General features: G+C 35.4%; 4 protein-coding genes across 19 annotated transcripts in view; 2 read left to right on the top strand and 2 right to left on the bottom strand.

Annotated features, from left to right (window-relative positions):
- The window catches only part of LOC108993538 (protein RTE1-HOMOLOG), a 24,216-nt gene extending 15,536 nt beyond the window's left edge, over positions 1-8,680 (top strand). For 5 of the 13 annotated variants that reach the window (XM_035693134.1, XM_035693133.1, XM_035693132.1 and 2 more), the window contains 4 exons: positions 3,410-3,522; positions 3,661-3,732; positions 7,505-7,791; positions 8,120-8,680. In XM_035693134.1, coding sequence (XP_035549027.1) covers positions 3,711-3,732; positions 7,505-7,791; positions 8,120-8,542 — 732 coding nt within the window. In that variant the 5' untranslated portion in view covers positions 3,410-3,522; positions 3,661-3,710 and the 3' untranslated portion in view covers positions 8,543-8,680. Of the gene's footprint in view, positions 1-1,000; positions 1,855-1,986; positions 2,075-2,172; positions 2,986-3,409; positions 3,523-3,660; positions 3,733-6,093; positions 6,177-7,504; positions 7,792-8,119 lie in introns of those variants that run through there. The other 8 variants (XR_004802224.1, XM_035693140.1, XM_035693138.1 and 5 more) reach the window with 6 other exon arrangements.
- Positions 3,742-11,367, bottom strand: LOC108993537 (protein WALLS ARE THIN 1-like). Of its 2 annotated transcripts, XM_035693143.1 has the most exons (6): positions 11,171-11,367; positions 11,026-11,088; positions 10,770-10,886; positions 10,278-10,683; positions 9,983-10,134; positions 9,272-9,428 (listed from the first exon to the last, which is right to left on the bottom strand). In XM_035693143.1, the coding sequence occupies exons 1-6, from the start codon at positions 11,353-11,355 to the stop codon at positions 9,272-9,274; spliced, it is 1,080 nt and encodes a 359-aa protein (XP_035549036.1). In that variant the 5' UTR covers positions 11,356-11,367. The 2 variants fall into 2 exon arrangements, with proteins under 2 accessions (XP_035549035.1, XP_035549036.1); XM_035693142.1 differs by lacking the exons at positions 9,272-9,428; positions 9,983-10,134 and adding an exon at positions 3,742-4,700 and having other exon boundaries at positions 11,171-11,355.
- Positions 11,368-26,004: 14,637 nt separating this feature from the next.
- On the top strand, positions 26,005-45,254 carry LOC108993553 (protein MICRORCHIDIA 2-like). Of its 3 annotated transcripts, none has more exons than XM_018968516.2 (18): positions 26,005-26,523; positions 26,646-26,720; positions 27,390-27,424; positions 34,751-34,829; positions 34,913-35,002; positions 36,338-36,413; positions 37,164-37,242; positions 37,337-37,465; positions 39,035-39,133; positions 40,708-40,815; positions 41,019-41,168; positions 42,008-42,100; positions 42,295-42,346; positions 42,434-42,545; positions 43,531-43,690; positions 44,276-44,364; positions 44,786-44,828; positions 44,947-45,254. In XM_018968516.2, the coding sequence occupies exons 1-18, from the start codon at positions 26,310-26,312 to the stop codon at positions 45,064-45,066; spliced, it is 1,803 nt and encodes a 600-aa protein (XP_018824061.1). In that variant the 5' UTR covers positions 26,005-26,309; the 3' UTR covers positions 45,067-45,254. The 3 variants fall into 3 exon arrangements, 2 of the variants coding, with proteins under 2 accessions (XP_018824061.1, XP_018824060.1); XM_018968515.2 differs by having other exon boundaries at positions 26,013-26,523; positions 43,531-43,708; XR_004802282.1 differs by having other exon boundaries at positions 26,025-26,523; positions 43,531-43,708; positions 44,739-44,828; positions 44,947-44,963.
- A 9,222-nt stretch (positions 45,255-54,476) lies between these two features.
- LOC108993505 (protein EXPRESSION OF TERPENOIDS 1-like) lies at positions 54,477-56,916 on the bottom strand. The gene is made up of 2 exons (XM_018968457.2): positions 55,571-56,916; positions 54,477-55,068 (listed from the first exon to the last, which is right to left on the bottom strand). The coding sequence occupies exons 1-2, from the start codon at positions 56,208-56,210 to the stop codon at positions 54,668-54,670; spliced, it is 1,041 nt and encodes a 346-aa protein (XP_018824002.1). The 5' UTR covers positions 56,211-56,916; the 3' UTR covers positions 54,477-54,667.
- Positions 56,917-72,089: the final 15,173 nt, after the last annotated feature.

The raw sequence follows: 72,089 nt of genomic DNA, 5'->3' as shown, positions 1-72,089 counted from the left end.
TGTCCTACCTGTAAGGCTTCAAGGTGGGTGCCTAATACTCATAAGGCACGTCTTATCCCTCAAAAAGTGTTGCGGCATTTTCCTTTGAAGCCAAGATTGCAACGTCTCTTCATGTCTGCAAAGATAGCAGGTGATATGAGATGGCATAAAGAACAACGACTGCCTGATCAGGATATGATGAGACATCCTGCAGACTCAGAGTCCTGGAAGAGATTTGATGAAGAACATAGTTGGTTCGCTCAGGATGCTCGCAATGTCAGGCTTGGGATGGCAAGTGATGGTTTCAATCCCTTCAACAATATGGCTAAACCGTATAGCATTTGGCCAGTAATCCTAGTCCCGTATAACTTGCCGCCCTGGTTGTGCATGAAAGATCAGTTCTTCATGACATCTCTCATTATTCCTGGGCCAAAATCTGCAGGTAATGACATCGATGTTTACTTGCAACCGTTACTAGATGAATTGATTGAATTTTGGGAACATGGGGTACCTACGTTTGATGCCTCCACAAAGGAAACCTTTGTATTGCATGCTGCATTAATGTGGACAATTAATGACTTCCCTGCTTACGGGAATCTTTCTGGATGGTCGACAAAAGGAAAATTGGCATGTCCTTCATGTAATGAGGGCACAGACTCCAATTGGTTGAAGTATGGTAGGAAACATTGTTATATGGGACATCGTCGCTTTTTGCCGCCAGATCACATGTGGCGAAGGAGAAAGAATTTGTTCAATGGTAAAGAAGATCATCGCATGCCACCAAGTGTTTTAGATGGAGCTGATGTTTTAGCTCAACTACAGATGCTTGGGGACGTGCAATTTGGTAAATCACGTCGAAAGAGAAAACGTACTGCTGAAGAGTTGAACTGGACAAAGTATAGCATATTCTTCAAACTACCGTATTGGGCGACCCTGCGTCTTCGACATAATCTAGATGTCATGCATATTGAAGATAAAGAATATTTTTGATAACATCTTGTGGACTTTGATGAATGTTCCTGGTAAAACTAAGGATAACATCAATTCTCGACGTGACTTGGAGATTTTGGGTTACAGAAAAGAATTACACTTGAAGTGTGAAGGTGAACGTGTTACAATGCCACATGCATCGTACACATTACACGTTGATGAAAGGAATAAATTTTGTGAATGGTTGGCTGATGTGAAATTCCCAGATGGGTTCGCTTCCAATATCTCGCGTTGTGTTTCTATACAAAATTCATGCAAAATCTCGGGATTGAAAAGTCACGACTGTCATGTTTTCATGCAAAGACTACTCCCTATTGCCGTTGGGGGGTATTTACGAAGTGATATTGCCTTGGCCTTGATTGAATTGAGCACTTTCTTCAAGGAGTTGTGTGCCCGAACCCTAGATGTTAACCGACTATCCCAGCTCCAAACTGATATCATCACAATCCTATGTAAATTGGAGATGATATTTCCCCCTTCTTTTTTCGATATCATGGTCCACCTAGCTGTCCACTTACCCCGTGAGGCCATACTTGGGGGTCCAGTACAATACAGGTGGATGTATCCATTTGAGAGGTATCTCGGCAAGTTCAAGAGGTATGTTAAGAATAAAGCCCGCCCAGAAGGCTCAATAGCCGAAGCCTACATTCACACCGAATGCTTGACTTTTTGCTCAATGTATCTCCAAGATATTGAGACGAAGTTTACTCGAATGGATCGCAATGTTGATGGTGGAGAAGCGGAGAATATAGATGGATTCAAGATTTTCGACCAAAAAGTTCGACCCATTGGTATGGCTTTAAACTTGCAATTATCAAATAAACTCCTTCCGGAAGCCACCTGGTACGTCCTCAACAACTGCGATGAGATTGCATCATACCTAAAGTAAGCATCCATTATGTAGTCAATCATTAATTATTTTCTTATGGCTTTTTGGGGACAACCTATTTATTTGTTGCATGCCCAACACGTAACTTACGTGTATTGCTTGGACGATTTTGTGTTCTCCAAATGCAGGGAGCACTACGAGAAGTGTAATGTGCACAGTCCAAACCATACCGATCGAAAGCATCAAACTGAGTTTCCATCTTGGTTCAAGCAACGTGTAAGCTAGCTTGCTCCCTCCCTAGTTAGTTCAACCTGAATCTTCCCGAGTAAGTTGAAGAAACTATAAGTGATTACTGAACTTCAATATTGTTGTAGGTTCAGGAGCAGCGTATCACCAACCCACTTGATGTGACTGCTGATCTGTATGCGTTAGCTTGTGGTCCTGAACCTACTGTTGCATCCTATGCTGCTTGCATTGTAAATGGCAAAAGGTTCCATACGAAACAACGTGAACTTCGACGGCGTACACAAAATTCAGGGGTATTGGTGACTGGTGACGAAAGTACTAATAATGTTGACTTCTACGGTGTTATTAATGACATCGTGGAGTTACACTACATGGGGCGGCGTCGGGTGTACTTGTTCATGTGTGACTGGTTTGATGTGGGGGATCAAAGACGTGGGGTACGAGTTGATAACCATATGACTAGTATCAACATGGACAGGACTTGGTATAAGGATGAACCATTTGTATTGGCATGTCAGGCGTCCCAGTGTTTTTACATCAGGGATGTAAGGGCCCAAGGGAGATGGTTTGTGGTGCAGAAGTTCACGAATAGGAATGTATATGACATTCCACCGGTGCCGAGGGTGTTAGAAGATATTGACGGAGAGACTGGTGATGATGATGCCTATCAAGAAGATGATCCATCATCTACATATGCACCATTGGAGTCTGATGCATGTCCAGTGTCAACTCCACTTAATAGGAATGATATAGAACCTACCCACATTGATGCACAAGATGTCACTGTTCCGGCCATAGAAGACATCAATTCATTTGACTTTATTGATGATGGCATGGTTGCTTCTAGTTCAGGAGATGCTTATGCCAGTGAGGAATATTCTGATGAGGAGGAGTTAGACACAGACGACGACTGTGGTTCAGAATAGACAACAAGATCATTAGTTGAGTTTTTGTTGATTTACTTATTTATGGCATTTTTGTAATGGGTTGTGTCCAACAACTCATGACTAAAGAATTTGTTGTATGTCCCTTTAAAGTTTGGAATCCCAAGATGAATTTATTAATATACTTTTGCTTGCAACTAATGTATCACTTTTTGACACTATAGAAATGTTTCCCAATTGCTCTAGATCCCGAATGCGCACTCAAGTAATGAACATGGGGTAATGATTGTCACTTCGAGTCCGACAGTTGTCTATGCATTTCTAAGTATAGACTAAAGTAATGGATGGAAACATTTGCCAAATGGCCATCTAATGTTTTATTAAATGCATGTTTGGTTGCATAATTTATACCCTTATAAATGATTCTTTCGGATCACATGTCATAACTGTGACTAATAATTATCATGCTACTGCATTTCAGGTTGGGGTAAAAAGGCACGGTGTCACATTCAATAAAGGCCAAAGTGACACGTGAACGACGAGAGCCCATCCCTGAGCACTGCGGAGTCACTCACATCGAGCTTCACGATCAAGGTAGAGATTGTTGTATATGTTCGGTCTATTTCTTATGCATCCTTAATCGCTTTGCCTTATGTATTATTACATGTGATGTCCTTTCCTACTTGATTTGTCAAATTATCATGACTATTTTTCTCTTCATTCTATGGCCAGAATCGGGTATTGAAAAAGCATTGGCCTTTCCCATATTCATTCTGGTGGAAATGAGGAGTTTCAATGTTCAAGGTAGATATTTCGAGTGAACGTACTTTGCCCAATAGCTAGTTTATTTTCAATTTCATTGCATCCTTAATTTTTGGCAACACATTCTGCGCTAATGAAATGTGATGCACTTGTTTATTACAAATTAGACACAGGAGAATCCAGTACCTGTTTATTACCAAGTTTTTCTTTGTTGATAGAATTTCATGACAAGCTTTCCATATAAAATGCTTTGTACTTCCTAGGACTTGTAAATTCCAAATCTGGTGCCAGTCAGCATCCTCGTCAAACTGCCTTGATGGTTCGCCTTTCATGGCCCTTGAAGATCTTGCTTAAAATTTCTTCTGTGAATGCATCAGCTAAAACTGCCTTAAGCAAGTGAATATTAAGAAAATCTTTTTGCCAAATGCTGATGCTTCACATGAATAATTGTACAAGATCAGAACTAGAAATGCACTGCCAGTATTTGAAGCTGGACTGATGCTTTTCAGTTTACCAACGGTCCAACACTCTACCATGGCACAATAAATCATTACGGCCACCTCTTAAGTTTCATATCAGTAGGAATAATATGAGAACACGGCAACTTTATTCCCATGCAGTGATCAACTTCATAGGAAAAGGGCAAAGAAAAATAGAATAACATGCAAAAATGGGGGCACATGTCAATCTCATAGTGATGAAGTACGTAGGTTCTGTTAAATATCAACCAAAGTGCGAACAGTAACTCCTCAACAGTCTTAGATAGCTGCTCTAAATATCAGACTTGTCTAGAAATATCAAGCTTGTCTCTAAATATCCAACTTGTCTCCAAAATATCAAGTTTGTCTCTTACAACCACTTTTATTGTTTATCTATCTCCTGAAGCTTCTCCTATAAAAGGAGATCATATTGTAAACAAAATAGTGTGTGTGGGACATAGAAGAGGGCCATTTGTAGAGATAGAGATAATCTTGTTGAAGTTTGTATAGTTTGTACAAACACATTGAAATCTACTGTTTCTGCTACAGTGGACGTAGGCAAATTGCCGAATCACTTACCTATTGTCTCTATCTCGTGTTTGGGTGTGATTTTGGATGGTTTTGTTACAACAGGTTCTTCCCTAAAGGCAAACGTACACATATGCTTGGTAGATGTCATGCAATTTCTTGAGAAAAATCAAGTTTAGTTTGCCACCATTCGGTGTCATTGTCATGGTATGAATGAATGATCATGATCTGCATAAGACAGATCACCAACAAATAACAACAGCTTGCCCTTTGGGGTTGGAAAAATAATGCTAGCCCAAGCATCTGATTAGAATCATGAAATGTTTGTCTCCTAGATCATGACCTGCAGATCGAGTATAATTAAGCATGCATCATTATATTATAGCCCCACGAAAGGAACTACTCAACCAAGCAAACTTGTATATATTATTCCTAGCATGCAATTCTTAGCACCTCACGTATAATGCCAAATGTCTGGCTCTACTTTTGGTGCAGTTCTGAAAGGAAATTCGATCGACGGGTCGCATACATTTAACTGTGGCTAACAACAGTCGGTACTCACTGTTACTGTTGACTAGTAATATCAATTAGACTTCAAATAACATATTAAACCTTTGATGGCATCCAAAATCATTAACTAAGGCTGCATTTGAATGTTAAGCTGAACTCAGTTGAATTGAATTCTTTATGAATAATAGTGAGTTGAGTATTAGAGAGAGTTATGTAAAATCCATCTAAACTAAATTTAAAGTATGTTTAGATATTGTTAAGATGAGTTTAATAGGTAGACTCCGATGCTTAAATTAGTAACATAGTGTGAGAATAAATATATATATAAAGATGAAGATCTATTTGTTACCTCTCATAGGTTATTAATAGAAGGATATGGACGTGACGTGATAGTGACTGACTCTAACCTACCATTCGACTAACTCTAACCTACCATTCTCGTGTTATATCCTTTATGATCCTTTACTAATCGAGAGAGAGATAACTCTTGTTTTATAGGGATTATCTTTTTCAAGATAATAGTTTTTAACTATAGATTAATACTTCGATCTCATGGTAGTTATCTGTTACGTAGTTATAGTTACAGGACAGCTTGGAGTGGGCCTCCTTTGTAGTGGGCCTGGAGAGCGCGGGATTCCAAATATCCCCTCCATCGTTGGAAAAATAGCTCATCCTATTATTTTTTAATTAGCAATTCAAATTCAACCAACTCCGTATTCGTGATAGTAAAATTTACGAATACAAATTAAGATTTATGAATATTCTTTGCATAACTTTACAACCAAAAAAGAAAAAGAAAGAAAGAACAGCAGTTTCCATCAATCACCAAGACGTTGAAAACAATCCTGTGGTTTTGGTGGATTATAATACTTCCCTCACCACACAGAGCCCATAACTATTGGACCGGAGCAGAGGCTTGTCTTTGACCAACGTCGAGCCCTCCCTACTTCAACCACCAACGGAGAACTGGTAAGCTGAGACCGATTTATTCTCTGCTCTCTCCTCTTCCTCTCTTACTTCTTGTTTGTATTTCTCTCTTTACATGCATCTATGCATTCGCATTTTACAGGATTTAGGACATCTGATTGAAAGAAACCCAAATGGGTATCCAAATTAGGCCAAAGTCTAGGTTTCCTTTCTTCTTTTGATTTCTTTTGGGGTTCCGATTAGATACAGTGATTTGTTTTTTTTTTTTTTTGGGACTGTTAATTTGTTGATTAGATTTGTTTCTTGTATTTATTTATAGTTTGGTATAATGGGTCGGCTTAAGATTGTATCTTTGATCCAATTTAGAAAAGATTTGTTAACTTTATCCTCAATCTTCTTGCATACTGATATGTGGGTACTCGGATACCGGTGACCTTTAATCTTTAATCAACTTCTATACGTAGAGGTTTACCTATGTACGTAAAATTCTAGTTGCAATCTAAGGGAATTTTGGGATTGGGAAATTTTTGAGCCCTTTCCCTTGAGGATTCTTTTTCAAGTGAGGAGGGCGGAGGACGGTTGGTTTATTGGATCTGGGCTTTAGTTGAGACTTGAGAATGGCCAAAATGTGTCAATTTGAATATTGTTAAGGCGATACGTGGAAGAACCAAATTTAATAGCTTTATTACCAAATGTCACGAGCAAGCTGAGAGGTCATGCAAAATGGATGCGATTGTTCATATTCCTGATGATAAATGCAACTGAAACAATTCTTTGCTGTATTTTATATTTGCTAGGATTATGTATGAGATTATGTAAAGTCAAAGAAATGTGTAAAATAAAGAGAAGAATTCCAGGACAGTCCTGGGCACTGACTTTGAATTTCTTTGGTCTTCAGAAATCTTGCTTCGGCTAGTGATATTTTCTTTATCTTTTCTTTAATCTTTATGGACGAATCAGTTAATTCTGCTGACAGACACGCCTGGTTGGGGCAGTAAGGATTCTTTTTCTTAATGGTTGAAAAGATTTTAGGAGGTTGCAACCTCGTTTTGCCATGTTTTGAAGAACTGAAGGTCCATAAAGCATTTACAGATATATATGGTTGAGGAAGCATTTTGAAATATCTTATCTTTTTACTTCCCCTTTTTTATTGGTAAGTTACACTAGCATCCAATGCGTCTTGAAATCTGCGATCTGACCCTTCACCCAATTTGGAGGAAGAAGCATCATTTAGCTTGAGTTCATTGGCCGTTTTAGAAACTTTAGGTGTGGCAAAACCTAAGTTTTAATATTAGGTGTCTTTTTTTCTCTTCGCCTAAGTTTGTGGTTGTCTATACGTTGCTAGTATTTATTGTGTTAAGGCAATTCAGATTGTGTAACTTTGGCAATGGAAGCAAATACAGACACCGAGCACATGATGACAATTGAGGGAAGGGTTTCACCAACTATGCAAATTGATCCAAGAAGAGCTCGGTTTCCATGCTGCATTGTGTGGACGCCCCTTCCTATAATTTCATGGCTGGTTCCTTTCATTGGCCACATTGGCATATGCAGAGAGGATGGAGTGATCTTGGACTTTGCAGGGCCCAATTTCGTGTGTGTGGACAACTTTGCATTTGGAGCAGTGACCCGCTACCTCCAAATTAGCAAAGAAAAGGTGTGTATTGGTTTTCCCATCTTAATTAATGGTCTATCTTCTTTGTCATCATCTTTTCTACAACAGCTGCTACCACCAGTTTTTTTTTGTTTTGTTTTTTTGTGTTTTTTTTTTTTTTTTGGGGGGGGGGGGGTGATTTTCATTGCACCAAAATCATGACCCTGCTTTTCTATCTGAAATTACTGCAAGACCCCTTTTTACCTTGATTTGTGCATTTTCTGCTGGAAATTATATAAGCTGGCAGTTTGTGACAATCCTAGAAAGTAGTGAGGATGCTTTATCGGTCAATTCCTGTTCATTAATCGCTCTTTAAAATGCTTGCAATCAGTGTTGCATCTCTCCCGATCCGTCCTCATACAATAGTGAGGATGGATACAAGCAGGATGCACCTGGACAAGACGGATTGACATGGGATGATGCACTACAAAAGAGCACTCAGGAATTCCAACATCGATCTTACAATCTCTTTACATGTAATTGCCACTCTTTTGTAGCAAACAACCTAAACAGGCTGGGTTTTCATTCGGGTGGGTGGAATGTGGTGAACCTTGCCACTCTCATTTTCCTCAAGGGTCACTGGGTGAGTACAGCCTCCATGGTGCGATCTATTTTACCATTTGCTATAGTATTCACCCTCGGGCTCGCATTCGGAGGATCAACCTTCCTAACTTACTTGGCCTTTTTCACCTGCATTCTTGTTGGTTGGTTTCTGCTTGGTACTTACTGTTTTAAGAATTTGATTCAGTTGTAGAATTTCTGTTGTTGGAATATTTGATGTGTACAAACTGCAGTTCAACAATTTTCTTTTAATTTCGATGTTGTATATGCAAAATTGCAAGGGAATACTTCCAACAGCATTAATATTTTTTTAATATTTCTTTGAGGACAACTTTACTTTTCCTTGATCACGAAGCATAGGGCTAACATATTTAGCTGCTTATTTATTGTCCTATGCTTTTACATGACAAATCAAAAGCTATAAATTCTCTGATGTGTTCCATGACATCCTTTGAAAGGCATTATATTAGGAGAATGATGGTAGTATCAGTACCATTCATTGAATTAAGATTTGAAGATTATCTGAAAACTTACTTGATGGGAAGCATGCCATTAGCCTTCAAATCTAAAAGGTGAAGAAGTCTGTCGTGTTATCAGTAACCCAGCTTTTCTATTATCTTTGAAATCTCTATATCGACGGATTATTGCCTTTGCAGTAAGCATAGTCACCTTAATAAACTACAAGAGTCCTAGAAAAGTGTCTATTGAGACAGACTGTTTTCACTCTCTCAAAGAACTACCAAAAACTCTTAAATCTTTGAAGATGAGACAACCAATCAATAACATCTGTAACTGTTTGAAATGAGCGGATCACTACTGTTCTCTTTCTCTTGGTTCGAAGCACAGGTTCTCTTGCTGTGTTAGGTCTATGCTGAAAAGTGGAAACAAAGTTGTCACCATTTTCACTCTGAAAAGGAAGTAATTAATGGTTGGATGAGAGAAGATCTGCAAGGGCATTTTCTCTTTTTATTCTCAGGCATTGAGGGAATTGCAGCTTTTGCATTGCAAACTTGCTCTCTTCACTTTTGCCCCACACAACAAGGTATAGTCCAGCCACAATCAACACTGCTCCAATGACCCTGAACAGTAAAACAAAGAACATTAAGGGCTCCAATGACCCTGAACAGTAAAACAAAGAACATTAAGGGCTGGTTTGGTTATACAAAACCAAACTATCTCTAATCTCATCTCATATAATCATTACAACTTTTTCAAACTATCACACGAAATATAATAAACGATTCAATTTTTTCAAATTTCAAAACAAAAATAATATTAGAAAATAATATTATAATAATATTTTATTTAACTTTCAACAAAACATTTCATCTCATCTCATTTGAACCGCGTAACCAAAACATTTAGCCAGTCTGATAATATTATAATGATAATAATACCACATGACAGCCATCAAGGGAATATTACAATCAATATGCTTGAGTCACCGAATATTTTACTGAAAATTGTTCACGAGAGACCATATGCCTCAATAGTGTTCATTAATATAGTATGATATTATTAACTTTCCATTGTTTGACTTTCTGAAGGAGGTGATAATATATATATTTTTTTAGCTGAAAAAGTTTCAAGGATTAAAAAAACAAGAATGATTTGATAGGGCAATGGGACACACCCTCCCAAGTAGAATTCTTCTCCTAAAACAACAGAGGCCATTACAGCTACGAGCAAGGTTTGTACAGGTAGATAGACTGAAACAAATACTGGTCCTGCCCTGTCAACGACCCAAGTTTGTACTGCAAATCCCATTGCTGAAGCCACCAATCCCTGCAACCAAAAATCTGCTTTGTCATTCCCTTAGGAACTGAGAAAATAGAAAAGCTCAACCGAAAGTCTGATGATCCTGAATTGATTTAGATCATAAGCTTCAAAAACTAAGAAATATGAGGTTCTGAGTTTAAATTACTGACCGTATAGAAAATACTGAAAAGTTCAGCACTGGAATGAACTTGCCAGGCTTGAGAGTCTTTCTCAAAGTATGCTGCAATTGCCAGAAACTGCCAAACACTGAAGAAGCAAGAATATGAGGTGGCCGAAAGCCGAGCCGGATATTTCTTCAAGAGGGGTGCTTGTAAAACAATCCAACTTGACCAACATAGGCAGTGAACAATGAGATAGATGCAACCCAAGGTCCAATTCTCCCCCTCGTCATCTCCTAAAGAAAGCAAAACTCGTGATTGGTGGTGTAAATGTGAATTTGGTGTATAAATGGCTGGCCCCTTGTAAAGGGTAATGAGTGAAGCTCCAGCAACAGAAGCAGCAGTTCCAAGCACCTTAGCTCTACCATCTTTCCTGTTCAAATGCACTTGCTCTATTCTGCAACACAATCTCAAACCTAAAAACCAATCACCAGTAGTTTTATATTGGTGGATGATAACGCTTATAACTAGATAATTGCTTGCCTGAGTAGCGCAGCTATGAGAAAGGTTACAGCAGGAACAATGTTCTCTGTAGCAGAGGCAAAGGTAGGTGAAGTTTTGTCCAAACCCAGAAGATAGGATCCGTGATTGCATGTTATCCTGTGGGTACCAAAAAGCAAGATTATGAGGCAAACTTCTCCATTCATATATATATATATATATATAGAGAGAGAGAGAGAGAGAGAGAGAGAGAGAGAGAGAGAGAGAGAGAGAGGATTTCTCCCTTAAAAGATCATACCCAATAAATCCGAGGAGGAAAAATTCTATCAAAATTGAAGTGGTTAATGGTGGCCTGTCATTCCTACATGTACAAAGAAGAACAGGCAATCCAATTAAACAGAAAAAGTATTTAAACATCTGTTGTATAAACCTTGGCTGCTTACTTCTCTGAAAAATATGCAAAGGGAGCCAGAACAAACAGTGCGATAGCATTCCGATAAAGAGGGAAAACTATCTTGCTTATTCCCATATTAAGTGCAGATCTCAAGATGATATGGTTCCCAGCATAACCAAACTGCCAGAGAGTCATGACCAAGTGCAGCTTCGCACGTTCAGGCACCCTAGGCATTCTTTTCAGGGCAGAGCTCCTGCCTCCTGTAACTTTGCTGCGTTTGCCCCTTGGAGTTAAAGCGATCACAAAGGTTGCTTTTGGAGGTTTCTCACAAACAGGATAACAAAAGAGATGTATCCAGTCGTGAGTGTGCAAGCACCGCACAATCACTTTGAAAACGATTGCACGGCGTTTGCGCACTCTACGACTGTATATAACATTACTCATCCACCAATGGTTTGTGGCAGAGCACAGAGTAGGAGCTCAAAGTTCTTTAATACAAATATAAATATAAAAAACAAGAAGACAAAAAGATTCCTGATATAATCACTGTAGTCTGTCTTTGATCCCTTGTGCTGTGTCAGTGTGTAGAACTTACCAAATTTGATTTACAAAATTTGAGTCAGCAAATGAAGTACAATCATCTCCTTCAATTATACCTGTACTGGTTTCATCCCTATATATTCCAACTTCTTTTGTTCATTGAACTTACCAGCATTAAAGTAAATTACTAGTTTTTTAAGCTAACAAACAAAGAAAATTGAACCAAAACTGAATGTTATAAAACATAATTGCTTTGGATGACATTTACGTTTAGATATCTGCTATTAAATTTGAGACCTGGTGCCAAAACCAGTAGGAGTAAGAAGGAAGAGCATGTTTAACAGAGGTAATTTCCCCATTTAAGGTGTCAGTAGCAAATTAGATATACTTTCAAAACTGAAATGCTGGAAAGAAAAAGGAAAAAGAAGAAGAAGCTATTGATGAATCCCCACCGGGAAAGACATCTTGTACTCATGGTGGGTGGAGTGGCTCTTCCTTTAATTCCTGGGGTATATTCCTTGTGCAAACTATGAAGTAAAGAGAGAAAAAATAATTGATCAGCAAAGAAACATGACCATCATAACACGTTATAGCCAGCAAACAAAAGGGAAATAAAAAATCCCTAGTCTCTTTTGGAATTTTCCACTTAATCATCAATCAATGGAGAATTTTAAAAGAGAAACAACAAAGAGTGAACTCTGAGTGTAGCAAGTATCAAAGATGAGGATGCAGCAAATTTAAAAAGTACTAACCATGTGAGTCAGTAGTGACCAAGTGATTCAGTAGCTATCAAACATGAACTGGCAACCACGTTGAATTAAATTATTGATTTGTTTGAGTTGTGGAAGATGACAATGGCAGGAAGAGGAAGGCAACTTCCAATGCTAATTTAGCATAAAAAGACATCTTGTGAAGTTATATTAATAAGGCAAGAATCATGATAAATCAGTTTGATGTGGCAAAGCGAGTGCATCTGTTGCATATTATAAGCCTATATGTTGAGATCTCGGATAGAGTAAGATGCATCAACTCGTTAATTCATAGGCTTTCTTCTAAGAGAAAAAAGATTTCACAAGAATAAACTCATAAACTGATGTGACTGTAATACGTCAGATTATAAAATTACTTTTATTGTAAAGTAGATCTAACGTATTATGTGAAGCCACATGATTAATTTGTAAATTTACTTTTGTGAAATCCTTTTGTGATTGTAGCGTTCCCTTTTTTTAATCCACTTTGGAAGTTTATCATGTATATATAGATCTCAGAAAGCTAACAAGCAGTTGAAAAAGAAAATCCTCAGAGTGAATCGCGTTGCAAAAAGTTATTCTCTTTTATTATTTTGAACTTTTTAAGACGAGCTTTATTTGCCTTTACAACTTACAACTGCAATGTGGTACAAAGCTTTCTCTAGCAGTTGGGGTTGTTGATGAAGTTTATTGCTGTACCAAATAAGGAATCCCGGATCAAATTTCTAACCACAATTAATCATGATATAATTGATGACTTGCTTGGACAAAAAAATCTGGAACTAAATCTTATCAGTCTGCTTCATCTAAGTCTGGCCCACCTGCTTGTACTCGTCATCATCCTCACATGGGTGGTTAAAAACATGAAATTAAAATGAATAAAAAACTCAATAAGTAGCCCATCACAATGTAACATAATATACATAAGATATTTCATAACATATGTCATGCTAGGGTTAAATCATGACATTTAACACCTATGATTATGGCATGTATGACTTGTCTTAAATTATCTTACTTATATAACTGACCAACATTCTTAACCCTATGTACAAAGTTCTACACTGGTCCCACATCCCGTGGCCACAAGGAGAATCGCTGATAGTATCCTGGCATATTTTGATAGATCATGCTTGAGTCCGTGACTTGGACATTCACCCATGAATCACATTGGTACCATACATTTTAATGGTCATTTGGTTAATCTTATATTTATCTTACCACTTGATCTTATGAAAATTTACGTATCTTATGCAATGTGAGACGCATAACATATATAATATGTACATAACTATTATATGTAGAATTAGACATGATAATGTATTATGATATATGGCATGCTTGTAGATATCATGACATGCACGGTGTATAAACAATGGCTTCCAAAGAACTAACATTAATAATAATATATCTAATTATCTAACATGTGCTAATCCTAATTTTATGATCAATCCACTTATCTTGTTGGACTATGTTCGAAATTTCACTATGTAACTCGTCACCTATACAAGTATTGTACGTCACTAAATATTCTAGAAAAATGTGTTATAATATTCTATTTAATTAATTACATACTATATTATAGAAACTAATTTAATTTTCTTATGATTAACATAATTATTCAAATTTACAAGAAATCTAATAAATATTAATATTACTTACATATTCATAACATATTTTATCTTCAATTTATAACTTAGTAAAATAATTATATCAATATCCATCAAAGTAAATCGTAAAAATTCGTTTCACAAAATAAACTTAATCATATTTTAAGTGTTCAAAATAAGAATTTATTCTTGTGATTTAATACTGTAATCAAATTGCAAAAATTAATACTGAATAATATAGATTGACCCATAAGTATTCTATGCAAAATATATGAGTAATTCTACATATAACCGTGAAGTGTGTAACCGTCACATAATCAATTTGAAAAAGAGTAGAGTCCACTATTAAAAAATTAATTTTTTTTTCATATAGGTCTCATATTTTATTCACTTTTTTCAAAACGATTACACGACAATTGCAGAATTCACGGTTGTAAATATCTTTTCTCAAAATATATAAGTCTCTGGACTAAAAATTATTGACATAAAACAGGCCTAAATAATGCAAGCGAAACTTAAAATCAATCTCAACCTAAAAATAAGTCCAACTTAATACTTTCGAACGTAGAAAAACAAGCCCATGATTCGTTCCACCATGACTTTCAACCTAAGGGCAATAACGTAATTAAGCCTTCAAAGTCTTCATTTTTATTTGATAAAGGTTATACATAACTTGTGAAAGAAAGTGTAGTTATGCTAGCATGCGACAGAGGTCTGAGACTCATTAAGAGAAGAATGTGCGATGGAACTGGTGCTAGATAGAGGCTACGGTGGTGACTATATGACCTCCTTTGTGCGTGGTGGCGAAGCTATGAGAGAGAGATGAGATGATACCATTAAACCGAGAACACGACATTGAAATGAGGAGGGAGATTGGTCGTGGTCTTACTGGAACAATGCGAGGATGACGGGATGCTTCCAGCATGCTGATTCTGTGCACTAGGTGGTGATACAACGAGAGAAGGCTATTGGCGTCAGAATCGAGATGGATCTTTGGTGTTACGGTGAGCGACCTCCATGGCCTGACCGTGTAATGAATTGGGACGTGTGCTGCGAGTTTCGTTGGTACCAACAATGTTGTCTCATGGCTTGAAGTACTCTGCTTTGAGTTGCTTAAAGTAGAGGCTATTTGGATGTGTGACAGTGGCTTGTGTCACAATGGGTGCTCCTGGTTTTGGTTGCTCTGGACTACCCATGGTAAGGGAGTTTCACGATGACATAAGCGAGTGTAATGTCATGAACATGAGGGAGGGGCTTAGATTTGTCATGGGAGATGTTGGTGCAGGCTTATGGTGTTGAAAATATTTTGTGTGCATGTGTGATGCAGGTGTGAGGTGTTAAAATTAAAATAGATTAATGCCATTGTGAGATGCACAAGAATTGTATGGAGACTTTTGTGTATTCTATGAAGAAGACTTTTCGATTTTTCAAGAGTGACTTTTCTCAAAGTGTTCTTTTAGTTCCTCAAAAGTGTTTTTGTTTTCAAGAGTAATTTTATGGTGATCAAGTATGATGAATCTTATGTGCCAATATATAAGCTAATGCATTGTAATATATTTTCAAGAGAGCGATAAACAAAAATTTCGTTACACAAATATCTATCTATCTCATTTCATATACCAACATAGTGGTATCAAGAGCAAGGTTTGAATCAAAAAGTGGTTGGGCGTGAAGATTTGTAGCGGAAAAACAAGTCCCGAAGAAGACAACAACAATGAAAATTACAAACAATCAAAATATGGGAGCCCAACAACCATCATTTCCTATTTTTAATGGAGAAAATTATGATTTTTGGTATGTGAAAATGAGAACTATTTTTCTTTCATATGATTTTTGGGAATATGTAGAAGATGAGTATGAAGAACTGATAAATGTCACAACTTTAACGGAGACTCAAAATAAACAATTGAGGGGGCATAGAAAGAAAGACGGAAAACCTTAACTTTGATTCAACAAGGTGTTGTTGAGACAATCTTCCCAAGAATTATCAATGTAATCAAAGCAAAGGAGGTTTGAGAGATTCTTCAAAAGGAAAATAGAGGCACATTGAAGGTAAGAACTATAAAACCTCAATCTTTGAGAAGAGATTTTGACAATATGAAGATGAAAGAAATTGAGTTGTTGAAAGATTATTTTTTTAGACTTTTGGAAGTTGTGAATCAAATGAAGACATAAGGCGAAAACATTTCAAATCAAAAAATTGTTGAGAAAATATTAATTAATCTACCGAAGAAGTTTGATCTCATTGTTGCTGTTATTGAAGAAACTAAAGAAATTGACAAATTTGTTTTAAAGAGTTGATGGGTTCAATAAAAACATTTGAGCAAAGGTTGAGTACATGCTCCAAAAAATCAATTGAAAGTGTCTTTCAATCTAAACTTAATGTTAATTCAAAAAGTCAAGAAAGAGACTCATTTAAAAGCGAGTCATCTAGAGGTGGAAGACATGGAAGAGAAAAAGGAAGAAATGGAAGAGGAAGAGGAAGAGGAAGGAGTAATTTTGAGAGAAATGGAAATGTGGAGTCCACTCAACAAAAATGTGGAATTTTTAAAAGTAGTCATGTTGATAGAGATTATTGGTTACGAAGAAAATCTCAATGCCACAATTGTAAAAAGTTTAGGCATATTAAAAAAGATTTTCGTTTAAAAATTAATGAGCAAGCAAATTTTTTTCTGAAGAATAAGAAAGTAAAGCAAACTTGTTTTATGCTTGTTAAGCGGCATTGGAGCAAAAGAATGATGTGTGGTTTCTTGATAGTAGGTGTAGCAATCACATGACCATAGATGAAAATATTTTTGTAGAGATTGATACTTCTTCAAATTCCCAAGTCAAGATAGAAAATGGTTCCCTAGTTCAAGGAGAAGGAAAATGTACAATTACTATAGAGACAAAGAATGACACAAAGTACATTCGGGACATATTGTTAGTTTCAGATTTAGAGCAAAACTTATTAAGTAATGGGCAACTTGTAGAGCATGGGTACTCTTTTCACTTTGAAGTAGGTTTTTGCAATATTTATGACAAAAGGGGGGAGAAGACAAGTTGTAGCAACAATCAAGATGGAGAATAATAGAAGCTTTCATTTCACTTTTCCGTATTAAAAAAATATGGCCATAAAGATGGATGTGGTTGATGAGTCATGGCTTTGGCATAGAAGACTTGGACACTTGAATTTTCAAAATTTGAAGACTATCCAACAAAAGAACATGGTCTATGGGTTGCCAACTATACAAGAAGTGCAAGAGGTTTGGAAGGTTGTGTACTTGGCAAGCATCACCAAGAGTCATTTTCCAAGGAGAAAGTATGGAGAGCCAAAGCACCATTGGAGCTTGTCCGTACCAATGTGTGTGGGCCTATGTCAATACTAACTCATGTAGGTAACAAATATTTTATAATTTTTATTAATGATTTTATAAGAATGATGTGGGTGTATTTTTTGAAGCAAAAGTCAGATTTTTTTACATTTTCAAAAAATTCCAAAAACTTGTTGAGAGGGAAAGTGGATACTCTATAAGTGTTGAGAAGTGATAGAGGTGGTGAGTACAACTCCCATGAATTTGAGAAATTTTGTGAAGATATTGGCATGAGAGGTTATTAACGATTAGATACACTCCACAACAAAATGGAGTGACAGAAAGAAAGAACAGAACCATTGTTGAGATGGCGAAGTCTATGCTTCGTGAGAAGGGGTTACCCAAGTCCTTTTGGGGTAAAGTGGTATATAAAGTAGTTTATTTGATGAATAGAAGTCCAACAAAAGCGGTAGAACATAAAACTCCATTTGAAACTTGGTGTAGAAGAAAACCATCTTTAAATCACTTGAAGGTATTTGGTTATATTTGCTTTGCTCATATTCCAAAAGAAGTAAGGTACAAGCTTGATGAAGCTAGTGAAAAATGCATCTTTGTGAGTTATAGCTCAAAATCAAAGGACTACATACTCTTTAGTTTGAAGAAAAATAAGTTGATTATATGTAGATATGCGCTTTTTAATGATAATGCCTCTTGTGATTGGAAATAAAAGAAAGTTCAAGATCAAGTTACTACCTTCAATTGAGAACTTGAGAACCAAGAAGATGAAGTTGAAGATGGTCTCGAAGCTCCACAAGAGACATCTCCTATTGCTAGTTCACAATCATCTCCAACTTCTCACTATCAAGCTCAAACTCCTCATCTCCAAGCTCGACTCTAAGAAGAATGAGAAGACTTAGTGATGTGTATACAAGTTGTCATTTTTGTATTATTGAACCGAAGTGTTTTGAAGATTCAATTAAAAAAGAAGCATAGAAGAAAGTCATGAAAGAAGAGATTTATGTGATTGAGAAGAACAAAACTTGGGAGATGGTAGAGAGGCCAAAAGACAAAGAAGTGATTGGTGTAAAGTGAATATTCAAAATAAAGTTCAACTTGGATTGTTCCAATTAAAAGAACAAAGCAAGACTTGTAGCAAAAGAGTATAGTCAACAACCCGGAATTTATTTCCAAGAAACTTTTGCACTGGTGGCTCGGCTTGATATTATTAAAGCTCTTATTGCTTTAGCTGCTCAAAAAGATTGGTTTCTTGCATCAATTTGATCTCTAATCAATCTTCCTAGATGGAGTTTTAAAATAGAAAGTTTGTGTAGAGCAACCACAAGGCTTTGTAGCAAAAGAAGAAGGGAAGACAATGTACAAGTTGAAGAAGGCTTTGTATGGCCTAAAGCAAGCATCTTGGGCATGGCATAGTGAGATTGATGCTTACTTCAATGGAAAAGGCTTTGAAAGAAGCAAAAGTGAAAGAAGCCAACATTTTATGTCAAGAAATAAGGTACAACCAGTATTCTTATTGTCTCTCTTTATATTGATGATTTGATGTTTATCGATAATGATGAAAAAATGATGAATGAATTTAAATTGCAGGTGATGAAAAAATATGAAATGAGTGATTTGGATTTATTGCATTGCTTTCGGGGCATTGAAATTTATCAAAAAGAAGAATGTGTTTTTATATGATGAAAGAAGTATGCAAAAACTCTTCTTGAAAAATTTAAATTGATGAATTGCAAATCGGTTGCAACTCTTATGGTTGTGAATAAAAAATTGATCAAAGAAGATGGAAGCAAAGAAGTGGATGCATCTATTTATAGAAACTTGGTTGGAAGCCTATTATATTTGTCGGCTACAAGACTGAATATTATGTATTCTACAAGCTTAATCTCTCGGTTCATGCACAAGCCAAGCCAAATGTACTTTGGGGCTGCCAAGAGAGTGTTGAAATATATTCAAGGTACACTTGATTTTAGTATTTTTTATGAAAAGAACTTTATTGCAAAGTTGATTGGGTTTTGTCATAGTGATTGGGCCGAGTGTGTTGATGATAAGAGAAGCACCGGATATGCATTTTCATTTGGTTCCGGTATACTTTCATGGGCATACAAGAAACAACAAAGTGACTATCCTTACTTTTATGGGTATACAACAAAAATGTGGCACAATATTCCGCTGATGCTGAGTATATTTTTGGCAGCATTGACAACTTCACAAGCAATATGGCTAAGGAGAATCTTAGAAGATGTTGGTGAGAAGTAAGGATAAGCTATTCCGCTTTGGTCTAATAAAAAATCCACTATTGCTATGACAAATTATCTCGTTTACCATAGCTGAACAAAATATATTGCAATCAAGCATCACTTTATTAGAGAGGCCGTGAAAGATGAAGAGATTTAACTCAAGTATTGCACAACCAAAGACCAAGTTGCGGATATTTTCACTAAGGCTCTTCTAAAAGATAAATTTCATTATTTGGGAGAGATGTTGGGTATCACACAAGGCATTAAGGGGGAGTTTTAAAAATAGACTAATCCCATTGTGAGATGCACAATAGTCGTATGAAGACTTTTGTGCATTCTACGAAGAAAACTTTTCAAATTTTCAAGAGTGATTTTTAGTTTCTCAAAGTTGTCTTTTAGTTTTTCAAGAGTATCATTTTATTTTTTTAAGAGTAATTTTATGGTCATCAAGTACAATGAATATTATGTGCCTATGGCCCTATATATAGGTTGATGCATTGTAATCTATTTTCAAGAAAGTGATAAACAAAATTTCTCTTAGACAAAAATAAAATTTCTCTTAGACAAAAATCTCTCTATCTCATTTTATATGCCAACATGAGGGAGATGCAGGTTGTTGGGTAGTAAACGATGTCGCCTTGGCTAACGAGTATGTGAAGAAGTCTCTAGCTGTTTGGCTATGATGACTCTTTGTGAGTATAAAGTGCTACGAGTTTTGGATAAACTATGAAGGGAGAGAGAGGTTAAAATGCTCAACACAGTCGGTTACAGACTTGTTGTAAATTCTGTGGCTTCCATCATGTGATTTCTTTCTTCTTCACCTGTAACGCCCCAGTCCTGGAGGTCCAGAGAATTAACTCTTATTACTTAATATCAATTCCAATATCACAACTATAAAATCTAGAAAACTCCATAAAATATTAATTCATTTGCTCAACCAAAATATCTATGTTCCTTCATAGGAACAACAAAAAAAATTCTCAATAAAATTTAAAAATTACCCAAAGATTCGAAAATATCATTAACTCATCATATTAAAATAACAAAAAATAATCAATTTACTTACTATGACTCTCAAATAAGTACTTATAACCTCATACACTTATTCTTCTACGAATATCAAACATTTCTATCACTGCCTACTCTTGCTCTCCAGTAGAATAATCAAGATTATCTGAAAAATGTTTACAGATAAGGGGTGAGTTATCAACAACTCAGTAAGCAGATAACATATACTAGTATGTAAAATTAAGCATTTACAAAGTTCAAAATGCAAATCAAAATATTTTACTTATAGAATGCAGAGTCAGAATATGTAACTACCAATTAATCTATATATCACGAAACAACAATTTATTATCTTACTCATTCTTTCTCATAAACTAAACTGGCTTAAAATAAACATACTTAATAATTCATTCCATTTAAGCCACACCATTTTGATTAAAGCCTACGTGCAAAATCTTTATCTCAATTACTCTTAAACTTGACATCAAGGCAACCTTTCCTACTAGATTGGAAGCTAAGCACTAAATCAGATCAGTTCTTAAAATCCACACAATCTAAGACCTCAAAATTTCAAGGACATATTTCCAAAAGCCTGTCGGATTCTAAAACCTTAAATACAAATAGAATCATCACTTACAGTCCACCAATGTCTACACCTCAAATATGAAAATTATTTCCTCAAGCCTAAAAATATCCAAAACCTCAAATATTATAGTCTACAGTAATCTCAAACGTGGCTTTTAATCAATCTTATGTATACCTTCAAATTCTAAACCTTAAATCTTCTCAACATCATTTTCTACAGTTTACAAAATGAGCTTATCAGATCTAAAACACCGAATGTCATGAAATCAGTTCTCAAAATCTACAAAATCTAAACCTCAGATCTCCTAAATCTCAATCCATAAAATCTATAGAACTTCAAACCTTAAATTTCATCAACTCTTTAACATAGTATGCATATTCTCAAACCTGGCTTTCAATCAATCTTATGTACACCTTCAAATTCTAAACCTTAAATCTTCTCAATGTCATTTCCTACCGTCTACAAAATGAGCCTATTAGATCTAAAATCCCAAATGTCATGAAATCAGTTCTTAAAATCTAAAAAATCTAAAACCTTAGATCTCCTAAATTTCAATCCATAAAATCTACAGAACCTCAAACCTTAAATCTTATCAACTCCTTAATATAGTCTGTAGAATCTCAAACCTGTCTCTGATACCAACTTTAACGCCCGGTCAAGGAGGTCCTGAGAGTTATCTCTTATTATTTAATATCAACTTCAATATCACAACTATAAAATCCAGAAAAATCCATAAAATATTAATTCATTTACTCAACTCAAATATTCATGTTCTTTCATAGGAACAACAAAGAAATTTACAATTAAATAAATTAAAAACTCCCAAAAGACTCGAAAATATCATTAACTCATCATATCAAAATAACTGAAAATAATCAATTTACTAACTATAACTCTCAAATAAGTACTTGTACACTCGGACACTTATTCCTCTAAGATTATCAAATCTCTCTAACATTGCCTACTCTTACTCTCCAGCAGAACCATGAAAATTATCTGAAAAATGTTTAGAGATAATGAGTGAGTTATCAACAACTTAGTAAGTAGAGAACATATATTAGTATGTAAACATGAGCATTTACAAAGTTCAAAATACAGATCAAAATATTTTACTTATAGAATGCAGAGTCAGAACATGTTATCAAAAATATCAGAGCGAAAATTCAGAAATATTCTTATTAAAAATTCATTTGGCACAACATAACTGAAATATCACATTAGAACATAAATTCCATGTTTAACCCTCATGGTAGGGTTGCTCAAACTCTGGCGACCAAACGAGCAGAAACAGAATTTGAAATCTTTTCCTTATTATTCTCGGAGCTCCGAGTGTGCACACATGAAAGACCACGAAGAAAAATCAATTTGGCTTCCAAAGTGGGTTCGCGGGAAATAGAAAAGTTGATACCAACCCGAACAGAGACCACAGTTTTACACCAGTAGTAAGGTCAGAACAGAACATAAATAGAATGTCATGCTAGAGATTTCAGAAAACACATCATATCATATAAAAGTACATAACATCTTCAAAACAGGACATAGTCGGATCACAAAATATAATTTATGCTTACATTTTTATAAATTTCATATTCGTTCTTTTTGCATAGTTCAGAAACAGAATACAAAAAATAAACTCATGTCTACCTTAGTCATGACAAAAAATACTTTATTCTTATACAAAGTTTCATGAGTAATTCAGAACAAATAACTGAGGCTATTTAAAATTTCATTTCATAACAAAATATGCATATTTCTCCAAAATCGACTTCAGTTCATTTTATTTTATGCAAAGTCTAGTATAGGAACCCCGCTTACCTTGACTTTTTAGCTTTTCAGAATTTTTTCACAATAGTGCTAAGCAAATATTAATCGTCACCTATAAAAAATCATGTAGCTTTCGTAAATTTTCTATCGAACATGTATTTCGATCTTTAAACCTGAACTACTAAAATAACATATTTTTTTCTAAAATGTTTAAACTTTTCTTAATCCTAAAATATCATTACATCTCACATTCATCGATATTCTCTTAATTCGTCCGACTAAGGCAATAAACTCTAAATTATTTATTTTTGAAATCTAACTATAAAAAAATAAATACTAGATTATATAATTTAAACCCTTAAATATTTTCTATTAAACAACTTTTTGGACGAATTTAAAGTGAGATGAAGCCCACTTAGAATAGCATAATAATTTATGTAATCCAACTGAGACCCATCATAAAATCAATCCAACTGAAATATGAGTTAAAAACATCTTATGATTTGACTTGTAACTTAGAGGGTAAAATAGTAATATCATAAAACAAATATTCTCTTACGTAAAATGCAAAAACCACTTTAGTTTGTAAATGTTCACTAGCGAGAGGGAGACCTAGGGCCGTGCAGCAGAGGACTCACCAAGGAACACGGGTAGAGGGCAGGGAAATGGTGGCTGGGCTAAGGTCGAAAGTGGTGAGCCTGCGGTAGAGCATTGTGAGAGAGAGAGAGAGAGAGAGAGAGAGAGAGTGAGTGATGAGGGAGATCGGAGAGGAGACTGTGGGCATGACGTGAGCTTACCGAGTGACAGCGGCGGCTTAGGGTGGCGTGAGGTGCCGGGCGGCACTTTCTGTGCAGTGTGGTGACGACCGAGTGGGGTTGGCGATGTGGCTCACGGTGGGAAACACTTCCCCTGTTTCGGTGTGGTATAAACGAGCACCCCATCCATGGCTTTTTGGTGGCTGGGCATGAAGGTGATATGAGGGAGGAGTAGCGACGTGGTTGTCTTTTTGAAGGTGTATGAGAGGTGGAACGGTGGTGCAGTGACTAAACATACTGGGACTGCCATGGCTTTGTTTTCTCTCAGTCAGGTGCAGCGGTGGAATGCTATGGATAGTTTCCTATGTGCTGTGACGAGAGTCTCTATACGTATATATATATATATGATTGGAAACCCTAGAGAAAAAGAGAGAAAGAGGTGTGCATGCAATGGGAACAGAGGTGTTAGAACCGTGCATGTAGTGAATAAAACGGGCATGAAACGTGATCAATATCGTGCGTGAAGGGAAGGAAAAAACAGAAAATTTGCATGAATATGTGGATATATATATATATATATTTATATAGATGCCTTATCGTGAATCCTAGAGGGATGAAAGAGTGCATGGTGTGGAGTGGAAATCGTGCGCGGTCAGGAAACTGATCATAAATTGATAGTTGGTTCTCACGGTTTAAAGCAAACGATTGTCGGCCTTGGGTTTTGGGTGTACGAGATTTGGGCATTTTCAGTGAGTTATAGGCCTCGACTCAACCTAAAATAATAATAATAATAATAATAATAATAATAATACAACTTGTCTCATAAATGTTTCGGCCAATTCCCACTTGGTCCATTACAAGATTTAACCTAATTATCATGCCCCATAAAAAGATCTCACCTACAACTTCTGTCTTAACCTAATTTTTCCATCCAACTCAAAAATATTTAATGAATTTACCTAAATTGGCGAGCCCACAAAAAATCACTATCTGCCAAAACTAAAAATATTAAGACCGTAGTCTATTCCAAAAATTTATTCGAATTCTCAAATGGCTTTTCGTAAAAATTAAACCCCAACAAAAAACTTTAGTAAGTGGGTTTAGTGCTGAGCATGTGTGTTACATCACCAGTCTACATTCCAAGTAGACATATTAACACTAAAGGAAAGGTTTCTAACACAACATATACCACCATGATGATAGAGGAAAATCGAATTTAGGGTTTTCTATTTAAATGTTGAAAGGGCATACCAGAGAGGGAGTTCGAGGGTTACGTCTTCTTCAGCGGTGGTTGTGTCTTCTTCAGCAGTGGCTGGGACCAGTCCTTTGTCCTCGGCTTTGAGATATACGAAGTGGGTCACCAGATCAAGGGGCGTTAGCCTCTATGCTTCATGCGAACTCCTAGCTATTCGAGAGGGATGCGAAGGGGCAACGTTGTTAGAGGTTGTGCGAAGGGAGCTGAGCTTTGAGGGGGTGTGAAGGGGCTGAGATCGCGAGGGGGGGGGGGGGCAAAGGGGGCTAAGGATTTTCTAATGTAGTGCTGGTTCAAGATAACTAAGGTGGAAAGCCTAGATATCACTAAATTATTGGCAGACTGTTATTTGGGTAATATTAACTCGATCCTAAGGATTTCTCAACTAAACAAACATAGCCTCAATTCTCCCATTTATAATTTTGGGTTAATTACACTTTTCTCCTTCGAATTTTTATTCAATTCACAATATACTTCCGAAACTAATAATTGCATCAAAGTGGACTCTCAAACTTTTAAAACTCTCCAATTGGGGCCCTTTTGTCTACCAACAGCGTCAAATCTAACGAAAATTTATTGCAAAGATGTCATTTTCATCTAATTTATTATCATTGACCATATAAAATATAAAATAATATATGCCATCAATTAATAATAAATCATTAATAATTAACCATATATAAAATTATTTTATACCTAAGTTGCAAGTAATTATGAATAATTTATGTACATAGTGAAACTATTTGATATTCATTAATCATATATAAATTAATAAAAAAAATTATTTAATGATTTATGCTTTATTATTATTTGATAGCATATATTATTTTATATTTTATATGGTTAATGATAGTAAATTAGATAAAAATTACATCTTTACAGTAAATGTTATATATATGAGCAGTATGTATAGTGAATTTTTATTAGATTTAACGCTACTAATAGACGAAATAGAGATTGAAAAATTTTAAAAATTTAAAAATTCACTTTGATGCATTTATTAATTTTAGAGACACGTTATACAGTTGAAGTTGGAGGGATAAAATGTAAGTAACCTATAATTTTTTAAGCATTTTTCTACGAGTAAGTACCCGCTTAAAAACGCCTACTTCCGACTTCGTAACCGACTCCGTTTCGGTACTCAAACGCGCCGTTCGGCAGAACCACCATTTTTGGGAGCTCTGCCACTCACAATCTTGTTCTCTCTCGTAGGCGCGCGCGCGATTTCGTATTCGTCTCCATCTTTCATCCAAGCCGTAATACGCAACCAAATTCCACAAATTGTTGTGCTTTTTGCATGGCGATTTCTTTAATTGCTAGTAAATTTTGATGCTGCAAATCCTAGTTCTAGCGTTTCAGTGAATGTAAAAAAGAAAATGCCCCCTAAAGCGGAAAAAGGAACGGTCAAATCCGTTGAAATTATCGACGGCAGCGACGAGGAAGGAGGTGCGGTGGTGGGAAAGACAACAACCAGCAATAAAACGGCGTCGAACCCCAGCCCCCAAGTGCAGCAAACCCTCGAGTCCCGCAGTTTCTGGAAAGCCGGGGCCTACGATGTGGGTCCCACCACGAAACGCCCACCTGACCACGGTTCACCTCTAACATCTGACTTCTTCTTCTTCTTTTTAAGCTTTCTAAATTTATCATTGATATCACACTCACGCTTATTCGGTTGTGGCTGTTTCTTTTTTTCCCTAAAATTTTATATACAGGTCAGTTGGAGCACGCCCGGGTTCACCCAAAGTTTCTTCATTCTAATGCCACTTCGCATAGATGGGCTTTTGGAGGTGAGCCTTTCTTCCAAAGCAAAAGAGAAAGCGCCAAGTAGCTGAACTCTTCAATGTCTTGTTCTATCGTGCGTTCCTATTCAAACACTTAGGTGTTTTACAATGCCTTTTTGGCTACGTGTTTACTGTTTAGTGTAAAAATTAATACATTTCAAAGCTTGTATGTCAATGAAAATGTCGTCCAACTTAGTGACCTGCATGAAATTGTATACAGAACACAAAGCTGTGCCAGGAAATATGGCAATTTTGTAGTAGTTTTAGTTTAGGCACTGGCAAAGATACGGCCTGGAAATGTTGTTTTCAAGTTTGAGCCCACCTGGTTTCTGAAATGATAGATATTGGAGTTGCTTATGACCGACAAAAACAGTTTATAGGCTTTTTACACTCCCAAGAAAAAATGAAATTTGTATAATATGTTATGTTTGTGCGATACACTTATGAAGTGCTTTTGCTTCCAATGCAATATCAGTTGTAATTCGGAGACCTTGATTTGACCAGTAGAGCATAGATCGGACCATTTGTGTTAAAAGTTTCTAAAGTGTGAGTCGAAAGTCTGGAATGTTTGTATGTAATTATTAAATGTGCACATATAAGTCATGTGAATGCTCGAGAAATTAGAATATATGTTCCTTTTTGTGAACTAATACAATTAATTACTTTTTGGGGCAGCAATTGCTGAGCTCTTGGATAATGCTGTTGACGAGGTATGATTTAACTTGGTTATTCATGATGCCATACTGTTTATTAAAGCAACAATTCTGTGTTATCGATGTCACATGGTTGGGTGCGTGTTAGTTGCTTTTAAATTCTGACACCAGAGTTAAATTTCTTTTGCTCAAAAAGTTAGTTGCACAAAGAGTGGGTAATAATTTTATACCAATAAATCATTTCACTAGCATGTGGTGCACTGGCAGTTGCAATGTGTAATATCTATGGAATGAAAATCTAATTAGAGAGGTCAGTTTTGGAACTGGTATTGACATACAAGGAGAGAACATCAGGCCTACCATGAATGAGCATTGCTCCAGAATTTTGGTTGGGTGTCACATGGTTGGGTCCATGTTAGTTGCTTTTAAATTCTGCACCAGGGCTGCATTTCAATTGCTCAAAAAGTTAGTTGTGCAAAGAGTCGGTAATCTTTTATAAAAGTTGACATTCCAATGGAACACACCAACAAGTTAGCCACTAGAGCCTCTTTGTCACTAGAAGTCCGGTAAAGAGTGGGGAAAACATACTTAAGAGCCCCTGCACCACACCAAACATCATGCCAATAATAAACACCGTGACCTCTTCCAACCGCAAATCTGAAAAAGTTGGAGAACCTCTCCCATCCGGAATGAATATTTTTCCACAACCTTACACCATATACCCCCTGACTTCATTAGAACACCAACCTCCCCTAATACTCCGGATTGTGAATCTATAACTACTCTCCATAAGCCTCCCCTTCTCGGTGATGTCTCCACAACCACTTCCCCATGAGACTCCTCCACATAAAGATGAGCACTCACCTCCCGTCCTTCCAAAACCTATAAATCCTCAACTTTTGACTATCGATATGTTCGAAGACATCTGCATTCCACATCTTCTAATCCCTATTCAATGCTTTGAGTTTCAAGGCCAAAATAAAACTTGGTGAGCCCTCTAAGAGATATGAGGACCACCACAACCTCAACTTCTCCACAAAACCCTCAACTTTCGGCCACATATTTTCAAATTTAAAATATCTATTACCCTCATGAATGCCTCCACAATCTAGTATGATAGGAAAATGGTCCGAACAAACCCTAGGTTATCTCTTATGGAGCAATGTAGAGTAGTGAGCCTCCCAGAAGGGAGACACCAAGAATTTGTCCAAGTGGGACCAGGCTCGATTGTTGGACCCCTTGTGCATACCACCGACAAGAGGTAGATCCACCAAGTCTATATTAAAGATAAATTTAGAAAATTCATTCATAGAAAGATTTTGCCGAGCATCACTTGATCTTTCACTAGGGAACCGAGTGATATTAAAGTCACCACAAATATACTAAGGTAAGTTCCACCAACTGCCCAAACCAAAAATTTTATCCCATAATTCCTTCCTATTGCTGTCGACATTTGGCCCGTACACATCAACAAAAGTCCAACTAAAACCATCCTCCACATTCTTAAAAGAACAAGCCACTGCATAATTTCCCAATACACTCCTCAATAGACCCAACCATCCTCGTATCCCACATAAGAAGAATACCCCCGGACCCTCCATTGGAAGCAAGGTACACCCAACCTACAAACGGACAGCCCCATAAACTAGTAATGATGCTTCGATCAATGAACTCAAGCTTAGTTTCCTGCAGACAAATAATATCCAATTTCCAATGACGGAAAAGATTCTTAACTTGAAGTCGCTTATTGGGATCATTAAGAGCTCGTTTGGATAGTGAGATGAGATGAGATGATTTTAGATGAGTTGAATAAAATATTGTTAGAATATTATTTTTTAATACTATTATTATTTTGAGATTTGAAAAAGTTGAATTGTTTATCATATTTTGTGTGAAAATTTAAAAATTTTAAAAAAGTTGTAATGATGAAATGAGATGAGATCGTTTCTCTATCCAAACAAGCCCTAAGACCCCGAACATTCCAAGAAAGGATTTTATGCTCCATGGGAAGTTACTACCCTTTCCTTAGAGCTTCATTTACTGGTATCATAATTAATTGAACAAGTGAGACGCTTCAGCTGTCTATCTTTTCTTGAAGTGGATTTAGGGGAGACAAAACGACCCGCCTCTAAAGCAATGAGTAATGACCTGAATTCCTCCTCAAACCCCTCACAAGATATCCCCTCACAGTCTTGAATTTCCTTCACTTTCTGAATCACCTTGTCTGACGGTAATCCACCCGTTGTAGGCAAAGGTGACAAGGGGCAAAACGACATTGGATCCACCTCTTCCTCCCTAGCCACCAATTGAAAATTGCAACCATCTTCCTTAGACTCAGACAAAGTGCACAAAGGCATTGACTCTTTCTCACAAACCCCTAGACCACTCTCGACACCAACTTCAACACCTTGAACTAGCTGAAAGTCCATTGAGTCAGCACTGTTGGCTGCCATAACTTTAGGAAAGATAGAACAAAAAACACCCTACCACCTGATATAGCAATATCCCCCATCCCCTAAAGGAACAGCCACAGGATAATCACCAAGAGAATAAGGCAAAGAAAGAGTAGGACCTACAGGGGGAAGGTCAATTTTGACGCCCATGGAATTGAGAGAAACCAGAGGCACAATAGTAGTCTCCTCCATCCTTGGTTAAGTCGAAAGCCCAAGACTTGAAGGAATATCCCCTCGATGCATGTTATTGCCATCCTCGCACTGCGGTGACACCACATAAAGAGTAGCCAAGTCTATAGCAGTCAAGGAAGAACATCCTGCAACACCTTCTCTAGAATCTCAATCATTGGTGACAATACCGGCGGGTTAACGACGAGAAAATGGTCGGAAGCACCTGTTGGCTGGTTCTATGTCTGACCTAGAGATAGTGGGCCACCCTTTGATGAACTGGGCCCAGGAGAAGAAGAAGACCCTCAATCGAGCGAATATAAACTAGGAGAAGTTTTAACCTGCCATACAGGTTGTGTATATATCTTAGGGCCAACCCCCAACAAAGCCTTTTCTTTTCCACCACCATACGGTCCCTTGATAGTAGGCCCTGAAGGAAGGCCCGATGAAATTGACCCAGAAGAAACCAAAAGACTTGGGGCAGGAATGGCTGAGCCCAATGGTAATCCCAAGTCTGAACCCACTTTGGAAAAGAGACGGTTGATCTCCTCCTTCACCTTGCGCAATTCAGTTTTCATAGCCAGTAGAGCACTCTTCTCATGATTTTCAGTCAGGAAGGAGAACGCCACCGATAGTTACCAGAGAACGTGCAACCTGAGCGATTGGAAAACCATACCCAAAACAAGATGACTCACCACACCTCCTTGAACCACCTTGGCCATGACAATCACCATGAGAAGCCGGTAAAGACACTAGCTTAACCAAAGCAGCCTTATATGACACCATAGGGCCCAAGGAAGAGCTAGACGACGGTTTCCTGACTGGGGGTTTCTCCCCACTATCCTATCGGCTAACCCTCTGATAGAGGATTCTACTCCTCTGTCTCCATTCATTTGAACAGGGGAAGGTAGGCGAACAAAAATCTCTTAGCGTTCTTACAAAATAGACCCACCCTCTGCTTTGATTTCCTTCAGGTAGAACTATAACACTACGTCTTCCAACTCCTCCATACACCTCAAGCGACAAGAACCGACCAAAAGGGCTCGCATGACGTTGGATGAAAAAAAATACAGTTACCTTCTCAAATGGTTTTGAGTAATTCCTTTTGATCTCCCATCTAAACACAAGCCTCTACTGTATTGACCAACCAAGCCGCAACCCCATTTCTAAAAAGAAATGGCCTTTGCCAATCGCTTGCCCTTGTCAATGATTCTAAAAAATGCCTTGTCCTCAGCAAAACATACAAACAACTTGGCATCCACCCATAAGCTCCACATCATACCCCCACGCCACACAGAAGATAAAATTGATAATAAAAACATCAAAATAGACAAAGAAAAGAAAGTTTTTGAAAAATCTTTTACAACAAATTAGAGAAGGTGGTTACTTCTGGTGAGAAGTGCCGAAAATATGATGATGGGACTCTGACCCTGTCCCAGAGTTACAGCTCGCGAACTCCCCTGGCCCATCACCTTATCAAGCCTCGGTAGAAGATTGTTGATCTTCTCTTTAATTTCAATCAGTTCCAGCTTCAACTCCAACATTGACTCTTCCTCCCTCCCTCCCTCGGAAACACCAATGCCACCCGTTGAAACAATAGTTTGATTGGGAATGTGTAACGCCCCAATGGAAAGCTCAAACCACATGTCCTATACTCCAAAAGTACTAGTCAATGATACAATTGGAGCCCCATTGGAACCTTATAAAGAGCAAGAACTTCTCCTTCCTAAGCAATGTGGGATCCTATACACCACCTACCTTTATTCATATCATATGGGGTATCACAATCTACCTCCCTTAAATTCCCGACGTCCTCGTCGGGCCTGTCCATTGTAGATGGCATGGCTCAAGTCCCACAATTCTGATTGTGATAGGCTCTGATACCATTTGTAACACCCCAATAGAAAGCTCAAACTACATGGCCTATACTCCAAAAGGACTAGTCAATGATACAATTAGAGTCCCATTGGAACCTTATAAAGAGCAATAACTTCTCATTCCCAAGCAATGTGGGATCTCATACACCATCTACCCTTATCCATATCATATGGGGTATCACAGAATGTCACCAATCTTCACGGCTCCACCACCTACCTCAGTCACTACAATGGCTTGAGAGCCCTTATTTTGATCCATCGAGAGTTGATTGACTGGAAAATACATAGATTTCAACAACGCCGCCTTATAAGACCCTTCACCACCCAATCTAACCCTCGACAAAGTCGACTTATAAGGAGCTCGACCCCTGCTGCGAGCTTGAGCTTTAATTGCACATTCAAATCTTCCTCTGATAGTGGTGATCGAAGAAGAGGAATTCGCATAACTCAAAACCTTAATCATTTAGGCAAAACTCCTTCATCACTTCCCATCCATACCCTCAGGTATGACAATGAGGCTTTTCCAACTGCCATCACCATACTCTGCAATAACCAAATCATGCCCATAAAAATTTACACACTGCCGTGCTAGGAAAGCTCAGTTCCATTCGCGCAAGTTCTTATAGAAATCACTATCCCCTAATTCGACACAAGCAACAACCGTCTTCTCCAACCATCTCGTCGTCCCCTTGCCAATGCTAACAATTTTTTTAACTTTCCCGCAACTTTCAGTGATACACAACAACCCTTCCTTCACAACTGAAAACATGAATATCTTTAAGTCCACCAAAACACTTTTCTCAGGCGCCATCCTAGCAAGACAGAAAATGACCAGGCTGAAAAGAAAACCCGAAACAATAGGAAAGAAATAAAATAAAAATGTAGGGAGAAAAGAAACAAAAAAGGAGAAAAAATAGAGATGCAAATAACGGGAAGATTTAGGAATATTTTTGACGAGAAGTGCCGGAAATAAGACGACAATAGGAATTCAGGAGAGAGTCCGCTTGCACTAAACGCCAAGAAGTCTGAAAGATCCTCAATCGAGGCTTCTTGCATCTGCTCTATGTCGAATATTTCAGGATTAGCTTCCTTGAAGGCTCTATTGCCACACAATATGTCATGCTAGAATTTAATTTTGGGCCCATTGCCCAACTCAAAGTGGCTATATCTAAAAAACGTATCTCATCCTCTTCTTATATGCTTCCAAAGCCCTAGCCCATGTGACCCATTCACTTCATTCAAACAGAATCCTCCCCATGCTCCACCATACTTTGATTCTATGACAGTCCTCCGCAAAGCCCCATTTCTTGTTGGTATCTCAATAACCACTTACCCAATAAGACCTTGTTACAATCACAGCAGCTCGAGTTTCTTACGTGGCTGCATTGGTTTGTTTCCTAGGTTTATTGATAAGCTTATAGTTTGAAGTTGAATTATCTTACCTTTCAAGTTGCCTGATTATCTCCCATAAATGCTTAAGAGATCTTGCATGGACCGATGATGCCTTAAGACTCACAATAAGGTTTTTCAAGATATCTTAAATAGAGAGCCGATTCATTTTGCACATATTGGGGCTAGTCTTTTACATGGTGTTTTACTTGGGTGATCCAATATTTTTATTGGCACTGGGTGTCTAGGAACGACATCTCAATTAATCATAGGGGTGCACAGGCCCTTGGCAAGGAGTTTTCCGCAAGTGCACCTCGGGTAATTCAAGAGAAAAATTTCCCAGTCCGATGACCCCTAGAGAATGTTTGCACCCAAGGGGATTTGAATGCGATTTCTTCGGAATGTAATGGTGTCTATATTTGGTTGGATCTTGAATCTAATAAAATTTGAAGATATGTGAGATTCCTGTGTTTGGTTTGTTTTTAAGAATCTTACAAGAATTTTTATATTTTCGAATATGTATCTATATGGTGGGGACATGAGAGTGGTTGACAAGATAGGAAACTGGTGACGTTTTGTTAGTCAAATGGTATAAATGAGGTTTACTTTTTCACTTGAAAGTAGAATTTTTCAAACATGGAACATGAATATCCTCATGTTTTCACGGGAATCCATATTATTACAAAATGAGATTTTGTGGGAGATTGTATCTCTGGGTGTTTGGATTCTCACATTTGTAACCAAATGAGAGGGAACACCCAATAATCCTCTGTGAAGAGTTTTGAGAATCTCAATAGAGTTGTGATGTAATATTCTAGATTGTGTAGAGGAAGGTGGTGAATGAGATCTCATATTGTTTGAGAAGGAGAAATGCTTGCCTTTATAATGATTCCAAGGGGCTTCAATTGTAACATTGACTAGTCTTCTTTGAGTATAGGCCTAGATGTGGCTGAGATCTTTTTGGGGTCGTTACAAATTATCTATAATGACACTAGGAAGGCCCAAGCCGCACACTTCTGGTTGGGATTGACTCTTATACCATTTGTAACGATTTAAGAAAGACCCAAGTCACATCTAGGCTCCTATTCCAAAAAGGCTAGTTAATGTTACAGTTGGAGTCCCTTGGAATCATTATAAAGGGTAGGGGCTTCTCTTTTCCAAGTTATGTGGGATCTCATTCACCTTCATGGTAATAATCTAGGATATGACATGTGGACCAAACACCATGTCAAGGTGAAAATAATGAAGATAAAATCCAATGAAAAATCAAGGTAAAGGGGATCCTGGTTTTATCCTTCTTGACTGGATAACGTTTTTTCTCATGGTTGCCTCATCTGCTAGCCTCACAAAAGTATTCATAATTCATTATGCTATAGAATACTAATTATTTTTTTTTAAATGTGATTCTTCTTACTTGATTTATTCAGCTGCTTGAAATTGTATCATTTATTTTTTAGGGCGCTAGCTCCGTTTTTCATATTTGTCTGTCTTTTCAGATTCACAATGGTGCAACTTTTGTGAAGGTTGATAAAATAGATGTTATGAAGGACAACTCTCCGGCCTTACTGTTCCTTGGTATGTATCCATAATTTTCACTATTATAATGTTCTTCTTTTGTTTGCATAATAAAACTGAAATGACACCTGTGTTCTTTGCAGATGATGGTGGTGGAATGCATCCTGAACGTATTCGGAATTGCATGAGCTTGGGTTTTTCTTCAAAAAAATCTAATACAACTATTGGACAATGTAATGATTTTGACCTTGTTCCATAGCTCCCTATCTTAAAGAAAATTTCAAAATTACATCCTCATAGCTCCCTATCTTAAAGAATTTTTCAAAATTACGTCCTCTAATATGTTTATATTCAACTTTGATGAAATTTCGTTTTGGCTTCTTCAGTGTGTCAGTTTTCAAAAACTGCTGTCAATTGATTAAACACTAAGGAACTTTGGATTCTTTTGAGGCCTTTTAGTTCTGAGGGTCTTGAAAGGATCTGAGGTTGTTAGAAAGACCATCCTATGTGGCAAAGTTGCCATCTAACATTGTTGAGCAAATTGGAATCCTGTCTTTTACGGGCAAGTGGCTTGTGAGTGTGGGGGAGGTGGGAAAGAGGTGGTGTCAGATAAGTATGGCTAAAGTACTTGGAGATGGGCGACTCTTCTAAACTCTAAATATATCTTGGACTCAGTAGTGGGGACTCTTCTTAAATACTAAATATTCTGGCCTTTGGATGGGTAGTTTCTCTCTTTATCTTTCTTGTAAGGTCAAAGATCATTATAGGGTTTTGTCATCTACATCTGGTATGATGGTATGTGCATAAAAAGCTGTTCTCATAGCATTTCAACATGAAGTGGTGTTGGCAGACCTGCTACTATATGCCTATAAAATTGTGTTAATTGATGATTGTTAGTAATAAGTGTGATAGGTGGCCCTTTATTTCTTGTGGGTACTATCATAAAGGATCATTGTGGGTACTTCTTGTCTTTTACTTTATGAAATGGTCCACTGTATGCACCCCGATTTCAGGAAAAGAGGGCAGGGAGTTTGAAATCTGCTGGTCTTTAACTGAGCTCCATTGGAAAAATGGTTGAGATACCAACTAGGAAGAGGGCTCGATGGAGGAATAATTTTAAAAGCTTAAGAACTCTTCCCATTTGTTTAGCAAACGAATCCTTCAATCCTCCTCCACCTTGGAAGCGCATCTTTTGCATAAAATGACGTCCTAGTGAAGGATAGTAACAGAGCATTTGCATTAACATTGTTGCGGGTGTAGCAGAAAAAGAAGCTGTACATGTATTATATAAAATAAATAAGATATATTCGATCTATTGGAGGAATAATAAAAAAAGCTTAAGATCTTAGAAATATTAGTTCACTGAATTTCACCATGCCCTAGCAGATCTTTGGAAGGAGAGTAAAAAGGTTCCAAATTTTTGTTTCATAGATGCCCATTTTGTTGTGTTATTTTATTCTTACCTATAAAAAAAAAAAAACTGTTGTGCTATTTCTGTTTAATCTTGTTTACTTCAAGATGTTTGTATGTTTTTCATCTCTTGAACTGAAGGGCAAGTGTGTTTTCAGATGGTAATGGATTCAAGACAAGTACCATGCGGCTAGGTGCTGATGTTATCGTTTTCAGTCGTGCAACTACTGCAAGGTATTTATGTTTCTTTTTCCTGTCTTTGTTCTTGCATCATGCAGTATTTTCCTTGAACTTTGTCACTTATTGTAAGCAAAAGAATTGTCTTTAATTGCATTTGATTACATCTTGACTAGACATTTTACGTGGTTTTGCCCATGTGCGTTGCATGTGCATGCAAATGTGTATGTGCTACTTCTGCTACTGAGAGGATAGCCACATTGTTTATCCAACCTTAAATAGAAAGAATGAGGCTTTATTGACTTATATAATGCAAAGAAAATTTTGATTTCATTTATATTGCTGGGAGTTGGACTAGTTTGAGGTAGGATTTTGTTTGTGGTTTGAATTTTAGAAGTTTATTGGTGACTTTATTGGTCACAACATACAGTGACCCCTACATCAGTAGGGTCTATGCTAGAATTCAATTATGCCATGTGAGATGCATTTGATGTTCTGGTTTTATGATCGTGAAAGTTTTCTTATGTTGAATCTTTGTATGCTAAGGTTGTGTGTGTATGGATTTATGCTCTCTCAAATGTTTGTGGTGCTGCCTGGCTTTTTTATTTTCATTTTATTTCTGTTAAATAGAAGTTTACTGAAGAAGTGTCTGCTGCCTTCCTGCCTATATGATCAGATCTAGATGTAGTAATTGTTTGTGATTCAGCCTTTTTTTTTAGCCATTGCAAATTATCTGGTGCTTTCCAGAATTAGACATTTTTTTTTCTTTTCTGTATTCTGTGACATTTTTCGTGTCTTGTTTTTTAGCCAAGCAACCCAGAGTATTGGTTTATTATCCTATACCTTTTTGCGAAGGACTGGGCAGGATGACGTAATTGTTCCAATGGTGGTTCTTTCTATCCTTGACATTTAGGTCTTTAAGCCTTAGCAATTACCTCCTGTCTCTAAACTTCATTTCTTTGGGCTCACTATAACTGCAGATAGATTTTGATGTTTCTGGCCATTGGGCAGAACCAATTATTTATAGCTCACAGGATGATTGGTCTTCTAACTTGAAAGTCATCCTCGAATGGTCTCCCTTTCCATCAAAGGAAGAGCTCATGCTTCAGGTTCATTTACTAACTCAATTGAGTTAAGTTTAGTGTGTATCGATTGTTTAAGTGGAATTATTCCCAGGGTAACTTAAGTTTCGGTCTCATCATGGTGGATTTGGATTTCCTTGAGTTCTTGCCTGAACTCTAGGGTCTAGAGTGGGAGAGGGATTGACACATAAAGTGGGTCCCACAACATTATTGACATTTAATGCTGACTAAGGAATTCACTTGGGCAACTATAAATGCTGTGGAACCCAATTTATGGTCTCTCTCTCCTATTCTAGGTCCTAGTGTTCGGGCTAGAACGCAAGGGAATCTAAATCCCAACATGCTTGATTTTTTATGTCACATCCGTAATTACTTTCTGTTGAAGGAACTTCTTTTGGAAAATGGTTGGTACCGCTTTGGTGGTGGAAGTTGAAGTAGTCATTTGACTCATTTTAGATACTTGAGCTGAATTATTGTGTTGGAGATGATGTGTGCTAGTGCACCATAGACTTCAGCTTAAAAACTTTAAGTTTCTTGAAAGATTGGTTTGTTTTCACAAACCATCTCAACTCATCTCATCTCATCTCATCTAATTATTACAACTTTCCCAAACTCCCACACAAAATACAATAAACAATTCAACCTTTTCAAATCCCAAAACAAAAATAATATTAAAAAATAATATTATAATAAGATTTTATTCAACTTTCAACTCTCATCTTATCCCATCTCATCTGTGTAAACAAACGAGGCCAATATGCCTTAATACTGATTAGACATGAAGTTTGTTGTTCTGTCTTGAGTTACCATCTTTTCTTTTCCACTCCTAATTTTAAATAAAATTATTTTCCCATTTTTAAAATTTAGTTAGGAGGTCTTGTTCTAAAATCTGTCACTTTTACATTAGAAATACAATGCAATAACATTACTGGCTCCACAACTACTTTTGTATCACCCTGATACCATCACATCCAACACCACTTCCCTAGAACACAAATAGTTGTACTTTAACGATCAAGGGAACCGCATATGTAGAACCCCAAAAAGGCTTGTCAATTTGAAGTTTCCCTAGAACTTATCACCTCTATGTGGGTTATTCATATTCCCAATGTAGGATTGGGGTGTTACAAACTTCCCCTGTTAAATTTTTGATGTCTTTGTAATACAGTGTTTCAACAGCACATGGTTGTCTTTATGGGGTGACTCCAATACGAAAAGCAATCACCTGATGAAAGTGCTAGCCAAATTTGGGCTAAAGCCCCCCCAAAAGCTAGTCAACTGCTTCCTTAGAATCACATATAAAGCTTAATTTCACTTAATAAGTAGCCAATGAGGGAGCACTCATGACTACCTTTATAATTTATCCATTCCATGTTGGTTGTTGATATTCCCAACATAGGATTGGGGTGTTATAGAGACCATCACCTCTAACCCTCCTACCCAGGACACAAGTTGCGGTACTATCATTGTGCCAGCTAATGCTTTTAGTGAAGTTTTCATAGAGTATCTTAGGAGCCATTAAATGTTACATATTCCTACTTATTATATGTTTGCTATGCACTTTCTTCCTTAACTAATTTGTTTTTTATTTTTCAGTTTGAGGATATTGGACCACATGGAACAAAAGTAATAATATACAATTTGTGGCTGAATGATGAAGGCATCTATGAATTGAGTTTTGACGATGATGATGAGGTATATAAGGCCTTCCGTATGGTCCTGTATTGGCTGTGTTGAGATGTCATGCATATAGCATTAAATATTTAGAAAAACTATATTATGTCATTATATATTGAAGTTACAGAAACTCACACTTTACCCCCTTAAACTACCACTAATTTTTCTCTATGACTATCAAACTATCAAAGTTGTAATTTGAACCCTCAATTTGAAAAAACAAGTTGCAATTTAGCTCCATGTTGAGATATATGATCATTAAGATGAACCAAAAAAGGTGACATGGCACGATCTTAATTGTTGAATCATAAAGGTTCAGGTAATTTGAAAAACGAGTGATAGTTTAGTAGTTTGGTGCTTATATTGCAATAGAAGTGGTTTGAGGTGGTGACCTGTCATATCCCTTGATGTTAATTCTAGATGCCACTCTTGGAGGGTGTTAATATCATGCCAAACTAACAATGCCTGCTATTTTTATTGATGTTATGAAGCACTGGGTATTCATCAATTGATGTTGATGAACATATTTAACATGATACTTAGCCCTTACCAATTTATCAATTGAAATTTCAATTAAATTTGATGCAACATATTTACAAATGATCTCAATCTGTGCTAAATTGTAAAACATATGCACTTGATTCTGAAGATCACATGGATAAGATTTTTTCACTAAAAAAACTGGAAATTAACTGTCTCCTGGGATTTAGTTATTGAGCTGTTTTGGGTAATTGGCACCTTTTGCTTTACATTTCCATTTATTTGGTACCATAACTGGACGCCACTGAAATCTGTGAAAATATTGGATTTGGCTGTTTTAAAAGAACTATGGAGCCGAATTAAGTTTTGAATTCAATTAGGACTGGGCAAATTGTGTGGTTAAACTCCCCCCACCCAACTCTGGTTTTCTAATGCCCAGCATGCAATTTTCATAAGATGTGTGTTGGTTTGTGATAACATTCCTTTCTATGTTATAATTAGGTGTTACTATTGTATACATCTTGTGTACTTGGGCATGTTGTTTGCATTTTTTAATAGGTAATTCACTTACTAATTTAAAAAAATTCGTTTCTATGAAAACTAGTGTATCAATTCAATAGTTCTAGTGTAATTGTTTTGTTTTGATAAGTAGTTCTAGTGGAGTAGCAGATAAGAAAAATTTTATGTAAATTTCTTTTCAAAGCTGCAAAGATCAGTTGATGCCATCTATCAATTTTGTTGGATGCTGGCATTGCATCTCACTCGTGGCTATGCACAAACACAAAAGCTTTTGCAGCTTGAGCCTTGTACCTATGGGCTGGGAATTGGGATTCTGCCAGGGGCAGCAAGGATTTTTTCAGTCGTGTAAACTCATGAAATCCTGTGATCTGAATTGTAATTTGACTGACAATGCTCATTCTTGTTAAAAACAAAAAATTGACTGACAATGGTTGTGGTTAGGCATATACACATGTTTATATATGTTTGTTTTGTAAAAGGTGTTTTGTTGTTGTTTATTTGTTGGGGGTAATGATGTTTCTGTTCTGATTTTAATATATCAAATAAACTTAATTACAAAAGCAACCACGATTCTTCTATGTTCTTTGATGTAGGATATTAGGTTGCGAGATGAAGCCAATCAGGGAGGTTTGACAAATTTACGCAGAAAGACAATTGAGCTCCAATCCCATATATCTTACCGCATTCGTTATTCCTTGAGGGTAAATTTTCACATCTATGCATTTTGTTTGGCCTTTTTTTATTTTTTTTTTTAAAAAATCACTTGTTAGATTCATTTAGTTTTCTAGATGGTTTCTGTGCTTTTATCATTTCTATCACTGGTTTGATTCACAAAACATTCTATATTTTTTTTTATTAATTATAGAAAAACTTCTTACTCATGTATTTTACTTTTCTGGCACAGGCATATGTATCCATCTTGTATCTTAGAAAATTCTCAAACTTCAGTATTATATTAAGAGGGAAACCAGTGCAGCAGCTTCATATTGCAGATGAGTTGAAATACTCTAAAGTGATTGCTTATAAGCCCCGTCTAGGTGGGGGGGAATCAGAGGTAAGAGTCTATTTGAAAAATAGAAGGAGGAGAACATCAATTCAATTTTTACCCACAAACTAGTAATTGCTAGTACTCATCACATATGCATGATAAATGAATGCTAAGATTCGAACCTACTCGCCCACCCTATTCCAAAAGTAAGGAAAGAATGATTATGGTGGTGATGCATACATATACATTGTTATTACAGTTTTGTGATCCATTGGCGTAGAATCTCAACATTTCCTTCCTACAGTACCTTATGTGTCATGTAATGCCTGTTTCTATATCAGAATGCCTTGGAAAGTGGATGTCATAATTTGTTGGTTTAAGCAGTCAGCCATTGCCATGGAGCAGTAATGTAGTCAAATTTTCAGCCGATTAAAGTGGAAATAATAGCTTCATTAATTATTCCTATTGGGACATTGTATTTATAATCTTTTTTCCCTCTTCCTGGTGTTATGATGCTTTAGTATGAATGGATATTCACTTCTCCAATTTACGAATGAGTTTTCACTAGAAACTAGTATTACATTAACTGGAAAAAAGGGAGGATAAATGGCAGTTCATGCTCATCATATTCTTACTTATATGCACTTCTTATGTTGAGTACTACTTCCATCTCACAATGTTTGTATATGTAACTTGTCTCGTCCGATTAGGTATGTCCTGGTCCAAAGATCGAAACATAAAATTTCTCTGTTTTCCACAATTCCTCTTTTCTTACTTTATTCAACTTTAGGTTTATTTTTTACAACTTGAAAGATATCTGGTTTTGTAGAAGTAAGTTCACAGAAGCTTATGTACTGGGAAATAATTTTGCTGATGCTGAAAAGATGACTGGTCTTTTGGTGTAGGTTACAGTGGAAACAACCTTTGGATTTGATAAGGAGGCTCCTTCCATTTGGGTTAGCGGATTAAACGTGTACCATAAAAATCGCTTGATTAGGGTAAGCTTTGCAGATTAAACTGTATCAAGCATTGACTTTAAAATACTTGTTGAATAAGGAAGTCAAATAAATTTGTGGAACTTCTTGGAAACATATGCTGCTTACATGATAAGGGGAATCTGGTGCTTCATGTAATAGTGTAGATCATTGACATGAGTGTTACTGATGCGGTTAGTTTGTTCTCTTTTTTGTAGCCCTTTTGGAAAGTCACCGCTGATGGTTCTTCAAAAGGGAATGGTGTTGTTGGTATCCTCCCTTTTCTCTCAAAACTCCCGTGCCATACACTTCTGTCAAACTTTCTATTATTTATTGATTTTGTCTCTGATCTTGTAGGAATTATTGAAGCAAATTTTATAGAACCAGCACATGATAAGCAGGATTTTGAGAGATCGTCTGTGTTTGTCCGGCTAGAAGCGAGGCTGAAACAAATATTACTGGATTACTGGTTCGTTAATGTGTCATACTTATGAATTCCACTATGCACTATTGTGGAAAAGCAATGTTCTTTCTCATTTTGGAGGGATTGGTTTTGTACAATTTCTTGCCATGATAATTCGGTGGAGTAATGTCTTTACAATCCAAAATTGCTTGCAGATTCAATTTCAAGTTTCTAAAGTCATTGAGTCGAAATATGTGGCTCACATTTAGCTTGGTTCTGTATAGACAAAACCTGTATCTGGTATCTCACATAATATTTTTTTACGTGGGTTGTTAAAGCGGAGTTGATGATACATTTAAGCGAATTAAACCTTGAGAACCACATTCTTGAAGCGGAACATGAAGTTATAAATTCATGATTATGTTTGGGTACCAAGCTGTTGTGAGTGGTCTATTGCTTAAAATACTATCTTATAAACATAGGAAATAAAGTAATTTAAGTAGTGTTCATCTATGATCCCCAAACCCAAAAAAAAGGCTATTTTGAATTAAGAATATATTGGAGTCAGTATCACCTGCAAAATGCAAGGGGGTAACCCTCTAACCCAAACAACTTCATCCAATGGTTGAACCCTGGAAAAGGGAAGAGGTGTCAATCGCTTAGCAAGAGAGGCCAGTGCTGGAATGGGTATGCTATTTGTGCAAATTGCAAAGGCACTTGTACTTTTCGTTTAAGTATCATTTTGATTTCTTACCAAGCAATTTTGCCTCTTTTGGCATTACATCAGGGACTTGATTTGGAAGTTTAGTTACTAGAGTTACTAATATTGGGACTTTGCAGCACCCCTTTTTTCTGTACATGTTTGTATGCATGAAACATGTATGAAGCTTGACTGTTTTGCAGTGGTGGTGATGTACTATTTCTTTTATTTAAGTCAATATTCTTAGTTTTACTACGATTTTAGATTGTTTTCTTAAATAAAGTTTTTATCAATTTTAAATGTTGAATTTTGTCATTGTTATGACTTGGTTATTTGGTTTGGGTAAGACAGGAAAGACCATTGTCATTTGATGGGATTTCAGCCTCCCGGTGCCAGAGCACATCGTGAACAAAAGCAATCCCCCGTTCAACTTTCTGTTGGGCTTGCAGCTAATGTGGAGCAGGAGATTGTACAGTCTATGGATGGTCTTCCAGCTAACATAGGGCAGGATGTGAGTAATGGGTACCCTGTAAGTCACTGCAGAAATCATTTCCAAAAAGACTTGCCTTCTGTACAGCCTATGGTTGAGCTCCCAATTTAGATTATAATTTTCTTCTTGAGACTGCATCATTTAACCGTTAGGGGTGGAGAGTGGGATTTGTGTTCACTCTTTCTAAATCTGATACTATATACTGGTGCTTAGATTTGTGTTCACTCTTTCTAAAACTTGAATGATGTTTTGTACATGGCTATGTGCTCTGTTGATTTACAAACTCTCTTTGAAATTTGCTTCATCTTTATCTATATATCATGTTATGTATTGACTCTTATCCGCTTATTACCTAGCTCAATCCCTTGCTTGTCGCTTTACTAATATGTGATTGGCTTCTATCCTACTTTCAGGATTCCTATAAAAAAATATTTTGACTCTTATCCATACATTGTTACATATATATGTATATAATTTTTATGCAGATTGATGGGCAATAACGTACGTCAATTTTCTATCCAAAATCATTTTTCCTGTTGCATGCTTTATGGTACGTAAAATAATTTCTGAGATTATGATTCCTTGCCGAATGCTACTTTATTGCAGGGCTCCCACGAAAAAGTAACATCTAGAGATGGTCCAGGGTCCATTTCGATTGATCAGATATGTGAAGAGAACATACAACTTTTTGTGAGGTACTTATTTTAGATCCAGTGTATCATTCTGTATCTGAACTTTTAAATCTGTAACATACATATTGCATATAGTGGATATTTTTGGTCTTTTTACTTATAAAAAATATATATTTTTAAAATAACAAAATAAATGAATAAGAAAGGCTGAGGCAGACAGAAAAAAAAATAAAAAATAAAAAGAAAGAAAAGGAAAAGTGAAAGCAGCACTTGGCTTTGAGGCCTACCGGTTTGAAAGTTCCCTACTTGCACCAACGGACAATAAGGCTTTCATCCCACATACTCTATGGTTTTAGGTCTTTTTAATATTTTCCAGTTTTTAGAAATAAACTAACCCATGATAACTTATGTATTAGAATTCTTTTGTTCTGGTGTAGAATGCTAATTGGTTTGTTGAACTGAAACCTGGACTCTTTTATTTAAGGTGTGAGGAACACATGCAGAAGGAGGAGGAGTTGAAACAGACGGTAAGTTGGAAGTTACATCCACAGCATGCTCTGGTAGTTCATGAGTTGGAGGGAGTGATTACTTTTTTTCAACCTGATGGTCGTGAATTTTGTATGATCTGTTATTGAAATGGAACAGGCCGAGTGCTTGGAGAAGGAATTGGAGGAAGCCAAAAAGAAGTTAGCTCAAATTTCTTCGTACCTGGAGACTAGGAGGAAGCAAAAGATAATGGGACTACAAATTGGAAAATTTGAGTAATCTTCTGAAGCACTCAACAGACTATAGAAATGCATGACAACTCTCTCCTGAATACATGGGTTTGTAGTTAAGAAGATCTAAATCTTATATAATAGGCTTTTAAGTGTAAATGCCCAAGTTTCTTGTGTATGAATTATGAACTATTTGTGTAATGTGGCTAGCTCATTTGAAGGTGGTTTCCTTGATCCAATTCTCAAGCTTATTTTTAGTGTCTCTGCTCTTTCTGATTGCCTCAAGATCTGCTACTATGAATTATGAACTATTATAATAGGGTGTGAGGCAGTGGATATTGACTGATGAGAAGAATTATTTTAATAGATAACGCTTAACAAGATGTATATAATTCATATAAGTATAGTCCATATATATATAACAAATATATACTTGTTATTTTGTTTGCGAGAAATGTAAGTGTTAGGAGCTTTAAACAAGTTCAATAGAGTTGAACCAAAATTATTGTTTACGAGCTTAAACCGAGTTGAGCTGAGTTTATTGTTCAAGAAGCTAAAATTAGAGTTCAATTAACAATTCATTTACTAAATAAAGTTGAGCTGTTCATGACAATTCAGTTCATTTACAGACAGTGAAAAGTATTGGACCACTAATATCTATTAATTGTCTACATTTTTTTCTAGAGCCATTCTGGATTGACAATACCATTCTAACTAAGATGATTGATGCTGGACCTTCAAGCCCATGGAATATATATGGGACATCATTGAAAATATTTAGATTAGAGTGATGCTTGGCTGTCGTCCAGTAGTGACCGTTGGACGTGTTGTCTTGGCAAAACTATTCTTTTCATTTTATATTTTTTTAATATCTTTAAATATTTTTAAAAAATAAAAAAAATATCAATACATTAGTTACTTCTTTAATCAATAGGTAAAATAAATAAATATATAAACAGTTAAAATAAAAGGATAAAATGAGAGAACATATTAATATTATTCTTTAGATTATGTAGTCCAAAAAATAAAATAGGTCATAAAAAGTTGTTATTTTTCTTGGAATTTGAACATAAAAAAATAAAAAAAAAAAATTTCTAGCTACCAAAAATTTCTAATCTAATAATGGACCACAACTTCACAGTAACAAAAATATCATAGTACGTACACACCTTAATTGACCTTAACGTGCTGTCAATACATACACCCTGTTGCTGAGATGATATATATTCTGAGAAAAATGGCATTGTTTTAGGTGAGCCCATGATCTTGTTTTCCTTTTGGATAAAGTAAAGTAAATAGGTGCCCATTTTATTTGATAAAATTCCAAGCTGTGACAAATGCATGCATGCATTCAAAATTCTTTGATAATATTGATGTGGCTCGTGACTTTCTTTTATCTATCCCAAGTGTCTTTCACTTTCATGTTATTTCAATATGTCACATCCAATTTATATTCACTTGATGGTAAATCTCTTGGAGGAAAGTGTGGTTTTTGCAGTTGACCGACCTCAATGATGACCTGCCCTAGCCCCCACACTTCAGCATTTTTATAAAATAAGCTGTTTTTTCTTGCTTTTTTGTTTTGTTTTTATTAATATAATTAATCCTATGTTTTTCCTTAATTACTAGAATAATCTTTTTGATTTGTTTGATTGATTGCTTAGTCTTCGAATTTTAAATTGATATTTTATTTTTTAGTTCTTTTACTTCCTCTAATATCACTAATTCATTAATAATTAAAAGTTACAAACCTGTACTTGTCACTATATATTAATAACATTCTAACACGTATAATTTGGCAGATCATACGTACTGTAATGAGTTAACAAGAAAACTTAATTTAAAGTAAAAAAAAAAAAAAAAAAAAAATGAAAAGGGGAGCATGATCAGTTGCATGCATGCCCCTTCCATGGCATATTAATCAGTACCCTTTCATGAGTACCTTCAAAAATTTTCAGGACTGGTCGTGGATCGATGATTGTACTACTACTTCGTAGGAGGGAGTGAGACCTCCATAAACAGGTTGCAACGTCTTGCAACTAGAGGGAATTGAAGGGATCCTCCTCTAAACAAGATTACTTGGTATTTAATCCCATATTTATATGACATCTGTTGTTAACCTATAAACTTTATATGATTTAGATGAATTTTACTTTTGTGTAATGTAATGCATTCCTGAATAATATATATATATATATATATATATATTTATATATAAAAGGGCTAGTTTCGTAAGCCAAACAAGATGATGTATATATAGACAGCCCTCATGAAATACTGTAAGTACAGGTCGATTGAGAAGTGTTAACAGTAGAGCTGGTGCAACCAACAGAAGTGGAAGTGACAATTCAATAACAACTTGGTCCTTGAATCTCAAAGTGTGTATATATATATATATATATATATATTTATAGCTCAATTTATAAAACACATCAAGTATTTGCAGCCTTGATCTTTTGCTCACCGTCACAAGACTCACAAGACAACAGCTTGAAATTTCCCATAACCTAAAAAAATAAAAACTTGGAAAACCATTTTGCAGCACGAGTTGCAAACACAGGCTGTCTCCTACTTTCTACTTTCTACTTTCTCAGTAAGCAAACAGGAATACAGAAAGTTGAGGAAAGCAAACCCTTTAAGAGAGAGAGAGAGAGAGAGAGAGAGTATAGGGCTTGTTGCATGCATGGGGACCACAACAATAATTCCCATAAACAGAAACAACAAGATTGTAGTGCATCAGACTCCTATATTTCTGTCCTCACCCTATCTACTACTACTACTACTGCCCCATCCTGATTATACCAATTCACCTATAAAGCCCTAATACCATAAAAGCCCTATTCTTCTTTCAATGCCTTTGCTTTTGCCATTGCTTCCTAGCTAATCCTTTTGACATGCATGCTTAATTATTGCCCTGGATCTCTCTCTCTCTCTCTCTCACAGACACATTCAAAAGCTAGGCTAACTCAATCAAGTGCATCCATCTTCATGATCATGTATATATATATATTTTGGATAGATTACGTACCGTACTACAGTCCTGGGGATCGTATATCGTCACCAAAACTCTCTGGTTAACACTAATCGTGCCAAACGTTACGGCATATATGCACCATATATATATATATATATATATATATCGCAGTAGTACTTCTGGATAGAGTATTTATATATATGGTACTAAACCAAAATCTTTCTCATGCGCAGCCTGCGCCCCACGGAGGCGGAGCTAGCCTCATAGCTAATGTCTGGTGTGTAGTGTCGAGCATGACTTGAGTCTTCTGCATGTATATATATCGGTCTCAGCTGCACGACAGTCCGTGCGTGATGTATGCTAATGAGAGGCTCCGTACATTGGGTTACGGGCTGATCTCTAGTAACAAGGTGGGCACATTTCCAATGGTGGATTATTAAGTTATTAACATCAAAGTTGGTACCAGTTAGCTAGCATCTTGCTTTAATTTGCAGTACCCTCTATTATTGAAGAGCTCCTCTTGTGAAATAATTATAAATTATAAGATACTTAATGAATTCCCAAAAATCGGAGATATTCAGATAATTCGCTAGAGAGATCTAATTAATTTTCAGAAAATTAATGGGGTTAAGTACAAGTTACTATATACTTTTGTGTATATAATAGTGGGGTTTTAATTTATTTGTGGGTCCACTAGCAAGTCTATAGCTCTCTCTGAGACTTTCCCAATAGTACTTGCCCCCTGAATCCTATTACCAACGTCTCTTCCTGCAGCTAGCTGATTAAGCTTTGAAATCTTGAGTGCTTTCAATTGATCAGGTTATACGTAGCTTCTATCTTCTATCCCCCAAGCTTGTGGCTCCATATATACTGTCATATCATTATCCATAACCAAGCTGATGTCTTGAGGCAAGTCATCGATCATCTTGATGGTACATGATCCTTTTCTGCATGCAGCATAGATCAGTTTCACCTGTCCCAAAAATAATGGTTGCTTATTATTTCCAATATAGATCGATCTTAATTCCTTGACCTGATCACTCATCACTTCCGAGCTTATTTCCGATATTAGAGATTTTTTTTTTTTTTTTGTCTCTCTCGTGATATTTGATCCAAACAAGGTCTTTTACACCATATATATCAGGAGCTACGATCTGATCAGCAAGATCTTTGGTGCCTTAGCAGCTTGTTCATGAGTATTAGGGTTAAGGTTTTTTTTTGTTTTTTGTTGTTGTCTTATCATGAGGGATTAGTCCAAGAAAACTTTGATATATACGTGTTGGGGTTAGTCGGAGCAAGGTCTTGGTTTCATTGCTTTCATTGGTTTCATTGAACAATACCCTTTTTTTATCTTGTCAGGAATAGTTCAAGCAAGACCTATCTTTGCTGGAGCAACTATTTATATGATTGGACAGATGAAGTGCTTCTCTTTTTAAACAAGAAAATGATTAATAATATTGGAGTCATTCGACTCGAGTCTATCTGATTATTATTATGATTTTCTTAAATTTTTATATAAAATATAATAAATAATTTAACTTTTTTTAAATCTTAAAATAATATTTTATTCAACTTTCATCTGAACTCATATTAACTTATCTAAACTCATTATCTAAACAAATTTGATGATTTTAATTGATCACTTTGTTCACGAGGAAGAATTAGGCCCGTTTGGATTGCAAGATGGTCTCCATCTGGTTTCAATATTCAAACACCACGAACATAAATATTTTTCAATTTCAAATTTTTAACTTTTTTCATGTAATAATTTTATAATCATTACAAATTTTCTAAACTTCCAAATAAAACACAAAAAACTATTCAAAATTTTCAAATTAAAAAATAAAATTATATTGTAACAATCTTTTAATTTTATATCATTTTATTACTATTCATAAATTTTTCATATCATTTTATTTAACTCAGCTCACAAATTTAGCCTTGTTTATTTTCATAACTTCTTTCAATTCATCTTATCTCATCTAATCATGACAACTTTCTCAAATTTTCATACAAAATAGAATAAACAATTCAACTTTTTTAAATCTCAAAATAAAAATAATATTAAGAAAATATATTCTAACAATATTTTATTCAATTTTTAACTTTAATCTCAATTCATCTCATCTGATCTACGAAAACAACAGAGACAGTGAAAAGTAGTGTAGATGGGAATAGTTCATTATTACGTCTCCTTTTTCATGAGATCCTCAGGATTATGTTACTAATTAAGAATTATATAAGAACCATTTGTTCAATATTAGAGTAGTTATTCTCTATATATAAGCTGTAAATAGCTCCGACAGTTCTTGAAAGATAATTTTAATCCAAAACGTATACGTTCTATATACATATATATTTCTGCTATCAATTAGTACTCATGATCATAATTAAGCACTAGAGACATTAATGTTGATTCGAAAATGAAAACCAATTAATTACACCACGTATTTATAGATTCTTGGATATATATTAATTATAAATTAGCTGCAGGAGGGTTGAGAATTAACAAATAATCATTTTAATTAGGGTTTTAGGAGGAATTAATTAATATATATTTTCTTGGATTTTAATGGTACAAGCATTACTATATATATATGCATCATGTTACGTATATATATATATGGAAATAACAAAAAAATATTATTCTTTCCTTTAAGCAACTTTTAACTGTTAATTATCATGAGGTTCCTCCGATATTCTCAGTACACCATAAATATATATATATATATATATATATGGAGAATTTCATGATTTACTGGTGGGTTAGGTATCAGTACTTTAATTATAATTACTGTACAAGTACTGGTTATATATAAGCAAGGAATATTTATCCTCTGATCTCATGTTCTGCTCAGAAATACACGAGAATCTAAAAAAAAGTGCAATCTTTTTGAGCGAGCAGGAAAAGACGGGGGGAGTCTTCATTCACATCGTCACACACACACACATATATATATATATATATATATATATATATATATAGCTCTGTAAAGTGTATTTGTATCGGAAGATGAATGTAATGTTATCATCAGAATCGTCTATATTTTGATAGGGCATCATTTGTTGCAATGCAAGTGTGTAGCAGAAAAATAGAAGAGAATAAAGCAGCTCGATCGCTGCATGCATCACATGGATCTCATGTACTAAGTTACAGCTTTCTTCTAATTTATTATAAGCGTAGTGTGTGTATATATATACATATACATATATAATATATGCATGTACTAGTGGGAATTATGATATATATATATATAAATATATATATTTATATATATGTGTGTATCCGATAAAGCAAGGCCTGCCTTTTGGTGCAATCAGAATATTGCATATTCTCCAAACATTGAGTTCACCAAATGTCAAATGATCATCAAACCTAAATGTTCCCTGCTTTATGTCAGGAATTAACTATATCTAGACTTTGAATAAACTAAGAGAAGCGCATGCATGATGACGAAGTAGCTAAAGACGAAAAAAAAAAAAAAAAAAGGATCAGATCACAGTACTGGAGTTGCTGAATTATGCATATATGGCAAGATTATAGACACTTAAGGATCGCACAAACTATATACCAAGTCCACATAACATGCATTACAATCGAGTGATCTTTATACAGATCAATATGCAAGTACTACTGCATGCATGCAAGGACTTGGTCCAGTTGATCTCTTCTGCAAAGAGATTTCCTCATATTAAGGGGCTGACTACTAGATAAGCACATAGAGTAGTCAGTAATTTCCAGTTAGAAAAAACTCAGATAAGCCACCTACCTAGCTCAGACGTCCTATTTGCTGATCTATAACTGTTTTCAAAGTATATATATATATAATGTAAGTTGTTCTGAAAAGGAAAATCCACAGTAGTTGAAATTGAAGCCCTTCAATACTAGATAAGTGCAATTTAGAGAATTATACATGCTATCTATTTAATTCACTCTGGAAAATTCATAATCTCGGGTATCGCTTTCGAGACTGCCCTGATCGATGAATAAATATGGTTTATATAGTCAAATAGGTCTTTAAAAAAAAATATCAAGCACTGTCTGAACTATTCACAAGCAAGAAAGTCAGATCGATGATGCATGGTCATGATGAACTAAGCTATAGGGAAGATCACATGCAAGGAATTATATATCTAGCACCAATGGGAATAGCTTATGGTAATGGTTAATTAATAGATATACATATACATATATATATATATGTTTTATATCTATATATAGGCAATCCAGATTCTTGAGATCAGAAAAGATCATTTGATTTGTTCTTGTACAAGCAGCTACCGATCGATATTCTTAGTATAATAAAGTAAAATTATAAACCCCCCATGTGTGTATATTGGTAACAATATGGGATAAACATTTTACTCAACTTGCAGAATCTACTAACATAAATTAAAGGAAAGAATCTTCGACATTCTCATGCATACATGTTTGTACAATATGTGAGGAGATGGGGACATTAATATATGTAATTTTGCATATATCTTCAACAATCAGACATCACTCGATCTTTAATTTGGAATATAAGTTCTTACAGGCACACAGAAATAATATTTTTAACTATTCAGCTTTGCTTGAGCTAGCGAAGCATGCTAGAGCTATCAACTCCCACAAGTAAAAAGGAAAAAAACATCTCATTCTCATCATCATATTCACCTTATAATTCCTCTCAATTGCTAGAAAAAAAGGTTAATATTGGCTATCACTAAAGATCTGATCTAGCATGTAGTCATTATATGTCCCAAAAAAATCTAAGAAAAAGTAAAAAGGATTCTTACAAGCTGGCTCAAATTATGAAATGTTTTATAATCAATATATATGTATATATATATATATATATATTATATATCTGTGTCTGCAGATGAAATTTTAGTATTGAAACAGTTTTTGATATCTTATTTCACTCAAAACTGGTTATATGAATGCATGTATATCAGATTTTAATAAGAAATCAGACATGATCTATATATATTGCACCTGGACGTATTGATCCATTATCAAGGAGGTCAGTGTGTAGAGCATACTATCCATATGATTACTTAAATGGTAAGATTTGATTTGTAAAATTTAAATTTTAAAATTTATCTTCCAAATCAAATTATGTCCTTAAGCACTTTATTAGGTGTGGTCTACACCGGATTGAGAATATAATTTTTTATTGCACTTGATCAAAGTTATTCCTAAGCCCAATTAACATGAAAACACTGTAAGTATCCGCTTGGGATCATGTCTTCATGTTAGAGTTATTCTGGATGTACAATGCAATTTCAGTAGTAATATTCCATTTTCAGTTGGAAAATGCAACACAAAAATTATTCAAAGAGCGCCCTTTTTCTTAATTAAAGCTTAATTAATTCAGAGTGACGATTTTAGTCCTAATTAATCATCATATTAAAAGAAAGTATAAGATATTGAGAAATTAACATTGAAAAGTGTAAAAAAATGAACTACTCATGTTATATATATATATATATATATATATATATATCCATCCAAGAACCTAAATGTGATTTGAATGAATGATTCTAGTGGCTCTCAATCATATTCCTATATATTTAGTTAACTTTTAGTTTATATATTTTCATGGAGAGACCTCTTAAATTCAATCCCAACAGTATAGACCTTATAAATCTACGATGATCATGTCTTGAATTAATCTCAGATATTATAAGGTGCGTGAAATTAAAGAGAATATATATCAGTCTCATATATGATGTGTCAACATGATGACTGATTAAAACATACCTAAATGTGCTGGGAATTGAGAAAATCTATTGATCATCTTGTTGAGGACATTAATGATCATGAAAATGAAATATCATTTTGGATGTAATCAGATGGTTTCCAAAGGCGGGGGAAAGTTTCTCCATCTTTCTATCTGGATCGTTTAAATGCTCATAAGGCTTCAATATTCCAGGAGAAACAGACTCATAGTTATGTACGGTATGCTCAGCAGACAGCATATTTATGTATGTTGCTCTCTAGCTATACATGTGCATTAAACCAGAGAAGATCATGACAAGGAATATTATTACTCATCTCACCATCCAATCCACATCATGCATACATGCATGTTTATATATTTAAGCAACCAATACATACATACATATATATATTTTGAAGTAGAATGTTCATGCATGGGTGGAGTACCGCCGATACCGAAATAGATAAAAAGCTGTTTTCTTTGTATATTTCGTCCCCATTTCAAACCGGCAGACATACGGGTAAACAGGAGAAAAAGCAGCTTCGAAGTTCGAAACCAACCGGAAAAGGGTAATGAAATATAACTCAAGCTAGCTGAAGAAAATGAATGAAAAAGAAAAACAGAAAAGAAACAACATGAGACGGGGGGGACAGACTGCACTACGCTGGATTGCATACCGTCCGTCTCATACAGAAACCAAATCTCATTTTATGGAAATGATCAATTACAATATTAGCAATAACTTAGCTTGCATTCATGACAACTTTGAGATTCGCAATATTAAAACAAACAGCTTTCCGCGTTTCCTGTCGCCCTTTTTCTTTTTCATTAATAGCTCCTACTTGAATGGTTATCAAATTTACTACTACAACATTATCAAATATTGCTGAGAAAGTGAAGATTAACTAAGTTGGTCACAGAGAGAGAGAGAGAGAGAGAGAGAGAGAGATGGAAGAATGTGGGACTGTTTTTCAAGATCTAGGTGGTGGGAAAAATTGCGTACCAGCCATGAAAGTGTTAAGCGGAGCTCCAGGGTATAGTGAAGGAGGATCGAGAAGTGTCATGGCAGAAGAACCCACGTCTGCACCGCCACCACCACCACCACTAGCAGTGGTGGCGCTGGTATTGGTGACACCAGCAATGAGGTTAAGAGGTTGAACTCCACCACCTCCCCCGGAGGAGCTCTCCCCAGCAATTGAGTAATTAGTTTCGGGGCCTTGGTCATAGAGGGTTCCCTTGAAAACATGGCCTCCAATGTTCACAGCCGCCTGATACGCGTACTGATCGTCTGCTTCGTCAATGGAGCTCACTCGTATGCAACGGAAAACGGCGGGAGAATTCACTTCTGCCGGAAAATGGCCGACTTCTAGCCCTACAACATGATCCCAAAAGCAATGGGGATGTTATAAGTTTAGACATTTCGAATTGGAAAGGAGAAATGGGATACAACATATATAAATATTTGAAAAGCAAGCGCACACGCTCATACACAGATATCCACATGTAGACAGAGGCACAGACACACACAAAGAGGAAAGAGAATTTCTTCCGTGTCAATCCATTCGTCAGGATTACTGAATAATAGTGTTTTGGGTAAAGATGTGGAAAAGAAGGAAAAGTTGATGGAGTTTACTATGGAGGTCGATTTCCATTACACGCAATCGATATCTAGCTGTATTATTTGGGCATACTTCCAAAATTCTCTCTCTCTCTCTCGCTCTCTCTTCCATCCATTCTCTCTTTTCAGAATTTCTTTGGATGCGTCTAAGGAATTCTTGCGAAGAGTCAATCAGTAGAACTTTGAGTGAGTGTCTGCGAGATAAATTATATTAATTCAGGAAAAAAGAGAAGAAAATTAAACGAAGCTTAATTACCTGACGCGCTGGTGGGCAAACGAGTGCAGGCAAGAGAGGAAGAGCCAGGATTCTCTCTCTGTCTTTTGGGATTCACTCCGTGGAGCTGAAGTTGTTGATGTTGCTGCTGCTGCTGCTGCATAGCAGCGAGTTGTTGTTGGCGCTCGCGGCGTCTGGAAGCTGGGACCCAAGTACTTTTGACATGGGTTTGGCACTCGAACCCTCGGCTTTTACAACAAGTCCTGCACCGCATGTGAACGCAGTCCTTTTTGGCTTGGTTCCCGCAGTCCTGGCAGCTCACCCCTCCTCCTCCTCCCCCTGCGGACCTCATCATCATGAACGCCGATCTCGACGGCGACTCATCGGAGACGTTGATCGAGCTCCGGCTGGGCCCCACGCCTAACCCAGCCGCTGAAGCATAGAGATCTTGCTGGAGCTGTTGGTGGTGCCGTTGCTGTTGTTGTTGCTGATGTTGAAGAAGCACCTGTTCCTGCTGTTGCCATAGTTCGAAACCCTTGTACCCTGGGTCATCATTTTTGTACCAAAACAAGCTCTCCTGGGGAATTTCCGTTGGAGGGTTGTTGCTGCTTTGCCGATGACGATCGTCTTGGCTGCTGCTCGTGGTACCCCTTCCTCCACCTAATGAGAAAAAACCAGCCATTGCTCCTCCTCAAAATCCGACCCGCACTTCAATTGTGACAGACAATCCATATCAGAAGCTCCACTCCCACCGCAAAATCAGAACCCAACTACGAAATGGTTCTGTGCCTGCCTTGAACGATGGGGGTGGGTGTCGTACTGTTACCCAGTAACTTCTCGGCTTTCTTTGAGAATTCTCGTTCTGCGTGTGTCGTATATGAGCGTACATGTATTTCTCTTAATCTGTACCTAACCTTTCTTTCTCAAAGAGTATGTTTGTGTGAGTTTGTGTAGTGGTGGTACTGGAGGTGGTGTTTGCTTGTTGTTGGGGGGAGGGTTTAATTTGCAGCCCTAGTTGGTTAGAGAGAGAGAGAGACAGAATTCAGTCAGTGTTTGGCAGTGTTAATGGCTGCCTGTGTTGAACAATTCCCTTTCTTTCCTTCCTGCTTCAGAGTGAATTTAGGAAATAGGAAGCATTTAAAGAACGCCGCGGAATCAACGGCTACTCTCTTTCTCTCTCTCCCCTTCTCTGCAACGCCGCCATATATGCTCTTTCTGCACCGCTCTGCTGCCTTAATTTAAAGTCTCCCAACCCATCTCTTTGCTCTCTCTCTCTCTCTCTCTCTCTCTCTGATTTCTTTGCAGGAGATGAGCTTTTCAGCTCTGAGCAGAGCGTCTTGTGTCCATAGAACAAAACAACGCTCTAAAATCTCTCTCTCTCTCTCTCTCTCTCTGGCCTTAAGCATTTTATGATCTAATCTTATATTAAAACCGCTGAATCAGCCACTGATAAATTCGCATGCTCCATCCAACGTCCACTAAAACGCCACGTATCGCCGCTCCAGCTTTTCCTTATTCGTCCTTTTGCACCGGAAAACCCGCTGCTTTTTCGTGACTCCACTCCCTTTAATGAACCTATTTTGTTTTGGGTTATTGTTTGTTGAGCAATGGTTTATGTAAAATCTTTTTTATAATTTCTTATATAATTATATTTTAAAATGAGAATATTTATATAAAGTGATGTTATTTTTATAAGTTATTTTATAAAAAAAAATTTTAAATAAATTTAAAAAAATTTACAAAAAATTTACTTATTTACATATCAGTTATTGATAGGTTAAAAATCATAAAATTTGAATTTTAAATTTTAAATTTTAAAAGAAAACTAATAAAATAAATTTTATAAGTAAAATTGTAAGTACATATAATACTACTCTTATAAAAATATATTTCATTTAAAACGTAATTGTATAAAGATTGTAAAAAGTACTGTATGTCTATAATTTTCTTTGTTTCATTATTATTGTTATTATTATTTCATGCTTTTTTTCTTTTTCATTTATTACCACCAATTATCTAACATTTTTCATTTATTTTTTAATTCGGTTACATGCAATCATTTTTATGTAATTTTTATACAATTTATTAATTTGATTGGTCAAAATAATTATTTATATTAAAAAAAATGACACAGCCAATCACATTAATAAAATGTATAAAAAAATACATAAAAATAACTACATATAAAATTTTTGAAACACGTATAAACCAACAAGTCCACGAAAATGACCTAAGTTACAAAAGTTGCATTGATAAGATAACTCAAAAGGGATATATATAGTGACAGATCACATTTTAGTGGTAAGTACGAATTAGATATATTGATGGAGTATATATAAATGATGTGCATATATATATATATGCTTCATGAAAGTATTAAAATTTAATTACGATGGATCCATTGATCTTATCCTGTATATAATTATATTTCTGTTATATTCATTACATATTAATAGTTTTTAATTTTTTATATTTATTATATATAAAAAATTCTATACGTCATACGACCATCTTATTTTTATTTTATTAAGTATGATATGTTATATTTATTATAATTAAATGATTATTTATATATATATATATAAATGATAAATTAAAACCAAGATCCCTAAAGCATTGTTAACGGTCGACGTTGCTTGGGCAGTGAAAAAGAGGCAGAAGTTATCGTGTTTCTAGAAGATAATTATATCTGCTTTGCATGTTGTGCTGTAAGAGAGGGGGACACAGCGCCACCTCCTCCTCTTACTTTTTTCTCTAATAATTTCCCTTCAATTAATATATATTAATTTGAATAATTTGAAGCATCTTCAAACTTAATTTTATTATTATTTCTCGAGGTTATATTATGTGCACGTATTAATTAATTTTCACTTAACTATTTAGAAGAAATTAGGTCATGTTATCTTGTATTCCTCCCCCCCTCCCCAACTAATCATTTAATAAAAATTAATTAGGTTTCGAATAGATCGATAGAGTGGTACAACAACAATTGCAACAGTATCGAATATTTGTGACGGATTTTTTACGATAATAATAATTATTTGTGATAAAAACAGATACATTTTAATAAAAAATAATTATTTTCGCATGAAATAACTGGTCATAATTAAATAATTTTCTTGCAGTATTGGATTATCTATAAATTTATAAATTTTTATTTTTAAAATATAAATACTGATGTAATAATTGATGGGCAAATGCTAGATCGATCAACTCGAAAATTTAATATTATATAGAATTGAAATGATTAAAAACTATGTCAATTATTAAAACAATTAATGTGATAAGTGTAAGATATAAGAAATGAAGGCGAAAAAAGAGTAGTAGATCATGATTATTTTATTGTAGGAATGAGATTATTATCTATGCTGCTGCTGACGTGGTATAATTGAAAAAATTATAAAAAAATGAATTATTATTGTTCAAAAAAGAAAAAGATTGAAAAATTATCAAACTTTAGAAGTCAAATGAGTGGGACAATATTAATTAAATTACATTGATGTACGTAATTTTGTATCATTTTCTTACCATAAATTCAATAGATATATAAAACAAACGGAAACAGGAGAGGTACTGTTTTCATCCTCGTGGTCTTTTTTCTTGCATCATCATGAACCGTTGCTGATAAATGTGGCTGCGCGAGGACTCCGCCGGCCTGTAATACCGGTGGAAAAGAGGACCCTATAACTGGGATTAATGGCCCTACGTACGGTACTACGTGTATACAATAATATATATATATATATATATATAGAGAGAGAGAGAGATCGATCTAGAGAGAGAGTACAAATGTGGGTGATGGTAGCTTGCTGTCTTTTTGGGGACTATAATATGCTGATAACTGGTTAGAAATAGTGTGCATATGAGAATTTTAACCCATAGGGCAGCCAACAAATTTCTTTTGGTCCTCCTAATAAATAATCTTAGGCGATTAAAAAGATCTTGGAATTATTTAAAATTGTGAGTTTGATACGCATAAGTTGGTGTGTTAATTGTTAAATTGACACACAACTTAGTATGTCTCAAAATCGGTCTAGACCGGTCCAAATCGGTAGAACCAGTTCGAGACCCGTTCTCTTAGTCTCAAAATTGGTCAGTGTCGGTCTGGTTTCGGTTCTATGTTTTTTTTAAGACTGGACTGGACATGTTTTATATATAAGATAATATTAGTATAATTTATAACATAAAATTTTAATCTTAAACATAAAAATTTATTTGATCATATGCTTTAAACATAAAATGTATATATTAATAACATTTTATGGCCTAATAAATTCTCAATATATTCATTTTGATAAATACATAATACATTAATAATACTAATATTCATTAATAATATTAATTACATTTGATCACTTTAATTAATTAGTATATATTAATATACTAGTGTATATTAATTAGTATAGGAAAAGTCTACTCTGCCGCCCCACATATACCGCTTGGTGAGACCGCTCAGTCATTTTTAAATTTTTTTTTTTTACTTAATGATGAAGGAAGTGCTTTTAAGTATAGTGGTGTATTTTTTATTTTTTTAAATATTTAAATATATTAAAAAAATGTGAAAAGAAAGATGAAGAAAAAAATAAAAATTTAAAAAGTGTTGTGCGGTAAAACTGGGCGTCAGAGTAGCCAAACTCATTAGTATATTAATTACATTAATTTATGCCTTGATACTAATATTATTAAAATTGAAAAGTCAGACTGAACCGGACTAGAACCGGTAAAATCGGAAGTATCGGTTTAGGATCGGAGGATTACCAGTGTGTAATCGGTTTTCAAAAATGTAAAAATGGTGCATATATACTGATTCGATCATAAATTTTATCCAAAACCGAACCGAAACCGTTACACCCTTACATTATATATTAATATCAAAGGGATAAGTAATTAACATATATATATATGTCGATGCGATTTTGGCCCGATGGTCAAGAGTTGATTGGATGAGACAACAACGTTGGTACTATAATTGAAGAAGTGTAAAAATAGATGTGAAAAAAATAAAAAGATGGCAAAAAACAAATGAGAATGAGATGCTTGCATATTATAAGCTCTGATCTGCAGCAATGCATACGTCTTCCTCTTTGTTACAAGATGAAGATCGGGGAGATGAGAAAAAGATCATGCATGAAGGGGATCAAGTACTCCAATGAATTAGAAGACATCTACCCTTTTGCGGATCGATCATGTCGAAGATCACCCAGCTTCTAGCTAGCTAGCTAGCAGCTTATAATCCTCCAATATTATATTATAAGCCCCAGCTTTCAGTAGTACTAGTCCTTCATTTACTTGTCATAATTAAGCTCTAACTTATCCTTCATTAATGGTTTGATTATGTGCTTAATTCATGCCTTACTCCATCGTCTATATATTTTACAACCTACGCTAGCTCGCTCGCTCGATCGGCTAGCTAGCTAGCTAGAGTGTGCTAGCTGTTAATTAAGATATAATACTGTATGTGATCAGTACTCCTCGATCAACCTTTTGCGCTATACTTACTCGTGTGGAGCCATTCATGACCAGATTATATATATAATGTCAACATGCACATGTCAATGGGTTGAAAGACATTAATTTCATTATATATTTTTCAGAGACCATGCATGCATGGGCGGTCCTATCGGCCTTGCATACATGTGCTTCGATAAGTACGTACGTACGTTCGCCGAGCTGGATCGATCGAGCACTTGATCCTTTATGAATTCTAGTTATAGTACTGATCAGTCATACATTTATAAGCTAACTGGCACTCCAATGTAATCCAAGAGAAGTGGAGGGTGGGGAATGCGATTGTACTGGCCGAGTGAAGATATTCTAGTTTGTGTTTAATTCGAAACAGTCATGACCACGCATGCACCAATACAAGCAAGTGTCACTACAAGAAAATGGCGCTTGGACCACAAATTGCAGATCAGTGCAACGCATGAAAGTCAGATATATTATATATTCAAGTTTTATCTTATCTCGATCAACAAGTTACAAGATCATGAATTAATTCTTAGAAGAAGATTTTGTAGTCACTACAACAAAAAAGACTTTTTAGGACGATTTTCTATTGGAACGAAATGAAAATCGTCTCAAAAAGTGAGATTTTGAGACAAATTTTAGATTTCGTCTCAAAAAAATGACAGAAGAACAAAACCGTTCGAACGGTATAATTAAAGACGAAATATTTTGTCCTTAATAATGAAACCGTTCGAATGTAATGTTTTAATGAATTTAACAGTTCGAACGTATATTTTGGCGCGTCAAGTAATATTATAATAGTGGAAAATTATTGCAACGTTCAAACGTGTAATTTTAACCGTTCGAATGATTAATCAGCACTGTTCGAATGTATATTTTGACGCGTTAAGTATAATTATTATAGCGAAAAACTGCATTACGTTCAAACGTACAATTTTACCGTTCGAATGATAAATCAGCACTGTTCGAACGTGTAATTTGGCACGTTAAGTAACATTAATATAGCGTGAAATATTTAATATAGCGTTCGAACTTATAATATTCACCGTTCGAATGATGAATCAATATTGTTCAAACGTTATTTTCATGATTCGAACGGTGATCATATGTTTTTATATATATATATATATAATAGGATGGTCCTACTGATGAACTTTCATAGAGTTTGATCATGAGAAGGAAAAATAAAAACACTACTTCGAGGATTGATAATTAACTGAATCGATCTATCCTTCTCAATATATATAGGTACTTGGTAATTCACAGCTTCAATACAGAACAAAATGAGTTAAAAATTAAGGTCCTGGATCCCACAGTACGTAGAAAAGAACAATATTTCAATAATTATATTAATTAAGCTAGCTAGTTATAAGAAGTAGTACTGTTCCGATCCTGATCAGCTAGCTACCATGAATATTATAAATTTCTTCATTAAATCTTAGTTAATGTTTTGAAGTTGCATGAAATGAACTTTGAACAGTATATATATAGCATTTATTATCTGTAGCAAGCTGCGGCAAACATTTATCTCAGTATTTATATAAATTATATTTAATATATATAATTTTAAAAGTAATAAGTGCTGATCATATATATCTTGATATGGAAAAAGTGTAATAGAACCATCGATCATATATATATATATATATATATATATATATATATTAGTGATTAAACATACATCCACGGCGCCATATGTAGCGGGAATATTACTAATATTATTGTAGCAAATTACTGTAAAATGAAGATAAAATAGAAAATCCATTGGAGCTTATTTTTACACAAATGTTGAGTTATTATATATATATATATATATATATATATATATATATTGTGGTTGTGTGTTTTACATAATCTATTGAGAGTGTTCTTAGAATTTAAATAAGAGCACTCCCAATGGATCGATGACGTTGTATTATAAAGTTATTACTTAAAATAGAAAAAGTGTGTTTTACATAATAAATAAGTTGAGTTATGATATATTGTAAAAGTTATTAATTAAAATAGAGAGTGCTCTAAAGAGATATATATAGTCCTAGGGTACTGTACAACCATTGAGAGTACTGCTCTAAAGAGTTATAGTCGCGTCTTAGGGTACTGTACAAGTCTTGTCCACTCTATTTGTAAAAAAGTAAAGTCTATCATTAAAAAAATAATTTTTTAATGTGGGTTTCAGATTTACCTATAATATTTTTTAAAGGAAATACACGAGGCTTGCACACTCTAAGACTACAAATATCACTTCTCTACATTAATATTGAAGGCTGGGTTTTACGATCATGCTAAGTACTACACCATATATATATATATATATATATATATTATATATATATTGTCGTGAATATTTGGGTTTTTCTTGTGCGACAGATAATTAGGAGTGTAAAATCTATTTTCTCTATGTTGTTGAAGTTTTAAGACTATGAAAGAATCAAGAGCGAGTTCTTGAAAAATTAATATATAAGCTCTCTCTTGCATGGACTGAAATAATCTTTCTAGTCGAATCAAGAATCTAGAACTTTGATTTAAAAAAAAAAAAAAAAAAACTTGGGTATCAAACATGCAGCTAGCTGTAATCCACATATTATATTATATGTATATTATTTATATATAATATTTGAAAGTAGCTAGCCACTTTCTCAAAAAGATATTCGAGAAAATAAATAAGAATAATGTTATATATAATAATCGTAGAGTACGTAAATATCACGTAATTTTTTTAAAAAAGAATATGATATATTATTAAAAAATTAATTTTTTTTTTCATATGAATTCTATATTTATTCTTTTTTTTTTTTTGAAAGATTGTGCAGCAATGCTTACGTATTTCACGACTTCAAATATCATTTTTCAATTAAAAAATATGGATTGATCAAGGACATCTAGGTGAGCTAGCTACGGAGAGGATAACATGATTTTGAAATGGAAAGGGAAAAAAAACTCCGAATCCGAAAATGCAAAATTAGAATCTTGATCTTCTTGTGGACTTTTTTTAAGCATGTGTAAAAGTTGTTATACATTTCACTTTGATTAATGAATCTACTATATACTTTATCCAAAAAATAAAACATATAAAAGATAATATTTTCATGATCTTAAATTATTTTCATTGCCTTTTTTTTAAAAAAAAATCTATTTTTAAAAATATATATACATGCAGAAAACATTAATAATATGTTATATATCTTCAATATTTTGTAAACTACTGTAGTACCGTTCTAATTTGACAAGAAAATATAAAAATTAAAAATATCATAATTACATAATTAATTAATATGACATTGAGAAAGGTTCAAATGAATAAAATATTTTCAGGTTTTTATCGATTATTTTCCCTTTTCAATTAGTGATCATTTTTTCTTTCTTAATTTCCTTTTATGTTTCGAGTTTTCCTTTTTGGGCTTATTATTTATATATAAGTACTAGTTAGCTAGCTAGATTAATGAAATGATCATCATGATCATGAGTTTGAACCATGAAGCATCCAGACAGACTTAGAACCTAACTAGCTATATATAATCCGGTGAAATATATGGATGCATGTGTACTTTTCATTGAGACTTTTAATTTGTACTACTTAGACTAAGGTTAAGGTGTCATTATCAACTTTTTTTATAGTTACAGCTAGCGGGTTTGTTCCAAAGTCAAAGAGCCAAATTAGGTATAACATTCTAATTATAAGGTGCATGCATGTCCTTGTAGGCTTATTATCTAAATTTAATTTATTTTTAAGGAGAGACTATGAGCGCATGCTAGAGTTAAGTATTCTAAGAGAAGTGTTATAATTACAAAGAGATTCCAAAAAAAATGAGCTCACAAACCGACATGACTTCATATGATATATTAAGGCCCCGTTTGGTTGTTAGACTCAATTAAGATCAACTCAATTCAATCTAATTTTAAGCTGAGTCTAACATCTAAATACCCAACTTTCAAATTACTAAACTTATCTCAACTCAAAAATTCTTTACACTTGGGAGCCACAAAAATTTTCAATTCAACACTTATTTACATGCGGGACCCACAACTTTTTTCAACTTCCCATAAATACATCTAAACTAATCTTAACATTCAAATACATTTAAACTCATCTTAGGTAGACCACATAATTAAAACTCATTACTATTCATAAATAACTCAACTCAGCTCAACTCAACATCCAAACAGACCCTAAATATATTTTACAATAAAAGTAATTTTACAATTTAATGTACCATATCAAGTTGCGTAAGTTGGTAGATTTACTTTTATAGAATTTTTTTATAATTACATCTAAGAAAATAATTAACTAGTTATATATATAGTAAAATAGAAGTAGTACTTAAGCTACCTTTATTTTTTCCTTTCTCATAATTAATTAAGACCTGACTAATTAGGTTTTAAAATTAGATATATTGTTGAATGAAGAAATATATATTAGATGCGTCCCACCTCGTACGTGCATGTCGATCTTTTTATAGGATACCTCGATCCCACATGATCTTACGAATAAAATTCTAATAATAACCGGACCCAATTATATATCTGCCTATCAAATCGACTAATTAGCTATCTAGGCGCTTGTAAAGGTAACAACTAGAAAATCCACCCATTACATTAATCATGTTTTTGTCACGTTTAATTTTTATGGAAAAGTGACTATATATATATATATATATATATATATATATATATATATATACACTGGAACTAATTGGGATATATAACACATGATGATGGTTTCATGCACGGCTGGCCTATTAATGAATCTCTAACCTTAACCTAAATCATCATTTGATTTGGTCTCAACTCCTCGATTATTATATATAATTCGTTATTTCCACTTCTCATCACCTAAGCGACACCACGTCGCCATAGAAACACTCCTGCCGCTGTCTTCATATTAATGTTCATCGATCATCACTCTTGATCTCCTTCAATCTCCATTAATTAGTTATTTTCATATGCTACTATTTCTTTTCATATATCTAGGATTTGAGTTTCTTTTTGGGGTTTATTTGGTTTTCATATTGATTTGGTTGATTTTTGAGTTAATTTTCTTCATCTGCTCATTTATGTCGTTCGATCTATAAGAAATCAATTTGTTTTGACATTTTGTGTTGAATGAAGAATAAATCTCTTTATTGATTTGTGAATGGACGTGTACATGTGTTTAAATAAAAGGTAAAGGCTACAATTGTACTTGCTAGCTCTATGATTTGCACCATACATGGAAAGTAAATCTGTCCATTAACTAATAAAAGAAGGAAAGAGATCTATGATTTATATGAATATAGTTGCTGTAATACTCACATTTAAGTTGGCGCATAAACATCCATAATGTCCAACTTGTGAACAAAATGATGAAATAAGTCACAACCAAGTGCTTTAGTGAAAATGTCAGCTAGTTGACCGGTGGCTGGAACATGAGTTAGAGAAATGAGACGTTCATGAAACTTGTCATAGACCAAGTGACAATCAATCTCGATGTGTTTGATTCATTCATGGAAAGCAGGGTTGTGAGTGATATGAAGAGCAGCTTTATTATCACAATGAATAAGTATTGGTTGAGGACCAAGTCAGGAAGTAAGAGCTTTAACCAGACTAACTCACATGTGGTATTGGCCATGGCACGGTATTCAGCCTCAACAGAAGAGTGAGAGACAACAGATTATTTCTTTGCACGCCAAGAGATAAGACTTTCACCAAGCATGATAAAGAAGCACGTGGTAGAGTGGCAAGTGATGGGAAAACTGGCCCAATCAGAATCTAAGTAGGCAAATATATGAAAACTACATGTGGAAGAAAAAATAAACCATGACCTGGAGAAGCCTTGAGATAGTGAACAAGCCAAAAAGCAGCTTGATAATGAGGTTGTTGAGGCTGTTCCATGAATTGATTGAAAATATTGACTGAAAAAACAATATCAGGCCGGGTGATGGTTAAGTATATAAGGCAATCAACAAGGAGGCAATAGATACTTGGATCTAGGAGAAGTTCACCATCCTTAGGAGTTAATTTCAAATTTGGCTCCATAGGAAAGAGAGCAGGTCGTGATCCCAAAGTGTCAGTGTCTAAGAGGATTTCCAAAGTGTACTTTTGTTAATTCAGAAAAATGCCAATGGGGACTGGGCCACTTCAAAGCCAAGAAAATATTTAAAATTACCAAGGTTTTTGATCTTGAAGCGAGTGGCTAAGAAAGTTTTGACATCAGTGAGGGTACTAAAATCATTGTTTGCAAATAAAATGTCATCAACGTATACAAGAATAGTAGTGAAAGACTTGCATAGATAGAAGAAAGAGTGATCAACCTGTGATTGGGTGAAACTAGTAGAAATTGGAACAAAAGAAAGCTTAGAATACCAATTGCGAGAAGCTTGTTTCAACCCATAGACATGTTTATGAAGATGACAAACTCGTGTCTCCCCTTTACGACCTTAACTAGGTGGAAGATTCATGTAAACATCCTCATCAAGATTGCCATGGAGAAATGCATTGTACACATCTAACGGATGGATATGCCAGTGGCGAGCAGCAACAATTGCTAAAACACAACAAATAGTCACAAGTTTGGCAACCGGGGCAAAGGTATCATGATAGTTAAGGCCTTCAACTTGAGTGTAACCCTTTGCCACTAGACGAGCCTTATACCTTTCAATGGATCCATATGCTCAAAATTTGATTTTAAAAACTCATTTACAACTAATGGGTTTCTTACCAGAAGGAAAGGGTTGAAGACACCACGTGTGGTTGGATTCTAAAGCATGAATTTCAGAAGTCATGGCATCACACCAATGAAAGTTACTAAATAGCTTGAGAATAACTAACAGGATCATAATGTTCACTCAAAGAAGAAAGGAAATCAAAATGCTTAGGAGATAATTTATGATAAGAAATAAAATTAACAATGGGATGTGCCGTACCTGATGAATGCTAAGGTGTGGAGGAAGGCGTAATGGACTTAGAAGGTAATGTGGGATAAACATAGTCTTGAAGATAGGTGGGACGAGTGATGTGGCGTTGTGGTCTGGTGGAAAGGATTAGGGTAGGGGTAGGAGATGAGACATTAGGAGAATTTGCAGGGGGAGGAGGTGAAAGGAAACATCATTGGAAAAAAAAAAAAGAGGTGGAACTGGTATCTCTAAAAGGGTTTGTGGAATAGTAGTCTGAGTGGGTGATTTATGGACAACATTATGGAAAGGAAATACACGTTCGACAAAAGTTACATCACAAGAAATGAAAAATTGCTTTGTTTCTAAATTGAACATGCGATATGCTTTATGACCAGGAGGATAACCCAGAAAGATACACGAAGTAGCTCTAGCTTGAAATGTATCGTTATAAGATTTCAAGGTTTGAGCATATCATAGACACCCAAAAATACTTAAATGATCATATTTGGGGGCCTTGAAAAGGGGCTGGTGTTAGCAAGACTAGGCAAAGGGGTGTGATTAATTAAATAGGTTGCAGTGAGAATGCACTAAACCTAGAAAGTGAGGGGAAGATTGGCTTGAAAATGTAAGTATCGAGCAACATTAAGAAGATGTCGATGTTTATGCTCAACTACTCCATTTTGTTGAGGTGTGTCAATGCATGTCCTTTCATGTAGGACACCTTGGTCATTAGAAAAAGTTGGGAATTGTTGGATAAAAATTATTGGTCATTATCTGTGTGAATATGACGAATTTTGCATTGAAATTAGGTTTGGACCATGGCAAAGAAATTCTTGAGACATTGTAAGGCTTTAGATTTAAAGTGCAATAAGTAAACCCAAGTGACTCTAGAAAAATCATCGACAATGGTTAAACAATAATGAGCACCCATGGTAGATGGTGTTTGATAACCACCCCAAATATCAGAATAAATACGATCAGAAGCAAACGTGATTTTATTTGTAACCAAAGTAAAAAGAAGTCAAGTATGTTTCCCTTTAGTACAAACATCACAATTTAGCAAGCTTCTAGATTTAGATAAAAATGTAGGTAAACAAGAAGAAGATGGGTGAACAATTAGTCGTCGGTGCCTGATTACTGAAATATTTTTTTTCATTGGAATTTTTGAATTGGTTGGATTAATGGTCCATATTGCATCACAAAGGGGTGAGATAACATAACATTTTGGAAAGATGGACTTAGTTTCAAGGCTACACTATTTGACTTCAAAATGGGCTTGTTATTGCAAAAGAAAAGACTACAAATTAAACTAATGCAGGCTATTTTGTAGAGAGCCCAAAGCCACGAAGGCCCATTTCAACCCAAGCCTCACAAAGACTTACCTTATTCCGCTTCACTTCATTTTACAGATGAAATTCAAGAGGCACACGGGAAGGCTGAGGAAGAGTGGAACCCTATGAGGGCATATCCGTGAAAGTGGAAGAAAATCGGTTAGAGGAGAGAGAAGAGGGTGCGAGGGAGTTAAGGATAAAAGGGGAAAAGGCACGATATATAGGGTGTCTCGATTTGGTGATTTTTCTAGGGTTTATTTAGTTTTCTGTTTGTTTGAATTGTCCATTCCCGTTAGGGTTTCTGTGAAACTTTGTAATCATCATCTTCTTTATGATGATTTTGGGCTCGTTTTGCAACTTGGGTTGCAGATTAAGGGTAATGTTCACCCCGATTTGTATTCGTTTTCTGGGATTCCTTGTTCATGCTTTCGTTGTGTTATCATCTGTGGTATGCTGTAAAGTTTGCGAGAATCTCTTGTTCTTGATCTGTTGTAGACTCACGGCACAGCAGGACCTTGAAATAATCAAGGATCCTTCAATCCGAGAGCCTTAAAACGAAACGGATGTAATATGATGAGGGATTTTATTCCTATGGTGTTTTAATCTGAATCATGCATGTTAGTTTATTGAAATATTAAGTTCTTAAATGAATTAATATAGGCATATGCACCCAGAAATTAAACCAACTTCAACCGGGTTGAGCAAACCCTAACCCTGCATCCCAAGTGCTTGTTTAAACTGTTATTTAATTTATTTTTGGTCTAGATTCTAAATTTCAAACTGTGAGTAAGATTTTTGTTAAAGCTTTGAAAAATTGAATATACATTTTAGGGTTTTAGTTCTCCGTTTAGTCAAATGCTGATTTCAAAGCAACCCCTACTCCTCATCATTTTTCTGTCAACCTAAGTCTTACATCCAACATTTTTTCTATTATCACTGCACATATCTCATCCGCATACTTGCAAATTTGTACATAACAGCTGCTGTGCATAAACCCATTTGCCCTTTTTGTTACTCTATCACCACATACCTGCATGATTAAGCATGTTGATCCTGTTGTCTCTATGGAAATGACCTTGGAATCTCCCCTTGTGTATTTAGTATGCTTTTATACTTGGAAGCATAATTTGGTGAGTATCAATACCAAATATCAGATGGAATTGATCAATTCACATGATGGACTATAGGAGAGATTGACTTGTAGTAATAAAGTCCATTAAACCTCCTCACACACTCTAATCAACATCCTCGTGGTTAGGTCCTTAAAATCACAAAAGGTGGGAAAAAAAATGGCAACACAGTTCAAAGCTTTTGTGAGCTTGCTAATGGACAAGAGATTAAATTTAAATTAAGAAACAAAAAGTACATTATGAAAATAAAGAGATGGAGATAAGTGAAAGGTGCCAATATGAGATACGGGAACAATATCACATGTGGGTAAACGAACTAGATTTTGAGGATCGAGGACATTTGGTTGATGATTGAGAGATGGTGGGTGGTTAGACATATTATCAGATTTGCCACTGTCTATAACCCATTCAAAATTAGAAACAGAACTCGAATTACAAATGGGAGAAAAAAAAAATACCAGCGAAATTGGCTGAATGAGGTGTGAGTAGGTCCATGAATTGGCGATATTGCTCACTAGTTAAACCACAAATTGCATGCTCAGCCCAATTAACATGCATAACAGCAACATCCAATGAAGATGAAGAAGAAGTTGAGTTTCTTCTTGGTGTATGATAGAATATACTCAGCTGACAGCAGGTAATGGATCCATAGCCAAGATTTGACTTCTAATTTGAGCTTATGAATCATTTAATCCTATAAGAAATTGGAAGACACATTCGGTTGCTCGTAAATTGGCAGACCTTTTCAACGCTCCACAAGTGCAGTGTGGTGTGGTTTGAAGCGCGCCAAGCTCCTCCCAATGTTGTTTAATGATTTTGTAATATTGGGCAAGAGAGGTGGTGTCCTGGCGGAGGGTGGCGATGTCGAGCTTCAATTGAAATATACGAGGGTTGTTAATTTGCGGGAACCGAGCCTCAAGATCGAGCCAAACTTCATGAGGTGTATTGCAATATATAAGACTACATGTGAGAGATTTATCAATGCTTTTAATAAACCAAGACAAGACCATATCATTGCATCTCTTCGATAAGTGAGTTGTTGCAACGTTGTCGATTGGTTTCTTGAGAGTGCCATCAACAAAGCAAAGTTTGTTCTTAGCATTAGGGGCCATCTTCATGGCTCTATGCCATGTAGAATAATTGTCACCATTGAGAATAGATTAGACCAAAACAACATTGGGATATTGGTCAGCTGAGTGAAGAAAATAAGGAGAGAAAAATTCTTTAGTCTAGATGATCATATAACCCCAAATTTGAGATCCAACTTGATGGATGGCTAGAGTTTCAAACCCTAAAACCCACTACTCTAGCCGTCTTCCCAAGAGATGGTCGAAGATCCACCTTGCGCCAAGGTGGTTTTGGCCACCCAAACATATTGGGGTGGCTAGAATCACCATTGGGCCCACTGGCTGCACCTAAAAATAGGGGCAAACAACGACCTATCGGCTCCTCTTTCGTGTCAACCACCTCTTAGTGGGCATGCAAAATCCTTATATTTTCTTTTTAGTTTTTGTCATGGTCTTATAGATCTAATTCAATGTGGAAAGTCTATATTATTTGTATGTAAAATGTTGACGAGCTAACTTTTGATTTAAATGTATAAAAATCAATTATTTTACTCTATATCTTCTTTGAAGAGAAATTCATACATATCACATATATGTGATACGGTACTGCACGCATGCCTTGACAATAGTATACATATAGATCGACAAGCCGCCACCGCGCGCATTGCAGTTCATATAATACTTTCCTATCCCTAGGG

This window comes from Juglans regia, chromosome 8, assembly GCF_001411555.2.
Source record: "Juglans regia cultivar Chandler chromosome 8, Walnut 2.0, whole genome shotgun sequence".
In the NCBI taxonomy this organism is placed as follows: Eukaryota; Viridiplantae; Streptophyta; class Magnoliopsida; order Fagales; family Juglandaceae; genus Juglans; species Juglans regia.
The sequence above is the reverse complement of the archived record's forward strand: the minus strand, read 5'-3'. Positions and strand labels throughout refer to the sequence as shown.

Bases quoted from the DNA above. Each gene is read 5' to 3' on its own strand.
- LOC108993505 (XM_018968457.2), bottom strand. From the start codon at position 56,210: ATGGCTGGTTTTTTCTCATTAGGTGGAGGAAGGGGTACCACGAGCAGC. The intron at 55,069-55,570 runs GTAATTAAGCTT...ATCATGTTGTAG, and splicing joins TTTGCCCACCAGCGCGTCAG to GGCTAGAAGTCGGCCATTTT.
- LOC108993537 (XM_035693143.1), bottom strand. From the start codon at position 11,355: ATGCCTAGGGTGCCTGAACGTGCGAAGCTGCACTTGGTCATGACTCTC. The intron at 10,135-10,277 runs GTCAGTAATTTA...TTTTGGTTGCAG, and splicing joins TTTTCAGTATTTTCTATACG to GGATTGGTGGCTTCAGCAAT. The intron at 9,429-9,982 runs GTGTGTCCCATT...TTTACTGTTCAG, and splicing joins GAAGAATTCTACTTGGGAGG to GGTCATTGGAGCAGTGTTGA.
- LOC108993553 (XM_018968515.2), top strand. From the start codon at position 26,310: ATGCCCCCTAAAGCGGAAAAAGGAACGGTCAAATCCGTTGAAATTATC. The intron at 42,347-42,433 runs GTATCCTCCCTT...CTGATCTTGTAG, and splicing joins AAAAGGGAATGGTGTTGTTG to GAATTATTGAAGCAAATTTT. The intron at 42,546-43,530 runs GTTCGTTAATGT...TGGGTAAGACAG, and splicing joins CAAATATTACTGGATTACTG to GAAAGACCATTGTCATTTGA.